Source organism: Colobus angolensis, unplaced genomic scaffold (genome assembly GCF_000951035.1).
Source record: "Colobus angolensis palliatus isolate OR3802 unplaced genomic scaffold, Cang.pa_1.0 Scaffold111, whole genome shotgun sequence".
Taxonomy (NCBI): Eukaryota; Metazoa; Chordata; class Mammalia; order Primates; family Cercopithecidae; genus Colobus; species Colobus angolensis.
In genome coordinates this window covers 7,347,359-7,410,923 of record NW_012112142.1, presented here as the reverse complement: position 1 = coordinate 7,410,923, position 63,565 = coordinate 7,347,359, and the positions used below count along the sequence as shown (strand labels likewise).

The 63,565-nt window shown below is 40.0% G+C and overlaps 1 protein-coding gene across 1 annotated transcript; it reads left to right on the top strand.

The window, feature by feature from the left end:
* Nucleotides 1-4,378: 4,378 nt before the first annotated feature.
* On the top strand, nucleotides 4,379-45,735 carry LOC105522393 (chromosome unknown open reading frame, human C4orf51). Its single transcript, XM_011956913.1, has 6 exons — nucleotides 4,379-4,608; nucleotides 15,193-15,266; nucleotides 40,623-40,681; nucleotides 42,754-42,814; nucleotides 43,166-43,239; nucleotides 45,403-45,735. Exons 1-6 carry the CDS (start codon nucleotides 4,379-4,381, stop codon nucleotides 45,508-45,510), a joined length of 606 nt encoding a protein of 201 aa, XP_011812303.1. The 3' UTR covers nucleotides 45,511-45,735.
* The last annotated feature ends 17,830 nt before the right edge of the window (nucleotides 45,736-63,565 follow it).

Here is a 63,565-nt window from a genome sequence, read left to right as displayed (position 1 = left end):
AAAAAAAAAAAAAAAAAAAAAAAAAAAAAAAAAAAAAAAAAGCAGCTAAGCCTGCCAACATCTGCCTAATTCTTTTTCTAGGGCAAATGTGCTTATGTTCCAAATTTCAACATTTTAAGGAAGAAACCATAAAGAAACACACTAACAAGTATTTGCAAATAATCTCATTCTCAGAGAAACATACCATATAGTGTGTCAGCCTGACTTTAAAAGACTTTAAATTCAATCCCTGGAGCAGTGTCTATCACCTGAATTCAAAGACCAATTGCAGCAGAATCATGTAACAATATAAAAATGCAGATCCCTGGGCTTTATCTCAGATCTACAGTCTCTGAAGATAGAGCTGAGAGTTCTGCCGGTTTAATGGGCCCTATTGGTGCTGATTAAATAATCTATCGAAATTCTTTTTTTCAGCACTTAATGATAGCTCCACTTGCAGAGTTGCTAATTGGCACTTCTGATTGGGGTGAAGCGGGGAATGTACATGGCATCTGTGTTTATAAAGAATACCGAGGGTTACTTGAATGAGTACTGGGGGTTGAGAACTACTGCATCAACAGTTAATTTAAAAAAAGAACAAACAGCTGTGCGCAGTGGCTCACACCTGTAATCTCAGCACTTTGGGAGGCCAAGGCAGGCGGATCACGAGGTCAGGAGATCGAGACCATCCTGGCTAACACAGTGAAACCCTGTCTCTACTAAAAATACAAAAAATTGGCCCGGCTCAGTGGCGGGCGCCTGTAGTCCCAGCTACTTGGGAGGCTGAGGCAGGTGAGTGGTGTGAACCCGGGAGGTGGAGCTTATAGTGAGCCAAGATTGCGCCACTGCACTCCAGCCTGGGCAACAGAGCGAAACTCTGGCTCAAAAAAAAAGAACAAACGTTGAGAGAGTAATTTCATTTTGATTTGCCAATGAATTGCTTTTTAATCTGGAGAAGTGAAGATGGGCAAACATAATAATCAGATTTACAGTAATTATTAGTGAAGGATGGAAGGATTCAAGTGAATAGAAGATCAAATGCTATGACTTCTTAACGTAAAAGAGTTCACGGTGGCATTTCCATGACCTTAATTCTCTCTCTCTCTCTCTCTTTTTAAAGAGGAAATGTGCTTTTTAAGCATTTCAATAGTTTTTGGGGGAACAGGTGGTTTTTGGTTACGTGGATAAGTTCTTTAGTGGTGATTTCCGAGATTTTGGTGCACTCATCACCTGAGCAGTATACACTGTGCCCAATGTATCATCTTTTATCCCCCACCTGCCTCCCACCATTGCCCCAGAGTCCCCAAAGTCCATTATGTAATTCTTATGTTTTTGCATCCTCATAGGTTAGTTCCCACTTATGAGTGAGAACATACGATGTTTGGTTTTCCATTCCTTAGTTACTTCACTTAGAATAATGGCCTCCAACTCCATCCAGGTTGCAGTAAATGCCATTATTTCGTTCTTTTTTATGGCTGGGTAGTATTCCCTGGTGTCTATATATACCACATTTTCTTTATCTACTCTTTGGTTAATGGGCATGTAGGCTGGTTCCATATTTTTGCAATTGCAAGTTGTGCTACTATAAACATGTGTGTGCACGTGTTGTTTTCACATAATGACTTCTTTTCCTCTGGGTAGATACCCAATACTGGGATTTCTGGATCAAATGGTAGTTCTACTTTTAGTTAAGGAATCTCCATACTGTTTTCCATAGTGGTTGTACTAGTTTACATTCCTACCAGCAGTATAAAAGTGTTCTTTTTTCACCACATCCATGCCAACATCTATTATTTTTTTATTTTTATGTTATGGCCATTCTTGCAGGAGTAAGGTGATACCTCATTTCGATTTGCATTTCTCTGATAATTAGTGATGTTGAGCATTCTTTCATATGTTTGTTGACCATTTGTATGTCTCCTTTTGAGAACTGTTTATTCATATGCTCAGTCTACTTTTTGCTGGGATTATCTGTTTTTTTCTTGCTGATTTGTTTGAGTTCCTTGTCGATTCTGGATAGTCCTTTGTCTAGAACAAAGGACTTTATTGCAAACTTTGCATGGTTTGCAAATATTTTCTCCCACTCTGTGGGTTGTCCGTTTACTCTGCTGATTATGTCTTTTGCTGTGCAGAAGCTTTTTAGTTTCATTAGGTCCCATCTGCTTAACTTTGTTTCTGTTGCATTTGCTTTTGAGTTCTTGGTCATGAAGTCTGTGGCTAAGCAAATGTCTAGAAGAGTTTTTCCTATGTTATCTTCTAGAATTGTTATGGTTTCAGGTCTTAGATTTAAGTCTTTGATCCATCTTGAGTCGATTTTTTTATAAGGTGAGAGACAAAGATCTAGTTTCATTCTTCTACATGCGGCTTGCCAATTATCCCAGCACCATTTGTTGAATAGGGTATCCTTTCCCCACTTTATGTTTTTGTTTTCTTTGTTGAAGATCAGTTGGCTATAAGTATTTGGCTTTATTTCTGGGTTCTCTATTCTGTTCCATTGGTCTATGTGGCTATTTTTATACCAGTACCATGCTGTTTTAGTAAGTATAGCTTTGTAGTATACTTTTAAGATGGGTAATGTGATGCTTCCAGATTTGTTCATTTTGCTTAGTCTTGCTTTGGTTACACAGACTTTTCTTTATTCCATATGAATTTTAGGATTGTTTTTCTACTTCTGTGAAGAATGATGATGGCATTTTGATAGAAATTGCATTGAATTTATAGATTGTTTTTGTCAATATGGTCATTTTCACAATATTAATTCCACCCATCCATGAGCAAAGGATGTTTTTCCATTTGTTTGTGTTATATATGACTTCTTTCAACAGTGTTTTGTAGTTTTTCTTGTAGAGATCTCTTTTTCTTCTTTTTTTGAGGTGGAGTCTCACTCTGTCACCCAAGCTGGAGTGCAGTGGCACGATCTCGGCTAACTACAAGCTCCGCCTCTCAGGTTCACGCCATTCTCCTGCCTCAGTCTCCTGAGTAGCTGGGACTACAGGTGCCCGCCACCACGCCCTGCTAATTTTTTGTATTTTTTAGTAGAGATGGGGTTTCACTGTGTTAGTCAGGATGGTCTCGATCTCCTGACCTTGTGATCTGCCTACCTTGACCTCCCAAAGTGCTGGGTTACAGATATGAGCCACCGTGCCCATCCTCCTTGTAGAGATCTTCCGTCTCCTTTGTTAGGTGTATTCCTAAGTATTTTATTTATTTATTTATTTTTGCAACTGTTATAAAAAGGATTGAGTTCTTGATTTGATTCTCAACTTGGTTGCTGTTGGTGTATAACAGTGCTACTGATTTGTGTACATTGATTTTGTATCCTGAAACTTTATTGAATTCATTTATTAGATCTAGAAGCTTTTTGGATAAGTCTTTAGGATTTTTTAGGTATATGATCACGTCATCGATGAACAGCAACTGTTTGACTTCATCTTTACTGATCTGGATGTCCTTTATTTCTTTCTCTTGTCTGATTGCTCTGGCTAGGCCTTCCAGTACTATGTTGAATAGAAGTAGTGAAAGTGGGCATCCTTTTCTTTTTCCAGTTCTCAGGAGGAATGCTTTCAACTTTTCCCCATTCAGTATAATGTTGGTTTTTCATAGATGGCTTTTAATATTTTGAGGTATGTCCCTTCTTGCCAATTTTGCCTCAAGTTTTAATCCTAAAGGGATGCTGGATTTTTTCAAAAGTTTTTTCTGCCTCCATGACCTTAATTCTTAACCCTGGCTGCTCTTTAGAATCCTCCAGGATTAAGCTTTAAACAAATAGTGATGCCTGGGCCCTACTCCACATCAACTAAATCAGAATCTCTGTGGTGGGGGCCTGGAGTCCTGCTTATTTTAACAGCTTCCAGGGTGACTCTAGTGTGCAGCCAGCCAGTGCACCACTACTCTGTGACATATGAGAAGCTGTTGAGTCACCTGCTATTGTTGACATTACAGGCAGTTCCTGTTCTCTTCCAGACACTTGAAGGTCTTTAGGAGAAGTGAATGCTTGGCACTGTTCTTTCATCTCATTTCCACTTCTTGAACCACCATCATTAGGAATTACTGCTTTATTTGTGATAGCAGTAAAATACAAATAATTTTGCCACCTGCTTTCTTGCCAGAATTATGAAGCAGCATATTTCTTAGAGCAAAATCCAGAAAGTTATATAACTTACAAATTTATTAGTTAAAATTTGCCTCCCTTGGGAGGCAAGGGGGTAGCATTTGTGGAATTTTGTGATCTGTTGCTTGGCAACTATATCTAAGACAGTTAAGCTTCTGCACTCTGTGAACTGTTGAGTCACAAAGTTTGGTGAGCCTAGTCAATTGCTTCCTGCTACTAGAAGGAAATTAATTCTTCATTATGCAGAGGACTTGACAAGTTTTCATCCAGAGCAGGCCATTCGTAGTTATGTCACACTTCTACTTGACTCCACAAATTCTTCTGCCCTTTAGCCCTCTTACTTCTCAAGAGTTTGAGCTGATCAGACGCAAGGCTGGAGCATCTTGGCAGGATGAAACACGATGGTCAGATTCTTCCATGACAACATACATAGGCAGTTACCGGAAAAAACAACTGGACAAGTCCACATGCAGCCAATTTTCTTTTAGAGCAGGACAGCATCAGCCTGAGTGTAAACAGTAAGATTTCTTTGTAATTTGCACCTGGATATATCACTATAAATAGACAAGAGTGCTCTTAGAAGAAAGATGTATTGTAGACCCTGAGAGACTTCATAGACTTTAACCCTCTATATTTTCTTTTGTAAATGTCAGCAGGAAGAAGAGCTAAATGTCAGTGACCAGCTGAAATTATGATCCTATTCTCTATTTAGTATTCCTAAAATTATATATAACTGCCTACTCCTGAAAGGATATGGATATGAATATTTGATTAAATTTTGGGTATTTGGGGTTCTCTTTTCAGCAAAAAGGTGCTCCTGAGAATTTCGCTTTGTTTCTTGTTTGGTTTCTGGCTTTCAGGAGCTTAGAAGTTCCTTCAGAGCAGGAAGAAATTGACGAAATCCTTCCCTATTCCCTACCTGTGGTTATTGCATTTTCTGAGTGTTTATTGTAAGCCAGGCCCTATGATAAGCCCAAAATCAAAAAAATTAATTTCAGTTTATAAAGTGACTGGAACTATAGAAATAAGTAATCAGCACAAAGAAAGGAGATTTTGTGGGTGTCTGGTGAGGGAGGAAGTGTTGTATGTCTGAAGAGAGCTCAGTAAAACAAGTTTCCTCCAAGCTGGTTTGACAGGCAGGCAAGGTGGGGAATGGAAAAGCACACTGCATGGAGAAAGAACCATTTAGCCCCAAACACCATCAAGGAGCTTCCAGGAGCTAAGTACATTTGAGAAAGTATAAGTGGGGATGTGGAAAAATATCAGGACTTGTTATTAAATCTATCCATCTGTATATATTAATTGGTAAATATTTTATCCAAATTATTGGAACCTATTTGATAAGCAGTTGAATTATTAACCTCAACTTCAGATGTGAGCAATAACCCACATAATACCCTGATAAATATTAGTTATATTTCCATCCAGTCCTTTCCAAATCATCAAAACAAGTGCTTAAAGCTAAAATGTCTCAGAAAGACTTCCCAATTGGGTGCCTTGCCTGGTTTAGTCCAACAAACTATAATTTCTGCATTTTAAAAATATCTCTCAAGTGTGTTGACACTTAATTAGCTTTGGACATCCCTTTGCTAATTCTGTGATACTTGAGGTTCCTCTTGGCCAGGTAGTGGAGTTGTCTTAGTCCTTTTTCTGCTTCTACAACACAATATCACAGACTGGGTAAACTATAAATAATAGAAGTTTATTTAGCTTATGGTTATTGGAGGATGAGAAGTACAAGAACACGGTACCAGCATCTGGTGAGGATGCAATAAGATGATCATCTTATCACAGAGGGTGAAATGTGGAAGAGAGCACTTGCAACAGAGAGAGATATCGAAACTGAACTTGCTTTGTAACAGCCTCCTCTTGAGATAACTAACCTGCTCATATTATTAATCTATTTGTGAAGGTTCCACACTTATGACCCAATCACCTCTCATTAGGCCCTACCTCCCAAAACTATTGCATTGGGGATTAAATTTCTAGCACATGAACTTTTGATTGACACACTCAAACCATAACAGGAGTCTTTAAGCACTGCTGAGGTCCTTTTTGAAAATAGTGTTTGAAAGAAAGGTGGTATCCAAACAGATCCATTTACCAGAGTAGGAAAAAAGGTACTATACTTAATAACTAAAAAAAATGCAAGACTAGGACATCTGTTGAAAATGTATAGAACATCTGTTGAAAATGTATAGAACTTTGAATTTTTTCCTATTCAGAGAGTGATCATTATGTGAATCATTCCAACCAAGGCAGCCTGTGACATTGCAAAACACAAAAGAGCATGGGCTTGTGAGGTTCATCTGTTTTTGGAACCTCAGAAATGTAAATACATTCTTTGCACAACTATTGCTTATTCTATTAGACGCTAAGAAGAAGCAAGTGTTATAAATGAAGATGAAGTACAGATTGAGCTCATTTTGAAAGTACTGATTATATTCTAAATTTGCTTTGTTTTTAATCTTTTTCATGGCTAATTTTAGCCCCAAGGACAAATGTCTTTTTAAGTTCTGAGCAAAAGCTATTTGATTAAAATTCCATAAGGCTATAGAGGGATATTCTACATCACTGTAAAATCAGAATGGTCCAAGGAGAATTATTGGGACAAAACATAAAATGACTGATCATATAAAGTGGGTTAAGTCAAGAAAGTATTAAAACATACAAAACATTATACATTATACTTTTTACTCATCATATTTATTTACCACATACATTGAATATTCATATTGTGTGAGATAGAAAAAATTTGGTAAAAGTCTTGATCATTTGGTTCTGAACCAGTTTTAACTGCAGATATGTAAATTTATAAATGTAATCAAAAGGATTCTGAATTTGGAGAATGGAGATTAGTGTGATACAGACCTTAAGTTATTATGAAATATTATCATCAATCCCAGTTGTCTGCCAAGGTTAAAATAAGGGAAGGGTCACATTTTGGAATTCCTAAGACAGAAATGTGGCTTAGGTGTAAATTATTAAGTCTTGATTCTTTCTGTATTCAAGACAAGGAATGAAATGGCATACAAATTGGGAAGTAAGAACTAAAACTGTCTTTGTTTGCAGATGACACTACCATCTACACAGAAAATCTGAAAGAATCAGCAAAAAAAAAAAAAAAAAAAAATCCCGAAACTAATAAGCTATTACAGCAAGATTGCAGAATACAATGTTAATATATAAAAAATCAATTATTTTCCTATGTATGAGCAATAAACAAGTGGAATTTTAAATAAAAACATCATACCGTATATATTAGCGTCTCCCAAAGTTAAACACTTAGATATAAATCTAACAGAATATGTACAAGATCTATATAAGGAAAACTAAAAAATTCCAATGAAAGAAATCTAAAAAGAACTAAATAAATGTAGAGATTTTTCCATGTCCATGGATAGGAAGACTCAGTATTATCAAGATGTCACGCCTTCCCAAATTGGTCTATAGATTAAATGCAATTCTAAGAAAAATCCTAGCCTGTTAGTTTCTGAATATCAACAAACTAATTCTAAAGTTTATATGGACAGGCAAAAGACCAAGAATAACCAACACGATATTGAAGAAGAACATAGAGTTGGAGGACTGACACTACCTAACTGTAATGCTCACTATAAAGCCAAAGTAATCAAGATAGTGTAGTATCAGTGAGAGAATAGATCAATGAAGCAGAATAAAGAGCCTAGAAATAGGCCAACATAAATATGGTCAACTGATCTTTGACAAAGAAGCAAAGGCAATACAATGGAGCAAATATTGTTCTTTTCAACAAATGGTATTGGAACAACTAAACATCCACATGCCGGAAAATTAACTGAGACACAGACCTTATACCATTCACAAAAATTAACTCAAAATGGATCATAAACCTAAATGTAAAATGCAAAACTGTAAAACTCCTAGAAGATAACAGGAGAAACCTTAAATAACTTTGGGTATGGCAATGGCAATGATATTTTAGATACAACACTACAGGTATGATCCATCAGAGAAATAATTGATAAGCTGAATTTCATTAAAATTAAAAATATCTGTTCTGAGTAAGACAATGTCAAGAGAATGAGAAGACAAACCACAGACTGGAAGGAAATATTTGCAAAGGACACATTTGAAATTTTTGTATTTTTAGTAGAGATGGGGTTTCACTATGTTGTCCAGGCTGGTCTCAAACTCCTAACCTCAGGTGATCCATCTGCCTTGACCTCCCAAAATGCTGGGATTACAGGCATGAGCCACCGTGCCTGGCCATGCATGATACAAACTTTTAATATTTAAATTAAAAGAGGAAATTAAAAAGTTAGTGCTTACCAGTAACAGTTAAAAATGATGTAAAAAATGCCACATACCAGCCTGGGCAACATAGTGAGACCTCATCTCTACAAAAATCAAAAAACTAGCCAGGTGGTGGTGACACATGCCTGTGGTTCCAGCTACATGGGAGGCTGAAGTGGGGAGATTACTTAAGCCTGGGAGGTGGAGGCTGAAGTAAGTCATGATTTTGCCACTGCACTCCAGCCTGGGTGACAGAGTTAGACCCTGCCTCAAAAAAAAAATGGCACCTGCAACATGGCTAAAATAGGTCACATCTCTAGGAAGAAATGTAATCAAAGATGTGCAAGATCTCCACTCAGAAAACTAGAAGACATTCGAGAAAATAGAGGCAATCTAATAGGAGATATAAACCATGTTCATTAATTGAAAGATGATTGATGTGGTTTGGCTCTGTGTCCCACCCAACTCTCATATCCAATTATAATTCCCACTGTCTAGGGAAGGTCTTGGTGGGAGGTAATTGGATTATGTGAGCAGTTTCCCCCATGCTGCTTTTGTGATAGCGAAAGAGTTCTCATGATATCTGATAGTTTAAAAGTGGCAGTTTCCCCTGCATGCTTTCTCTCTCTTGCCACCATGTAAGATGTGCCTTGCTTCCCCTTTGTCTTCTGCCATGATTGTAAGTTTCCTGAGGAGTCTCCAGCCATGTGGAACTGTGAGTCAATTAAACCTCTTTTGTTCATAAATTATCCAGTCTCACGTAGTATCTTTATAGCAGTGTGAAAATGGACTAATACCAGGATATTGTAAAAAAGTCAGTTCTTTCCAAATTGATTTATAGATTTTATACAGTTCCAATAGGTGTTTTTGTAGCACTTGACACAATGATTCTAAAATTCATGTGGAACTACAGAGAGCCAGGAAATAACTGAGATACTCTCAAAACCAACAAACAAAACAAACAACAACAAAAAGGTGAGGGTCTTGTTCTAACAACAACAAACTTACTATAAAGCTTTAGTAGTTGAGGCAGGATGCTTTCATGAAACAAGAATAAACAAAGACCAGTGGAGCAGAATAAAGAGCCAGAAACAGACCCATGCATATACAAATACTTGATTCATAAAAAAACAAAAAACAAACAAACAAACAAAACAGCAGAACAGCAGAGAAAGGCAATGTGTTCAATTCCAAATAAATTAATTCAGATGAATTAAATATCAAAGTGTAAAAGGCAAATCAATGAAACCATTAGATGACAATATGGAGAATATCTTGACTATTTCAAGGTTGGCAAAGATTTCTTAAACAAAACACAAAAAGCACTAACCGTAAGGAAAAAGTTAGATAAATTTTGAATTACCTTAAAATTAAGTGGTTCTATTCAACAAAATACAATATTAAGGGTGTATAAAAAGGCAAGCCACAGAGAAGAATATATTTTCAACTTAGTGACTGACAAAAGGCATCTATGAGAGATATATGTACTTATATACATATATGTGTGTATATATGAATTTGTGAGAACTCTTACAAATTAATACCAAAAAAACACAACCCACTAGAAAAATAGGAAAGAGACTTCAAAATTAAACCAATAAACCAAGATATCCAAACAACCAATAAACATACCAAAGGTGCTCAACTGCGTTATCAATCATAAAACGCAAATTAAAACTACAAAGAGCTTATGCTAAACACCTTCCAGAAAAGTTAAAATTTAAAAGACCATTAATATTAAGTGTCAACATAGACCAATGGCACAGAATAAAGAACCCAGAAATTAAGCCACACACCTACAGTCAACTGATCTTTGAAAAAGTCAACAAAAATAAAAAAGGGGAAAGGACACACTATTCAATAAGTGGTGCTGGAAAAACTGGCTAACCATATGCAGAAGAAAACTGGACCCCTACCTTTCACCATATAAAAAAATTAACTCAAGATGGATTAAAGACTTAAATATAAGACTTCAAACTATAAAATCCTAGAAGAGGCTGGACGCAGTGGCTCACGCCTGTAATCCCAACACTTTGGGAGGCCTAGGCAGGCGGATCACCTGAGGTCAGGAGTTCAAGACCAGCCTGCTAACATGGTGAAACCCCATTTCTACTAAAAATACAAAAAAAATTAGTTGGACATGGTGGCAGGCGCCTGTAATCCCAGCTACTTGGGAGGCTGAGGCAGGAGAATCACTTGAACCCGAGAGGTGGAGGTTGCAGTGAGCTGAGATCGCACCATTGCACTCCAGCTCGGGCAACAAGAGCGAAACGCCATAAAAATAAATAAATAAATAAATAAATAAATAGGCCAGGCGAGGTGGCTCACGCCTGTAATCCCAGCACTTTGTGAGGCCGAGGAGGGCAGATGACGAGGTCAGGAGATTTGAGACCATCCTAGCTAACATGATGAAAACCCGTATCTACTAAAAATACAAAAAATTAGCCCGACATGGTGCCTGGCGCCTGTAGTCCCAGCTACTCGAGAGGCTGAGGCAGGTGAATGGTGTGAACCCGGGAGGCGGAGTTTGCAGAGAGCCAAGATTGAGCCACTGCACTCCAACCTGGGCGACAGAGCGCTGTCTTAAAACAAACAAACAAACAAACAAACAAACAAAACAAATAATAATAATAATCCTAGAAGAAAACACCTAGGTAACACTCTTCTGGACATTGCCATAGGCAAAGAATTCATGACTAAGTCCTCAAAAGCAAACACAACAAAAACAAAAACTGACAATTGGGACCTAATTAAACCACAGAGCTTCTGCATAGCAAAAGAAACTATCAATCGAGTAAAGAGACAACCCACAGAATGAGAGAAAATATTTTTGATCTATGCATCCAACAAAGGACTACTATCCAGAATCCATAAAGAACTTAAATCAACAAGTAAAAACCAACAAACCCATCAAAAAGTACGCAAAGGGCCAGGTGGGTAGCTCACGCCTGTAATCCCAGCACTTTGAAAGGCTGAGGCAGGAAGAGGATTGCTTGTCCCAGGAATCTGAGACCAGCCTGGAAACATAGGGAGACCCCATCTCCTCCTAAACCCCCTCAAAAAAGAATTAGCCAGGTGTGGTGGCATGTGCCTATGGTCCCAGCTATTCAGGAGGCTGAGGTGGGCGTATTGGTTGAGCCTGGTAGTTTGAGGCTGCAGCGAGCTATGATCATGCCGCTGCACTCCAGCCTGGGTGACAGAGTGAGACCTTGTCTCAAAAAAAAATTGCACAAAGGACATGAATAGACACTTCTCAAGAGAAGACACAACAAGTGGCCAACAAACCTGAAAAAATGCTCAGCATCACTAATCATCAGAGAAATACAAACCAAAACCACAATGAGATACCATCTCACACAAAGCAGAATGGCTGTTAATAAAAAGTCAAAAAATAACAGATGTTGATGAGATTGGAGAGAAAACAGAACATTTAAACACTGTTAGTGGAAATGCAAATTAATTCAGCTCCTGTGGAAAGTAGTTTGGAGGTTTCTCAAAGAACTGAATATAGAACTACCATTGACCCAGCAAATCCCATTACTGGGTATATATCCCAAGGAAAGTAAATCATTTCAGCAAAAAGACACATGTGCTCATATGCTCGTTGCAGCACTATTCACCATAGCAATGACTTGGAATCAACTTAGGTGCTCATCAATGGTGGATTGGATAAAGAAAATGTGGTATGTATACAGTATGGAATACTACACAGCCATGAAAAAGAATGAAATAATGCCCCTTGCAGCAACATGGATGCAGCTGGTAAGTAAATTAATGCAGAAACAGAAAATCAAACACAGCATGTTCTCACTTATAAGTGGGAGCTAAACAGTGGATGCACATGGACATAAAAATGGAACAGTAGACACTGAGGGCAGAGAGGGAAAGGAGCAAGGGTTGAAAAACTACCTATTGGGTACTAAGTTCACTATTTGAGTGACAGGTTCAATATAAGCCTAAATTTCAGCATCACACAATATACTCATGTAACATACTTGCACATGTACCCCTTGAGTCTTAAAAAAAAGCCTACTAAGTGTTGATAAGGATGCCTAACAATAAGATCTCTCATATACTGCTGATGGGAATGTACGTTGATATCGCACTTTAGAAAATGTTTAGTTTTACCTTCTACAGCTGATTCTACGGATACTGTAGACATAGCAATTCTACTCCAACTGAAATGCGCTTTCACATGTACTTTGAGAGACATGTACAATAATGTTCTTAGCAGTACTTTTCATAATAGCCAAGAAAACTAAAACAAGCAAAATGTAGAATAAGGACTATTTATTGACAGAAGAGTCAACTGTGGTGTGGTCATACAATGGAATACGGTATAGTAATGAATAAGAAAAACTATGGTTCCACTCAATAATCTCACAAACATGATGTTGGGCATTTTGAACCAGGTGACATGCTGTATAATTCTGCTTATATAAAATTCAAAAAAACCCAGCCCAAACCAAACTATAGTTTGTAGTGATAAAATATATTAAGAGAAGCAATGAAGTGGTTCCTGTAGAAGTAGGGAAATTGGCCCAATGACCACCTGTATCAGACCATCTGCCCCAAATCTGCTGAACAATAATTACTGGGGATTTAGCTGAAAAATCTACACTTTTAAATTCATACCCCCAGGTGATTCAACTGCTGTTGGTTAGGAGAAGAAAGATGCAGAGTAGGCCACCAACCCCTGTCTCAGGAATGATTAGGGCTGGTTTGTGTGCTGAGTACATGTATAGGAATATTTTAGGGCTTGTTAGGCTGATATCAATTCCACTCTACCCCTGCGTCACAGAGTTACAGGTTCCTGAAGCATGAGGACCCTCCTCCCTCAATCAGACACCCCAAAATAATTACTACCATGTGTTGAATTCTAGAAATTGATGACTTTGTTCATTCCATACAAAATAACCTGCGCTTCCCACCCAGTCCCTGCTTGCTTAGAGTGTCATATTTGGATTCAAGGAAACTGGGATACAGATGTGTTTCAAAGGATACACACTGCATCTGTGAGTCCCCAAGTTACTCCGCTGATATTAAGTTTTTAGTTTTTTCAGAAACCAACATAATTACTGTAATCTTTCTTATCCCATTCATAGCACTTATCTTATTTCGAAAACAGCTCCCTAGAGAAACACTCATAAATCCCTTTGAAATAATTATGAGCTTAATGTTTGAGCTTTTCATGCACAGAAGTTGAAAATGTTACCCTTTTATGACAAATTAGAGAACAAACAAATCACTAAAGACGATAAGAAAGTCCAACTGTAGTTTATTTAATGGGATTGTGGGATTACAGTTGGGAGCATGGAAAGAGTGGAAGAGAACAAACAAATGTTTAAGAAACCAAATAAAAAGATGAATGATTTATATTCCTCTGGGTAAATACCCAGTAATGGGATCACTGGGTAGAATGGTAGTTCTGTTTTTAGCTTTTTGAGGAAATGTCATACTGTTTTCTACAATGGTTGAACTAATTTATCCTCCTACTAACAGTGTACAAGGGTTCTCTTTTCTCTGCAACCTTGCCAGCATCTGTTATTTTTAACTTTTTAGTAATAGCCATTCTGATTGGTATAAGATGGTATCTCATTGTGGTTTTTATTTGCATTTCTCTAATGATCAGCGATAATGGGTTTTTTTATATGATTTTTGGCCACATGTCTCCTTTTCAAAAGTGTCTGTTTATGTTCCTTGCCCACTTTTTAATGAAATTGTTTGTTTTTGCTTGCAAATTTGTTTAAGTCCCTTTAGATGCCGGATATTAGACCTTTGTCAGATGCATAGTCTGCAAATATTTTCTCCTCTTCTGTAGACTCTCTGTTTACTCTGTTGATAGTTTCCTTTGCTGTGCAGAAGCTCTTAAGTTTAACCAGATCCCCTTTGTTAACTTTGGCTTTTGTTGTGATTGCTTTTGGTGTCTGCGTCATGAAATCTTTCTAGAACATAACAACACATGCATGCAAACGTTCACTGCAGCATTATTCACAATAGAAAAGACATAGAATCAACCTAAATGCCCATCGATGACAGGTTGTAAAAAGAAAATGGGGTACATATACATCATGAAATACTATGCAGTCACAATAAAGAACAAGATCATGTCTTTTGCAGAAACATGGATGGAGCTGGTGGCCATTATCCTTAGCAAACTAATGCAGGAACAGAAAACTAAATACGGCATGTTCTCATTTATAAGTGAGAGTTTAATGATGAGAACACATGGACACAAAGAAGGGAACAACGTGGCCGGGCACAGTGGCTCACATCTGTAATCCCAGCACTTTGGGAGATTGAGGTGGGCAAATCACAAGGTGAAGAGATCGGGATCATCCTGGCCAACATGGTGAAACCCTGTCTCTACTAAAAATACAAAAATTAGCTGGGCTTGGTGGTGCGCGCCTGTAGTCCTAGCTACTCAGGAGGCTGAGGCAGGAGAATCACTTGAACCTGGGAGGTGGAGGTTACAGTGAACCAAGATCATACCGCTGCACTCCAGCGTGGTGACAGAGTGAGACTCTGTCTCAAAAAAAGAATGAAACTACAGACACTGGGGTCTACCAGATGGTGGAGGGTGGGAGGAGGGAGAGGAGCAGAAAAGAATTGCTGTCGGGTATTAGATCTAATACTTGGGTGATGAAGTAATCTGTACAACAAACCCCCATTACACAAGTTTATCTAAATAACCTTCACATGTACCCCCAAACCTAAAATGAAAGTTTTAAAAAAAAGATAAATGGAAATTCCTGTAAGTCCATAGGCTTCATGTGATTTATAAATCCATAAATTTGTAACTTGTTTCTTCTACTTGCTTTTCTTAGGATGTCATTGCCAAACAGTTCTGCCTGTCGTCTTCTCTGCTGGGCTGGTACCCAAGAGACTACAGATGTCAAAGGTAAGTGCAACATGAGAAGTTTCTGGGCCCAGCCCTTTTGCCAGGGTTGCTGTGTTTCTTTCAGGTTCTTTTTTTTCTCTGACTTCACTGAGATATGATTGACAAATAAATACTGTAAAGAAAATGTGGTATGTATACACCATGGAATACTACACAGCCATGAAAAAGAATGAAACTGTGAGCTGTGGCTCACACCTGTAATCGCAGTACTTTGGGAGGCCGAGGTGGGTGGATCACTTGAGGTCACAAGTTCGAGACCAGCCTGGCCAACATGGTGAAACCCATGTCTACTAAAACCAGAAAAACAATATTAGCTGCCTGTGGTGGCGCATGCCTGTAATCCCAGCTACTCAGGAGGCTGAGGCAGGAGAATCGCTTGAACCCAGGAGGCAGAGCTTGCAGTGAGCCGAGATAGTGCCATTGCACTCCAGCCTGGGTGACAGAGCAAGACTATGTCTTAAAAAACAAAACAAAACCAACCAACCAAACAAACAAACAAAAACAGACCTACTCTCTTAGCAATTTTTTTTTTTTTTTAAGACAGGGTCTCACTCTGTTACCCAGGCTGGAGTGCAGTGGTGCGATCTCGATTCACTGCAACATTTGCCTCCCAGGTTCAAGTGATTCTTGTGCCTCAGACTCCCAAGTAGCTGGGATTACAGGAGCCTGCCCCTATGCCTGACTGATTTTTGTATTTTTAGTAGAGACGGGATTTCGCCATGTTGGCTATGCTGGTCTCAAATTCCTGACCTCGTGATCTGCCCAACTCGGCCTCCTAGAGTGCTGGGATTACAAGCATAAACCACCATACCCAGCTCTCTTAGCAAATTTTAAGTATAAATTGTAACTAACCATAGTCACCATAGTGTACATAAGGTCTCCATAAGTATTCATCTTATGACTGAAAGTTTGCACCCTTTGACCAAAAATTCCCCATTTATCTTACCTTACACCTCCTGGTAACCACTGTTCTACTGTGCTTCTATCACTTCGACTTTTTAGATTACACATAGGAGTGAAATTATGCAGTTTTTGTCTTTCTGTGGCTGAGTAATTTCACTTAGCATAATGTCCTCTAGGTACATCCATGTTGTCACAAAGACCAAGATGTCCTTCTCTTTAAAGCTGAATAATTTTCCATTGTATGTATATACCACACTTTCTTTATCCATTCATTGTCGACAGACACATAAGTTGTTTCTAGATCTTTACTCTTGTGAATAATGCTGTAATGAACACGGGAGTGCAGGTAGCTCTTCAAGGTCGTGATTTTATTTCCTTTGGATATGTATCAGTAGGATTGTTGGATCATACAGTAATTCTATTTTTAATTTTTTTTGAGAACCTCCCAATTAACATTTCCATCATCAGTGGATAAGGGTTTCCTTTTCACACATCTTTGACAACACTTATTTTTTAACTTTTTGATAATAGCCATTCTAACAGGTAGAAGTGATATCTACTTGTGGTTTTGATTTGCATTTCCCTGAATTTAGTGAGGTTGAGAACATTGTTATATACTTTTTGGCCATTTGTATGTGCTATTTGGAAAAATGTCTCTTCAAGTCATTTTCCCATTTTTAAATCAGTTTTTTTCCTGCTATTTAGTTGTATGAGTCTGTATACCGAAAGTATCTGAGACAGGTCTCAATCAATTTAGAAAGTCTATTTTGCCAAGGTTAAGGATACATCTGTGAACAGCCTCTGGATGTCCTGACAACATACGCCCAAGGTTAGGGTAGAGCTTGCTTTTATACATGTTAGGGAGACACGAGACATTGGTCAATACATGTAAGATGTACATTGGTTCAATCCAGAAAGGCAGGACAACTCAAAGCAGGGCCTACCAGGTCAGAGGCAGATTTAAAGATTTTCTGATTAGCAACTGGTTGAAAGAGATTTTATCTAAAGACCTGGAATAGATTAGAAAGGAATGTCTGGGTTTTGGTAAAGGGATCTGGAGGCCAAGGTTTTATCATGCAAATGAAGCCTACAGGTAGATTTCAGAGAGAATAGACTGTGTTTCTTATCAGATTTAAAGAGTCTGTTCTATCAGTCTTAAACTCTCTCTGTTGATGTTTGTGAGGCATGTCTGACCCCCAGTTTCCATCAGACCCTTAACTAGTTTTTCAGGATAATATGAAATGCCCTTGGCTGAGGGGAAGATCCACCAGTCAGTTGGGGGCACATAGAATTTTATTTTTGGTTTACAAGTTCATTATGTGTTTTGGATATTAACTCCTTATCTGAGAGATGGTTTGCAAATATTTCCCCTTATTCTGTCAGTTTTTATTTCATTGATAGTTTCCTTCCCTGTGTAGAAAGTTTTTGTTTAATATAGTTCCATTTGTTTATTTTTGCTTTAGTAGACTTTGCTATTGATGTTATATCCAAAATTCACTACCAAGACCAATGTCAGAAAGCTTTCTCCCTGTGTTGTCTAGGAGTTTCTTGTTTTTGGGTCTTATATTTAACTCTTTAACCTATTTGAGTTGATTTTTGTGTATAGTGTAAGATAAGAGTACAATTTCTTTCTTTTATATGTCGATATCTGGTTTTCTCAGGCCAATTATTGATGAGACTACTGTGGGAGCCATAGGCTCTTGGCTCCCTAAAGCTTTGGTAAGAATCACTGACATGAGGCAGATTGATTAATAGGAGAAAAGGCATAAACATTTATTTAACATACATCCAGGGGAGCCTTCAGAATAAAAGCCCGACTTCCCAATGAGTTACGGAAACGTGTGTATTATCTTGAGGCCGCAGTAAAGAATGCAGACTCAGAGAATGTCCAGAAACAGGTAAATCAGGCTTAATGGCAAGGCAGGTTTAGAGAGAGAGAAATGAGGAGGCTCGACTGGCAAAGGTGGTTTTTTTTATGTAGATGAAGCCTCCCTCAGAGAGAATAGACGGTAAATGTTTCTTTTCAGATTTTTAAAGGTGTCAGTTCATCTGCCAGAGTTGGAGGAAAAAGTTTTAAATAAATAAATAATAAAGGTGTCAAACTCTCAACCTCTCCTGGATCTGGGGGAAGGCATAGAAAGGGGAGGGGGCATGAATTCATTAGTGGAAATTCTCTACAGATGCAAATTTCCCCCACTTAGAATAGCTTCACAAGGCCACTCTGTCTGCTGGCCAAGTAGCAGCCATTTAAAAATATGTCAAAGAAATATATTTTTGGATAAAGTATTTTAATTTGTTTCACTATTATTTCCCTATTGTGTATTCTTGGTGCTTTTGCTGAAGATTAGCTAACTGTATATGCATGGGTTTATTTCTGGGTTCTCTATTCTTTTTCATTGGTCTATGTGTCTGTTTTTATGCCAGTGCCATGCTCTTTTGATTGCTACAGTTTTCTAATATAATTTGAAATTAGGACAAATGTTTTTTCTTGCTGCTTTCAAAATTCTCTTTGCCTTTGATTTTTGAAAGTTTTGTTACTGATGGCAAATCCATACAGGTCTACAGCAATCGCAATTCTTGCCTCCTCAGAAGAAAGAATTTGACTGAAGGGCATAAGCAGAAGGAGAGACCAAGGCAAGTTTCAGAGCAGGAGTAAAAGTTTATTAAAAAGTTTAGAGCAGGAACGAGAGAAGGTAAAGCACACTTGGAAGAGGGTGAAGCAGGTGACTTGAGAGATCACCTTGGAAGAGGCTAAAGCGGGCAACTTGAGAGATCAAGTGTGCAGTTTGACCTTTAGCTTGGGGTTTCAGACGTTAGCATGCTTCCAAGGCCTTACATCCCTTCTCCCCTGTTTCTTCCCTTGAGGTGGGCTGTCTGCATGTGCAGTGGCCTGCTAACACTTGAGAGGAGAGCATGCAGTGTGTTTACTGGAGCTGTACACATGCTTATTTGAGGCATTCTTCCCTTACCAGACAAATGTCTTTAGAAGGCCATGTACTAGTTAACTCCACAATTTTGCCTCTTAATGTGTAAGCTTGAGCCCATTCACCAGACTCCTGAGATCTCATTGGGATGCTGCTGATCACCAGTTTCAGGAGTTTCTATTTATTGGGAGACTGCCTTTCCCTGGCATCTGCTGTGACCAATTATTATTTTAGAGAGACAGTTAGCAATCACCTGACCATAGCCTGATGGTTGCCTGACATTCCTGTTGTGTGTGTGTGGCAAGGTTGGAGGCTAGGCCATCTCTTGTTCTGCTCATGCCTAACTAACTACCTCCTGTAACATTTCCCCCCTCAAGAGTCCAGTACCCCAATTCTTTGGGGAAAGTGAATGAAGGTCAGTCTTTTGTAATTGATTCCTGCTGACAGAGAGGAGTGGTAGTGATTGTTCTACAGGTCTTGGCCTCTTGCTAGCTGTCAGGGCAGAGCTGGTTCCATGGGTTGGTGAAAGCAGTATCCAACCAGGTCCAAGAGACAGGGACAGGATTTTGCCTCTGTCATGTCCCACTAATGAGCAGTCTAGGGGTCCTCTGTAGAAGGGTGGCTCTTGAATATTGAGAGGACAGTATCCCTCACTGATGATCATTTGGAACTTGATGGCCTGAAGGTGAGAGGCAAGAAATAGGATTATTAGAATTAGAAGAATGCTAAGCCAAAATAAGGGGGTGATGATAGCTCCAAAAAATTCTGAGACTGCCAATATGCTCAGGTAGCTGGTGGCTATAGTTATGCCTGCTAAGACTTGGGTGCATGGGGTTGCTAGCTGATTCCATTGGGTTCTTGGGGTTGCTAGCTGATTCCAATATGTGCCCAGAATTAGAATATTGATCCAGATTTTTACATTACCCATCTGTCTTGTTTCTTCTGACCTGCAGCCAGAGATCACTGGTTGGTTCACAGGAATAAGCAGGGTTAATCTAAATTGCAGACAAAAACTCAAAAACTGATGAGACTAGAATCTAATAATAGGTGTACCATAGTTTTTGAAACATAATTTTTTTCTCTCCGGTCCTCAGTTTTATTAAAGACAAATCATGATAGAACTGACTTGTTCACAAAATGAACTTTAGTCTTATTATACTTGGCATGGTTATTTGCATAAAGCACAGTGAGAATAATTATGTGCCATATAGAGTCCTTTTAAAATTGGCTTTAATGAAACTGTTTTCCATAAGGAATTTCAGATAAGACTTTTTTAAAGCCTTAGGTTGGCACCATCAAATACCTGTATGACTTGGGTAAAGTTCTCTCTTCTTATGTTCTCAAGATAACTTGGGGCTTCTAGGCCTGTTATAAAGTGACATTCTTTACTCACCACAAGCCAGGAGCCCTTTACAGGGACTGTGCAGCCAAGGTATGAGGGCAGTTTTCTGAAGGAACTTTTATTGGCTTCATAATTCCATTTTGATTCCTTAAAGAAAAGCATGCCAATGTCAAAGCCTTGGTAAAATAACCAGTTTCTCTAAGTGTGTCCTGTTATAAAAGAAAACAGATTCTTTTCTTCCTGTTTTTCTTTATTTTAGACGGAGTCTTGCTCTGTCACCCAGGCTGGAGTGCAGTGGTACAATCTCAGCTCACTGTAAGCTTCGCCTCCCGGGTTCATGCCATCCTCCTGCCTCAGCCTCCTGAGTAGCTGGGACTACAAGGCACCTGCCACCATGCCCAACTAACTTTCTGTACTTTTTAGTAGGGATGGGATTTCACTGTGTTAGCCAGGATGGTCTCGATCTCCTGACCTCGTGATCCACCCGCCTCGGCCTCCCAAAGTGCTGGGATTACAGGCGTTGAGCCACCACGCCTGGCCCATACAAGACACTTTTTTATATAAAAGATGCTTTTTTATATAAAATCTCTTCTTTATAACCTTCCGTGCCTTTAGAACCTTTGAATTCAACAAAAATCATTTTCCTTTCATTAGAAAGTAAAGATTTGTACTGCATGTTGTTTTGCAAGTTCTGCAAAGGGGGAACAAATGAGGAGGTTATTTACATACTGCACTGGAGAAGTTATCCCACCTCAAGAGATTGCTCAGTTAGATTTTTGCTAGTGCTTGTCTGAATAAGTGTGGGCTATTTCTATATCATTGGGTAGGACTGTCCAGGATGCAGTTATTGGTTAAAGATTTAGATAGCTTTCTTAGGAGAAATAGAGCTATTAGAAAGATGAATTCAGGCTGGGAGTGGTGGCTCATGCTTGTAATCCCAGCACTTTGGGAGGCCGAGGCGGGCAGATCACCTGAGGTTGGGAGTTCGAGACCAGCCTGACCAACATGGAGAAACCCCATCTCTATTAAAAATACAAAATTAGCTGAGCATGGTGGCACATGCCTGTAATCCCAGCTACTAGGGAGGCTGAGGCAGGAGAATCGCTTGAACCTGGGAGGTGGAGATTGCGATGAGCTGAGATCACACCATTGCACTCCAGCCTGGGCAACAAGAGTGAAACTCCATCTCAAAAAAAATTTTAAAATAAAAGAAAGATGAATTCAGAGGTCAGGTAAATAGTAAGCAAGCACCCATCTTGGAAAAAAAAAATATTTTGCCCTAAAGAGGTGTTGGGTATTTAGATATCATCAGGGACTGGTCCCTTAAGTAACATAAAGGGCTGTGAATTTTTTCTTTTGGAGGGAGGGGGTGCCATTTCCCCCATTTCCTGACAGGATTTGGAGGAAAGTTGCTCAGAAAAGGAGATTAGCACAGAGTAAGCAGCTCTTGAACCCAAAAGGGAAATGTATAATTTTACTTGCCACCTCCAAAGTTGCCCTCAACTTTGTCCTGTTGATGACAGTGTCTGATTTGGAAGCCAGTCAGAGCAGACAGCCCCTTCAGCTCAAGGCCATCAGGAGTTGGGATTCTGTCCCATGGGTGGTTTGGCCCTCAGAGCAGTCTCATTTCCAGTGGCTGACCTTTTGGCAAAAGGGGCAAGCCATGCACATAGCTTTTATCCCACTGGGGCAGTGCCTTCCAGTGCCCTGGCTTCCTGCACCAAAGGTAGTTACCTGGAGAAGTGTCCTTAGGGCAACCTGGAGGGGGCTAGTGGGCTTGCAGAGCAGCCGATACCTCCTTTCTCTTTGTTTCTCCTTTTTCTTGGCTCTGTCCTCCTTACTCTGCTCTCAGTTATGAAAGACTGAAGAGGCTAATCTGAAGACCTCCTTCACAGGGGCACTAGGTTCCAAGGCTGACTTTTGTTATTTCCTCCCCTTTCATTTTTAAGCCAAATAGTATTATGAAGGAAAACTGGTTTCTTATTTTAAGGTTTGGGGGAATTTTTCCGTTTTGGGAGATACATCCAAGGGGCAGTTCTTGTGATATCGAGACAAGATTACCTGAATGTGAAGAGAGAACAGAGGAGAAAAAAGTAAAAACAAAGTGTCCCATTTTACTTTCCTGTTATCCTGTATGGGACATCCCCCATTCGTCCTTAGGGTTCCAGAATGAACCAGTCTTACCATGTACCCTTTGCCTTGGTCCCATCTCATCACAAGTGTGCACTTGAGAACAGAGGAGATACTGAAGTGAACAGTGGTCTCCTTGTTTATCCTTGGGGTTCCAGAATGAACCAGTCTTACCATGTACCCCTAACCTTGCCTTCGTCTCTGTTCTAATGCTAATCTGTTAGTCTGGGACCAAGTTTTATCTCTGTCCTATGGGTCTCTTGTGCCTACGGTCTTGGGCTGGCCTATATCCTTGTCTCCATGACCCCATAGTGACTCTCACTTGGAGCATTTTAGCAACAAAATCATTATCTTTTCTTAGATTCCCATTTTACATGTTTTTTAAGTAGAAAAGAGGCCTGCTTTTCAGCTAACTGCCTCAAGGGGGCTGGACTTCCCTTCCTTTGAATATGACATTGAAGGCCTTGATGCATGTTGAGAAGAGCATGGAACTAATTAGAGAAATGGAGGCTACAGGAAGAAGTGGGAGGATGTGAGAGGAATACTCATGGGAAGCCTTCATATGCTCACAAAAACAGCAACCCTTGGATTCTAGAGGGAAATGTTTATTTGCCCTCTTGACATAAAGTAGTAACCTCCAGAGAATGTGGGGCTTGGGGCTTGGAGTAAGAACTCACAAATGGCAAGGGAAGAACTTTGCCTCCTTCCCGAGGGATTCTAACTCAAAAAAAGGCAAGTATGTGGGACTTTTAAAGGGCCACAGAGTGAGGCCCTATGCAGGTGGACAAACTGCCTCAAAAGCCACTGAAAAACTTGCCCCTAGAGAGTAACAGGAACAAAAAGCATATGGCAAGTCATAAGTTGCTGGCAGAGCCAGGGTTCCAATTAGTTTGTCTGTCCCCACAATGTGCCAAGAGACAGGGGAAGGGTTGGAAGTCATCCAAGTCGGTAGGGTAAAAACAAGTATAAATCTCGGGGGATACCTGCAAGGAAGCCCATGTCTTTGTTGCCATGTAAATGCAGCCTGCAAGAACATTAATTACAGGGAGTATGTGTTTAAGAAGTCACGTGGCATGCAAAAGTGAAAACAAAGAGGCGGACTTGCCCCCGAGGCAGACAGTCTGGCAGGTGTGCAAGGCCATTTCAGAAAACACACAGAGAAAACGGGAGAATAGGCAGCATAGGTTTTTTTGGGAAAGAGGTAATTTTAGTTGAAAAAGCAGAAGAAACCCCAAGCATTGTATGGGTTTGGGCTTTAGTCCTACCATTCTCATGAGCTCCCTGTTTAGGAGCGCCATTAGTGCCTCAGTTCTACTTGATGTGGGCTTCAAGGTCTTTCCCTCCGCCACAAGCCACCTGCCAGGGTGAGCTGAGAGATCAGCCAGGAGGAGCATAGCCACTTGTGGCTGAGAGGAATCATTCTGGGGGTTGGTTTGTAAGCAGGAGAGTAAAAGGGGAGAACAAAACCATGTACAGAGGTTGAATGCCTTCAGCTGAAGAAGGCAAGGTGTAGAAGTCTCTTACGACTAGGGAACATATCTGAGTCATGCAGTACCAAAGTATGTTAGCAGTGGAACGTAGTGGAAAGTATGTTAACAGCATAATGTATTTGAGTCATGGCACCGAAGTATGTTACCAACAGCGAATCCATACAGATCTGCAGCAGTCTCAATTTTTGCCTTCTCAAAAGAAAGAATTCAACTCAGGGGTATAAGGCAGAAGGAGAGACAGAGGCAAGTTTTAGAGCAGTAGTGAAAGTCTGTTAAAAGGCTTTAGAGCAGGAATGAAAAGAGGTAAAGTACACTTAGAAGAGGGCCAAGCAGGTGACTTGACAGATCAGATGTGCAGCTTGACATTTTGACTTGGGGTTTTTATATGTTGGTATGCTTCTGGGGTATTGTGTTCCTTCTCTCCTGATCCTTCCCTTGGGGTGGGCTGTCTGCATGTGCAGTGGCCTACTGACGCTTGGGAGGGGAGCATGCACAGTGTGTGTACTGGACTGTACACATGCTCACTTGAGGCATCCTTCCCTTACCAGTCAAATGTCCCTAGAAGGTCATATACCAATTAAACTCTGCCATTTAGACTCTTAATGTGCACTCTTGAGCCCACTTACCCATCTCCTGAAATCTTATCAGGAAGCTGCTGATTACCAGTTCCAGGAGTTTTGGTTTTTTGAGAGACTGTTTTTCCCTGGCATTGGTTGTGGCCAATTATTATTTTAGAGAGACAGTTAAGCCTATCTCTCTGATAGTTGCCTGACATTCCTGCTGTGTATGTGTGGTGGGGGGTGTGGGATGGGGTGGGGAGCCCTCTCCTGTTCTGCTCATGTCTAACTAGCTACCTACTGTGACAGTTTGATTTAATGTGTCATGGTTGAAGAAAGTAAAGATCACTTGGTGACCATTCAGAGGCAAAACTTATCTGAGGAATTTAGAAGTAATTAGATTTTCCTATTATCTAAAGCTGGCATCTGGTACCAGTCTTCTTTCCCCTAAATTTATAAGTAACTAGAAATTTTATACATCTCCAGAATGCATGCATGTCAAAACTCATTGTGCAACCCTTGCTGACATCAAGGCACCAAAATGTCTACGAATGTAATCATTTATCATAACCTACATGGCTAATATGGTCCAAATTTCCCTTAAAGCTTCTGCTTTAAGGTCCATAAATACCCCTAAGGAAAAATCCAGCACAATGCACTTAGTCTTCTCTTGTTGAGGTGCCCCACTGCACTCTCCTCCAGTGTTCTATCTAATAAAACTACTTTTCAAATCTATACCGTTGTTGGTAAATTATTCTTACTACCCTGCTGACCACTTTCCATTGCTGGAGCTCTAACACTTCACCCAACAATGGAAAAGTCACCTTTGGGTTGAATCTCTTTGGGAATTTTTGATCTTCATGCACTTGGCTGTCCATATCTCTCTCCAGGTTTGGGGTGTTTTCGTTCTTTAAATAAGTTTTCCACTTATTTCTGTCTTCTGGTACTTTCTTTCTCTTTTCCTTCTGGTAGTACCATAGTCTGTATATGTATGTTAGTTCTCTTGATAGTGTTCCACAAATCCCATGCCCTTTCCTCATTTCCTTTCATTCATTTTTTTCTTCTTTCTCCTCTGACTGGATAGTTTCAAATGATCTGCTTTGAGTTCATAGATTCTTTCTTTTGCTTGATCAAGTTAGCTGTTAATGCTCTCCATTGCATTTTTTATTTCATTTATTACATTCTTCAGCTCCCGAATTTTTAAAATAAATTTTATTTTGCTTGCTTAAGGTACAGGAACACCTTGTTTTATTGCATTTTGCTCTATTGTGCTTCACAGATAATTGCCTTTTTCTCACAAATTGAAAGTTTGTGGCAACCTTACATCAAGCAAATCTATTGCTGCCATTTTTCCAACAGTATGTATTCACTTCTTGTCTCTGTGTCACATTTTGATAATTCTCACAATATTTTAAGTTTTCATTATTATTGTGTCCATTATGGTAATCTGCAATTAGTGATGTTTGATGTTATTATTGTAATTGTTTTGAGACACCACAAACCACACTCATATAAGACAGCAAACGTAATTAATAAAATTTGACTGCTTTGCCAACCAGCCATTTCCCCATTTCTCTCCTCTCCTTGGGCCTCCCACTTCCCTAAGACACAACAATATTGAAATCAGGCCAATTAATAACCCTACAATGGCTTCTAATTGTTTGAGTGAAATGAAGAATCACGTATTTCTCACTTTAAATTAAAAGCTTAGTAAGGAGGGCATATTGAAAGCCAAGATAGATCAAAAGCTCAGCCTCTTGCACCAAACATTTAGCCAAATTGTGAATACAAAGAAAAAGTTCTTGAAGGAATTAACGGTGCTATTCCAGTGAACGCATAAATGATAAGAAAGCAAAACAGCCTTATTGCTAATATGGAGAAAGTTTTGGTTGTCTGAATAAAAGATCAAAGCAGCCACAACATTTTTGTAAGTCAAAGCCTAATCCAGAGAAAGGCCCTAACTCTCTTCAATTCTAGGAAGAATGAGAGAGGCAAAGAAGGTGCAGAAGAAAAATTTGAAGCTAGCAGTTGTTGTTGGTTCATGAGGTTTAAAGAAAGAAGCAATCTCCATCACATAAAAGTGCAAGGTGAAGTAGCAAGTGCTGATGTAGAAGCTGCAACAAGTTATCCAGAAGACATAGCTAAGGTAATTAATGAAGGTGGCTGTACCAAACAATATATTTTCCACGGAGACAAAACAGTCTTCTGTTGAAAGAAGATACCATCTAGAACTTTCATAGCTAGAGAGAAAAAATCAAAGCCTGGCTTCAGAACTTCAAAAGACAGGCTGACTCTCTTGTTAGGGGCTAATGCAGCTGATGACTTTAAGTTGAAGCCAAAACTATTTACTATTTTGAAAGTCCTAGGGCCCATAAGAATTACGCTAAATCCAGTCTACCTGTGTTCTGTCAATGGGACAACAAAGCCTGAATGACAGCACATCTATTTATGGCATGATTTCCTGAATATTTAAGCCCACTATTGAGACTTACCACTTGGAAAAAAAGATTCCTTTCAAAATATTACTGCCCACTGACAATGCATCCGGTCACTCAAGAGCTCTGATGGAGATGTACAAGGAGTTTAATGTTGGTTCCATGCCTGCTAACACAACATCCATTCTGTAGCCTATGGATAAGGGAGTAATTTCGACTTTCAAGTTTTATTATTTAAGAAATATGTTTCAAAGGCTATGGCCACCATAGATAATAATTCCTTTAATGAATCTGAGCAAAGTAAGTTGAAAATCTTCTGGAAAGGATTCACAAATCTAGATGCCATTAAGAATATTTGTCCTTAATAGAAGGAGGTCAAAATATGAAAATTAACGGGAGTTTGGAAGAAGTTGATTCCATCCCCTGTGGAGGACTCTAAGGGGTTTAAGACTTCAGTGGAGTTAAGTATGTGTAAGATGGGATAGAAGTAGCAAGAGAACTAGAAGTAGAGGTGGAGCCTAAGGATGTAACTGAATTGCTGCAATCTCATAATACAATTTTAATAGATGAGGAGTTGCTTCTCATGGATGATCAAAGAAACTGATTTCTTGAAATGGAATCTACTCCTGGTGAAGATGCCATGAACATTGTTTTAATGACAACAAATAATTTACAATATTGCATAAGCTGAATTGATAAAACAGCAACAGGGTTTGAGATGACTGATTCCAACTTTGAAAGTATTTTTAAATTAAGGTACGTCTATTTTATTTTTACTTTTTTATTTTTATTTTTGAGATGGAGTCTCACTCTGTTGCTGGAGTGCTGGAGCAACACAGTGCTGGGACTCCAGTCCCAGGCTGGAGATCAGTGGCGCAATCTCAGCTCACTGCAACCTCCGCCTCCTGGGTTCAAGTGATTCTCCTGGCTGAGGCTTCTGAGTAGCTGGGATTACAGGCACCTGCCACCACGCTTGGCAAATTTTTGTATTTTTAGTAGAGATGGGGTTTCATTATGTTGACTATGCTGGTCTCGAACTCCTGACCTCACGTAATCTGCCCACCTTGCCCTCCCAAAGTGCTGGGATTACAGGCATGAGCTACTGCACCTGGCTTATTTTATTTTTAGACACAATGCTATTGCACACCTAGTAGACTACAGCAGAGGGTAAACATAACTTCTATATGCACTGGGAAACAAAAAGTTCATGTGACCCACTTTATTGTGATGTTTTCTTTATTGAAACGAACTGGAACTGAACCCACCCTATCTCTAAAGTATGCCTTTATACAATATGATGCTATAGAGTACATATATAGTAAACAGGTTACCATAATGAAGCAAATTAAATATCCATCATCTCACATAATTACCCTTTTTTATGGCAAGAGCAGCTAAAATCTATTCATTGATTAATAGCATGAATCCAGGATCTCGTACAGTTTTATTACCTACAATCCTCACATGTTCATTAGATCTCTAGACTCCTTCTTCCTACATATCTGCCACTTTGTATCTTCTGACCTACATTCTGTTTGTTTTTTATTTCTGTTTGTTGAACTTCTCATTTGGTTCATGTGCTGTTTTCCTGATTTGATTAAGTTGTCTGTGTTCTCTTTGTGACTCACTGTGCTTTTTCATAACAATTATTTTAAATTTTCAGGAAATTTGTAGAGCTCCATTTTAGGGGAGTTGGTTACTGGAAAAATACAGTGTTTCTTGGGTGGTGACGTGTTTCCTTGACTTTTCATATTCCTCAAAGTCTTGAGTTACTGTCTTTGCATTTGGAGATACAGTTACCTCCTCCAGTCCTCACTGACTGGCTTCAGGGGAGAAACACCATCACAGTCAGCTCAGCAGGGTATTTGATGGCTCTCTCAGGCCTTTTCTATGGATGTGCCCATTCCACCCCTCTTGCTCCCTCTTTGGAGGGAATTCTTAAGATTGTATGGCTTCTGTCAGTCCTGCGGAGCCAGACCAGACACTGAGAGGCTCTTGCCTGTCTTCCCTAGAGCAGTGCCCTAAAATGCTCACGTTTGTGTGTTTTCTCCCAGTCTCATGGAGTTGGGTGGGCTGTCTGCACATGCCATCTGCAGAGGCTTGCACTTGCTGCCTCCAGGAACGCACATGGAGAACAGGCTACAGGGGAGGGGCTAGTGATGCATGTGGGGCATTGGGGGTACCCATGGGCCAGTTGGGGTGGTCTGCAGGTGAGGCATCCCAAGCAGCTCTTGGGTGGGTTTCTGATGGACTCCCTGAAGCAGTAATCGGGATCCATGGCCCTTTGTTGAGTTCCAAGTCCTGCTGGCTGTGAGTCTTTGCCTCTCTTCCCTGTTTGCAGCCTCCCACACCACTCAGCTGTGATAATTACCTCAGTATTTTCTGTGGGGTAAGAAAGAAGTGGGCCTCTTGGGCAGCGTCTCACACAGCTGGAGGAGCCAGGCGCTCACTCACTATTCTCTCACTTCTTCCCATGGGAGGAATCGTGGGCTGAGGAGCTCTCTCTTGGCACTGAGTTGTGCTACCTTGCAGAAGAGGTGTCACAGGTAAAGGGAAACTGCTCTTACCCTCTTCAATGCATCTATTCTTGGAGTTTTTACTCTACTAATGTACTGGAATTTATCCACTGGTCACCCAGGCTCCCACTATAGTACTGTCTTCCATGGGTGATTGTCAAAATCAATCCATCCATGGGGAAATGATGGTAGAAAACTCCTATTTTGCCATTTTACAGATATCACTCTCCTCTACTTTTAGATTCTTGATGATAGTCCCAATGGCTTCCATTTACCTGCTAAAGGGATGGTGGTCTTTAGCAGGAAAATGACCATGTTCCACGCTGGAATGGTTGCTCTTAAAAATGACAGTTCTTCCAAAGCAGACATTTTTCTCTTTCACAATAGTCCCAGTATGTAACTTCCCAGAATGTAACTTCCACCAGAGCTTGGAGCTCTAGGTGATATAATCTGAGCTTTACTGAGTACACCAAGGAACTAGGAAGAGAAACAAAAACTATCAACTAGTAAACTATATTTACTCATCTATAGCCACCTCCACCCTGTTTCAGTTAAATTAGGTTAACACTAGTTGCTATAGATAGCCCCCCCAATTTATCTATTATCAAAATTATCTATTACTTAGGGGGTTGATAGATAAACTTCCAAATTCCAGTTGCTTAACACAATAAAATATTTTTTTTTCTTTATCCAAATGCAAAGTTGGCTGTTCTGCAGGTAGACCTTTCTCATGGTTACTTGGGACACAGACTTCTTCCCTCTTGGGCTTCCACCAATCTCCAAAGCCCTAGAGCCCTTTGTCTCCATCTGGCAGGTGGGGGTGAAGGGGAGGGGAGACACACGTGTTCTTTCTCCACTTCAGCCTGGAAGTGACTTGCATCACTTATGCTCACATTCCAGTGTGATGCCAGAAAGCTCAGAAATGGATTCCTTGGCTGGGTAGCCACTTCCTAGCAACAACTGCTCACTATGGAAGGGAACAGCTGGCCACTCTGCCACACACTGATTTTGAGAAGAGAACACAATAGATTATTTTCCATATAATTTCCGTCTCTCAGGGTTGAATCTTTAAAGGTTTAACAAGACTAATGATTGTAATATCAAATTAGGATTTGTAGCAATTTATAAAATATTCAGGTAATACCCATTTGTGGTGGAATGTGTCTATGTGTGTGATGGGGGCTGCGCATGGTGGAAAAAATTATCCTTCAGCCTTATTGGGTTTTCCTAAATAATGGAGATAAAGGTTTTTGATGGTTGCCTTGGATGATCACTGTTCTGTTAGCTTTCCTAGTAAAATTTGACTTTATGAGCATAGTACATCTGAGGAGGGATTTATGTGTTCCTTTGTGGTTTGTTGAGGCAAGAGGAGAGGGCAGCTGACCATGTTTGCTATTGTTAAAATCAGGAGACTTTCTCTCCTCCCTTTGCAGTAAAGAACATAAAATTGAAACACACTATGCAGCTTGAAGACAAGTCTGAGCCTGTGTTTGGGAAATTAAACAGCCTGAACACATCATTCATAGTAAGTTAAGGTGACAGCACATCTGATCTGAGTAGCACAAAGTGCAATTCTATTACATTCATATTGTTTTTTGTGCCCTTCAGAATTTGCTAATCACCTGTGGCCTGCTAGACCTGCTGAGCAGTCCTGCAGTTGAGTGGGTGGTGGTATTTGAGGGGTGGTAACATGAGTAGCAAAAGCAGTAATCTACTACTCTACAGCATGTATTACTTTGCATTCCTATCTCCTCTCCAGTTATTATAGTAAAGCATCGGTAGGACGAAAGGTAGAAATGACATCGGTGAATATACTCATAATGACTGCTTATCAATTTACCCCTATTGCCTTTTTCATTCTTTGCAAGTGGTCATTTTCATTTAACTGATGCTGCCTCTCTTCATTAAGAGGTAACAGTACATCAAGGCAGAACTATTTAATTTACCCAAATGATAATATCTCCTTGCGCTTCTTTTCCATTTCCATGTCAAATTTTTGATTATCAACATTAATTTTGCTTGAAGTCAAGGATCAAATTGCCAGTGCAAGCCAATTACATAAATTTGCTTGTCACTAGTGGACTTTGGTCTGCTGGTTGTTCCTTTGTAACATCCATTCATAAATAGAAAAATTGCATGGGCTCTTCTTAAGTGTGATTCATGGTCATCATAGGAGAAAAGTTCTCAAATTCTTTTTCACATCTGCCTTTCAAAGAGTTCAGTTGTATTTCTGCCTACATTAAGTGCTTTTCCTTTTGCATGAATATTAATTTTCTTTCCAAGGGTTTGATTTGGCTGTGGCTTTTCTGACCTGATTCCCTTCTATATCATATGCTCAGCTCTCATATTCAAAGTAGGACAAAGCAATAGCTAATAAAAATCTAGTATTATAAAGCTGCAATACAACAAAATTTTAATTCAACTTTCTCTCCATTGTACTATGCTAATACAGATTCTAACATGTTTGTATTAAACTTCTGTCCAGCAGAAGCAACTTTATGAAGAGCATGTAGAATGCAAACCATGATACAGCTGGGCCAACACTCACTGGCTTTCCCTTTCCTTTCACTGTCCTACACCTGTACTGCTCTAGGGAGAGCTCAGCTGAACCTTGCAAAAGAGTGCACTGGTCTCTTTTATTCTTGCTGTTCCAGAAGATGTAACATGCACTAGGAGGAGGTGTTACATGGTATGACCACAGTAAAGTCCAGATATGAAAACGTGTAAGATATCCCTAGGATATTTCCTAAACACAGCAAACTTCAAGTCTCTGAATCAGCTACCTGGAACAAGGATGGCCGTGCCTAGGAGAATATTGACAAGAACCAAATAATATTCTAAGAGGGCAAAATGTGTGTGAGTTGTAATGTAATTTCAAGAGTATTTGTGTCCATTTTTAACATCCTTTCTCACCTACTCTTTCAATCCCACTTTTATTCTTTTGTAAAGCCTTCCCAAGCCTTTAAAGATATCAAAAAGCAGTAAGAACTCACTGAACTACCCATAAGTCATGTCTTGCCAACCCAATCTATTCTCCACAGAGGGACATCTTAATGCATAAACAAAATAATCTCACTTCTGTTTCCTGTTGCACTTAAAACAAAATCCTAATTTTTTGCCATGGCCTGGAAGGTCTTCCACGAATGTGACCTTTCCTATCTTTCCAGTCTATTTCACACCTTCTCCCACCTTTGCTCATTCTGTTCCAGTTATATTGTATTTGTTCAGCAACTTGAAACTGCTAAGCTATTTCCCACCTCAGGACCTTTACACATGCTGTAGTCTTTGCTGGAACACAATTATCCCAGTTCTGCTGAGCTGTATCCTTCAGGTCCTTCAATTCTGAACTTAAATGTCACCTCTTCAGAGAGGCCTTTCCTGGCTACCATGTTTAAAATAAGTTTTTCACATTCTCACCCTCTTCATCTCTATCTTGATGCCTGCTTTGCTTTCTATGTATTATGGTATTTGTTTACTTTCTTATTATCTCTTTCTCCTACTAGAACATAAGCTTTACAAGGGCAGGAACTTGTCTGTCTTGTGTTTGTATCCCCAGCACCTGGCACAGGGCATCACACAAGCGGGTTGTTTGTCAGTGTTTGTTGAACAATGGTTTTTATGGTCCTTCCATGGTTGGCTTTTTCCTTCCCACAGCGTACTTCTTTGTAGGGGCAGTTCTTTGTTTATAATTTGTCTTCCAAAAGGAAACTTACAAATGACTTTTAAAAAATTAAAATGTAGTGTATAGAAGCAACCTTTGAAAAACTGTGTTTCCAATGACAGCCTTTAGAATCCTATGTAGGAGCCCCTAGAATTGCAATACTTCAAAAATGAAGTGAATAACTAGCGCATGGCACTGTTCCACACAAACATGATTTTAGTTATATTCACTTCTCCACCCCTACCCAGGTTCCGTGACACGTTACAGGAGATACAGCCAGGCAAACCCCAAATCTGAAACTTATGAATGAGGAATATAAATAAGGGATGGCAAATGTGATTTGGCGGGAGAGGAAAAGAGGAGAGAGGGCAAATGACTGGCTGGTGGCTGTGGGAGGAGTTGGGGCCTGAGGCTGGGGAAGGACCTTCCATTTCTTAGCAGTGTGAGGGTCTTGTGGCTTCCAAGCTTGGTTGGTTTTGTTTTGATCATGCCTCAGAGGTGTGCCCCCTTGTTCTGTGGTTGGATCATTTCCAAAGCTTATTGATCCTGGAGGTTGGGGCCCCAGAATGAAGGTGGAAGCAGGTGGGTTAGGGCATGCCTGAATAGAGGGAGGCTTTTTCCATGGGTCTTCTGGTCTGTCTAAGAAAGGGACTCTACGCTGGCCCTGGGATGCGAACACAAAGGAGCAATGGGCATCTCCCCCAGCTTTCCCGGGAAAGACTCACAGCTCCCCAGCCAAGGCTTCCTCATACCCAGGCCAGCTTTTCCCAGCAGAGGAAACTTCCCTCTCCAAGGCCTCCTCTGTTCTGAAGCCCAGATATGGGGTCAACAGGAAGACTCTCACTTCTCACTTCTCCTCAGCTATACACGGAGATACCCAGGAGTGAAACCCACCCACCTACACTCCCCCAAAGGAACCCTAGGTCTTACTGTAAGACTCTCTTTCTGTGAGTGACTCCACACAATATTCCGCGGGCCGGCTGAGCTGTTGCTAGCTGAGGTGCTGCACTTTTTAACCCCACCACATATTCCCAGGGAGTGTTGTTGTTGCTCTTCCTCCAGCCATCTCCCCACATTGATTGCCTAGCAGAGACTGATTTTAGCACTTCCTTTCTGGTATAAGGCCTTACAGGTTATTCTGCTGAGTGGAGAAAAGGGCTCGAAGGGCTTTGGTGTGATTGTCTTCATAGTTTTCCCCTAGGGTCACCCTTATTTGCCTTCCATTTTCAACAAAGGAAAGATGCTCCTGTGGGACAATGGAGGGATCGGGGTCAGACAAGCAGGCTGCTCCCTCACCTAATCACTGCCCTCACCATCCTTCCCCATTTCCCTGTGGACTTCCATAGCCACCTCTGCACAAGGTTTGCAACAAAGGGAACTAGATGACCGAAAACAAGCCTCACTCACCACAGTGTGAGCTGTCATGGCAGAGGGAACTTTTAACTTCATGACTTAGATTGTTTTTTGGCTAATTTGTATGCCTTGCTGTGAGAAGTGAATGTATTTCTTTTAAACTACAGGAAGAAAAAAAGATAGCCAGGTGCGGTGGCTCACGCCTGTAATCCCAGCACTTTGCGAGGCCGAGGTGGGCAGATCACAAGGTCAGGAGTTCGAGACCAGCCTGGCCAATATGGTGAAACCCCGTCTCTACTAAAAATACAAAAATTAGCCGGGTGTGGTGGCAGGCGCCTGTAGTTTCAGGTACTCAGAAGGCTGAGGCCGGAGAATCGCTTGAACCTGGGAGATGGAGGTTGCAGTGAGCTGAGATCTCACCACTGCATTCCAGCCTGGGTGACAAAGCAAAACTCTGTCAAAAAAACAAAAAAACAAAAACAAAAAGAAATCACACTGGCCACCAATATGTCTAGGTAGAGTGATAAACACTCTGCCTATAATTGAGGGCCTCATCACACTAAACATGACAGCTACGCTGTGTGACTGCCAGCACACCCCAGAGAATCCCCGGATGGGCCTCTGGACTCAGAAAATATCAATGTCCCTTCCAGGTGGTAGGAATTTTGTTTTATCTTGCTCTCTCTATTTTAAATTGGAAAACAGACTAAGAAATGGTTAAATGTGTTTGCCAGAAAATATTCAAGTGTAAGGCAACAGTTTCCAAATTCCCTGCAGAGACTGGGCACAAGGGAACATTGGTAGCCAAGCCTGTTATTAAGAAGGTCACAAGATGCCATCTGTTACTGCGTGCACTTTACTGTTCAAGCATATCATCAACTAGGAGGTGGCTGCAATTGATTTTGCCTGTGAACTTAAAAGAAAGAGCTATGGTGGACACCATAGTGATTTTAGTAGGCTTATATGAACAAACCATGTGTCTGCCTATGAGACGGGTGGGAGTTACATGGGGAGAAAATAGGGAAAAGGTGAAGCATTATTTTTAGTTCTGTCCTTGGTTATAGCTCAAATGTAATTTGGGATGCTCCTCGGTGATTTTCCTTTTTCTTTTTTTGTGCCTTGTTGTAGCCGTTTACTAACTATGATAGAACTGCCTTCTTTATAATTACCAAGTTAAGGCAGATAAAAGGGGGAGGGCACGAATGAAAAGACAGATAAATGAACTGCCTTATTCTTTTGCTCCCAAAGAATAAAGGAATGAAAAATCCTTTTAAAGGATTTATAAAATCCACAAGAAAATTAAAATGACACAATCAATACCCACCTGCCCTCTCCTAGATTCATCAGTTGTTAATATTTTGCCACATTTCCTAACATTTGCTTTATCTAAATTTCTCTGTACTGATGCCTATATATACTTATTTGCTGGAATGTTGAGAGTAAAATTAAAATATCATAGCAGTATATCCTAAATACTTCTTCATGAGTCTCCTATGGATAAGAATGTTCTCTTACATAACCACAATATTATTATCACCCTCAAAAAAAGTTTGACATTGTCTTAAAGTCAGCTGATTAGAAAAAAAGAAATTTAACGTTGCTAGAATGATTTTTATCTAATATATAGAACATTGAATGACTTATTCTTAAAAATCTGTCAGGAAAGAGATTTGCTCTCTAATCTATCCCAATGGTTAACATATCTCTCTTTAAGACAATGATACCTTATATTTTTGAGACATTTTGAAAATTCTGATGAAAGCTCTGGGACCTATCTTCAGAAAAATATTCGTAAAGACTGTACCAGTTCAAGGCCTGTTAGGAACTGGGCCACACAGCAGGAGGTGTACAGTGGGGAGCAAGCAAAGTTTCATCTGCATTTCCGGCCACTCCCCATGGTTGGCATTACTGCCTGAGCTCCGCCTCCCATCAGATCAGTGGCAGCATGAGATTCTCATAGGAGCACAAACCCTATTGTGAATTGAGCATGCAAAGGATCTGGGCTACATGCTCCTTATGAGAATCTAATGCCTGATGATCTGTCACTGTCTCCCATCACCCCCAGATGAGACCATCTAATTGCCGGAGAACAAGCTAGGGCCCCCACTGATTCTACATTATGGTGAGTTGTATAATTATTTTATTATCTATTTCAGTGTAAGAATAATAGAAATAAAGTGATGTAAGAATAAAGAATAAATATAATGTGCTTGAATCATTCTGAAACCACCAACCCTGCACCTGCTCACCCACCTTCCATGTTTCCATTGTCTTCCCTGAAACTGGTTGCTGGTGCCAAAAAGAAGGGGGACTGCTGCATAAAGACACTTACACTGGCCAAGAATACACACATCTTGGCTGATTCTAGGTTGTATTGTTCACATTGAATCTAAATTCTCCTCCTTTGTGTACATACAATTTAAGGCCACAGTACTCGAAAAAGATGGAGAATGGTTTGTCTTTACCTTCTAACATTATGTTTTGTGTTCATGAACCTTCATTTCAAATGACAGGCAGGTGGGAGATCAAAGTATCCCCAACATATTAAAGGAAAGCAGAATCACAGATAAGGCTGGCAGTTGCACTCTGACAGACACCAGTAGGTGGACTAAATGATTAGAAGACCTGCAGGTATACTTCCAAACTTGAGCTTCTCTGATTCTGCAAGCCTAGACTTGCTTTCTTGATAATTTGCTTTTAAAAACTAAATACCTGTAACCAGGAATTACAGGAAATACAGGTATTTCCATCAGTGTTGGTACAACATTTAAGGACCTAATACCTAAAGATAGAATTTGTTGGTAATTACGAAGATACTTAGTTTTATCAACAACAAATTGCCTAATTCAGTTACAGTTCTAAGACTGGGAAGTGGGGGCAGGAAGGTAGATACATACTGGCAAATTAGGGTAACATTAAATGTCCTTAATTAAAAGGCCAACTGAAGCTGCCAAGGTCAAGCTGTACCTTGGGCTCTATTTTGTGAACTGTGACCTCGCAAAGAGAAGTCATTAGCTAACCGTACTCCAACATATGTGAGCTTAACGCTGAAGAGGAACACTGGTTCTTCTCCATATACTGACTAAAGAAAATGAGAGACATTTCTAGTTCAGTGAAAAAAATGACCAAGTTGGCCGAAATATAAGCACAAATGTATAAATACCTAACGCTATGGTCTAGCACAAATTCTAATGTCTGTTTTTTTCCCCATAATGCACCAAATGCCCTCAAAATTACTTTCTATAAAACTTTAATATTATAGAATCATATCACTTACTAATTAATGATTAGTATAATTCTTGAAAGGAAGGGTAACAAAAAGCTAGTTAAGCCTCTGGGAGGCCTGCGGGATTTATAAAAGTCTTACAGAGCTTTGAAAGGCTAAGAATTCACAGAGCATGGAACAATCAGCACTAATTGTGAAGGATAAACTTCTTATCCCTCTGCTTTTACTGTGGCTATGAAAAAGTGGGTTTTTCTTGAATTTAGCTAAGTAATTGTTAAGCTCTTTGACTCTGGCTTAAGATACCTTGCTTTTAAAAAGAAGTTTATCAGCGTAAAATAGCACACAAAACAATGAACATTTGCCACAGGCTAGTTCACTCTCTCGACTTATTTCTAATGCCAGATCCCACCATATTACATCAAGCAAGACAGCCTTTCAGCATTTTCCCCTGATTTTTAATAAAATCGCACAAGGTAACTCAGTATAATTCATCATTAAAAAATCAATCTGGGCACCATGGCTCATGCCTGTAATCCCAGCATTTTGGGAGGCTGAGATAGGAGGATTCTTTGAGCTCGGGTATTCGAGACCAGCCTGGGCAATAGAGCGAGAACTCATCTTTATGAAAAATGTTGAAAACTTAACTGAGTGTGGTGGCACGTTCCTGTAGTCCCAGCTTCTTGGGAGGCTGAGGCAGGAGGATCACTTGAACCTGGAAGTTGAAGGTTGCATTGAGCCATGATCATGCACTGCACTCCAGCCTGGGTGGCAGAGCAAGACTGTCTAAAAAAAAAAATAAAGAAAAAGAAAGAAAAGAAGAAAAGTGCAAGTGAAAAAGCACAATGACATTGCATGTTCTCACTCGTAAGTGGGAGCTAAGCTATGAGGATTGCAAAGGTATAAGAATAATGCAATCGACTTTGTGGACTCAGGGGAAAGGGTGGGAAGTGGGTGAGGGATAAAAGACTACACTTGAGTATAGTGTACACTGCTTGGGTGATGGGTGCACCCAAATCTCAGAAATCACCACTGAAGAACTTATTCGTGTAACCAAACACCACCTGTTCCCAAAAAACCTATTGAAATAAAAAAAATTAGAAAATTTTAAAGAAAGAAATAAAAACAAAAAACACCATAATGAGCTACTCCTTCACATCCATTAGGATGGCTATAAGTGCAAAGACAATAACAAATGTTGGGGAAGATGTGGAGAAACAGGAACCTTCATTCATTGCTGGTAGAAATATTAAAATACAGCCACTTTGGAAAACACCTTGGCAGTTTCTTTAAAAGTTAAACAGAAATTAATAGCAGAATTCAGCGATGCTACATACAGGTTTTTACCCACTAGAAATGAAAACACATGTCTACACAGACTTGCATGTGAATGCTCATGGCAGCATTATCCACAGCAGCCAAAACTGGAAACAGCCCTAATGTCTGTTACCTGGTGAATGAGTAACAAAGTCCAGTATATTCATACAATGGAATACTATTCAGCAATTTAAAAAAAAAAAGAACAAAATACTAAAACAGCTGTAACATGGATGAACCTCAAAACACTGTATTAAATTAAAGAAGTCAGACATAAAAGATCACAGAGTGTATGATTCCATTTATACGAAATGTCCGGTAAAGGTAAATCTATAGAGGAAGTAGATGAGTGGTTTTCTGGTGCTGGTGTTAAGAAAGGGGATTAACTACAAAAGAGCAAAAGGAATCTTATTGGGGTGACGAAAATACTCTGAAACCAGATTATGGTGATGATTGCATAACCTGGTAAGTTTACTTAATTCATTGAACTGTGTACTTAAATTTTGTCGATTTTAAGTTTTTAAGTGCTATATCAATAAAATTGTTTTAAAAAATACACCTGAGCTTCTTAAGACCTTAATAAAAATTTACAGCCTCAGAATTTCAGCAGTCTTGCTTCTCTCCAATTCTAAGAGTGTAAGCTGTGTATCTTAGGAGAATATTTCAGACACAAAAATGTTTATCTCTCCCAAAAGCTCCAGAAGAATTACTATGAATTTAACTTGTACGGTTTTGTCTTACCTGTTTGATGCTTACTTTTAAAAAGATATTATTCTTAATTGACACATAATAATTGTATATATTTCTGGAGAACAGTGTGGTATTTTAACACATGTATACAATGTGTAATGAGTGAGTCCAGGTAACTGGCATATTCATCACCTCAAACATTTATGATTTATTTGTGTTGGGAACATCCAAAATCCTTTCTTGTAGCTATTTGAAAATATGCAATTTTCCAGAGATATTTCAAATAAAAAAAGAAAATACACAATAAATTATTGGGATTTTTTTTGAGACAGAGTCTTGCTCTGTTGCCCAGGTTAGAGTGCAGTGTGCAATCATGGCTCACTGCATCCTCCACTTCCCAGGTTCAGGCAATCCTCCTGCCTTAGCCTCCCTAGTAGCTGGAACCCCAGGTGCCACCATCACACCCAGCTAATTTTTAAAAATTATTATTTGTAGAGACGGGGGTCTCCCTATGTTGCCTACGCTGGTCTCAAACTCCTGGCCTCAAGTGATTCTCCTGTCTTGGACTGCCAAAGTGCTGGGATTACAGCCATAAGCCATGGTGTCTGGCCATAAACTACTGTTAACTGTATTCCCTCTACAATGTTATAGAACACTAAAATTTATTCTTCTTATCTAGCTATAATTTTTTATCAGATGCTAAAGGGAAACAGATGATGTGTGTACAATTTGTGGTAGTAGCCTAATTGGAAGTGTAAGAAATTTTATTCTAACACTGCTTTTAATCCTGATTTTCCCTCTTCATGTTCATGCAGGACTATTCCCTGATATAACCAGGCCCTTTAAAAAGTCATTTGATGTCAAGCATGGAGTGGTAAGTCCAATGTTTCTCAGCGATCACTTACCTGTAGAGAGCTTAAATTATTGTACACTGCATATTATTCGTTAAAAAAACAAAAGGGGTTAAAATTTTAAAAAACAATATTCACCAAACATTTATTCCTGAGTGCTTATTTTGTGTGTAGCTTTCTATTAGGTGATAGGAACACAACAATAACCAAGGTTACAAATTGTGAACAACTGATGATACTGTGCTTTTATCATCATCACCAACTTTTCCTCTTTCCCATGCAGAGGAAAAATTATTATATACTGGCAGTTAAAAATAACTTTTCTCTGATTGTAAACATTCAAATAATACAGAGTAACACAGTAAAGATTATCTGAAATTCTTTCCCTTCCCCCAGGGACAATCACCATTTTCATTTCAGTGAACATCCTTATAAATGTCTCTCTATACTTATGTATACATAAGGATACATGCATACACACAGTCTATTGATGAGATCATACTGGACACTGTCCTCTGTAACCTGCTTTTATCCCTCAATATGTTCATGGACATCTTTCAGTGTTAATCAACATAATTATTTGTTGTCATTTTTAATGGATACATAATATTTTATTAACTGACTCCATTACAATTTAAAAATATGCCATAGGCCGGGCATGGTGGCTCAGGCCTGTAATCCCAGCACTTTGGGAGGCCGAGGCAGGTGGATCACTTGAGGTCAGGAGTTTGAGACCAGCCTGACCAACATAGTGAAACCCCATCTCTACTAAAAAAAAATACAAAATTAGTTGGGCATGATGGTACGTGCCTGTAATCCCAGATGCTTGGAAGGCTGAAGCAGGAAAGTTGCTCGAACCCGGGAGGTGGATGTTGTAGTGAACTGAGATCATGCCACTGCACTGCAGCCTGGGCAACAAGAGTGAAACTCTATCTCAAAAAAAAAAAAAAAAAAAATATATATATATATATGTATATACACATATGCCATATAAGGAGGCATTTAAGGTTTTCTAACTTATAACTACTGTAACCCATGCTGTGAGCAACAAAATTTGAATATACGTTTTTGCAGCTATAAAATCATCTCTTCAGGGTACGTTCGCATAAGAGGAATTCTTGGGTCAAAAGTACACTTATTTTACAAATGGCCAAACTGCCTTCCCGAAAATTGGCTTCGTGCCCCAGTAGTGCGTGAGAATGTCTGTTTTCCTATATCCTCTCTAACACTAGCTTTAAAATATAATCTTGATGTTTTCCAACTTGATAGATGAAGATAGTTCAATTTTCTTTTAATTTCATTTCTTTGATTATTAGTGAAGTCAAGCACCTCCTCCTATGTTTATTCATCATTCATAGTTCTTTCATGAATTGTAATTGATTCTCACTATTTGTGGTTATATTTTGTAAAATCACCATGAATACTGAATTAAGGAATACTGAACCATTGTTCCTAAAGGAAATATAAGGTTAGATTCCTGGGAGCCTCCAGTCACTACATCTTTGCCGACTGATCAATATATAATTTTGTTTTTACGTATGTTTCTGTTTAAAGACACTTAATATATGTTGTTAATTTATTAACATCGAACTCATGGCTAACAGCACTATAACTAATGCCAGAATGGAGCTTAATTAATTTACAAATACATTTTAGCAAGTAGGTGAATTTGCAAATACAAATTTGTGAATAATTATATTTGAATGATAATGATAGTATATTTCCTTTGTCCATTTTCCTACTAGGGTGTTTAGCTTTTTCTTATTGATTTGTATATGGTATTTTCATATTAGGATTGTACTCTGTTGTCTATATTTTACTGTTATTGTTTGTTATTACAGTGGTGGCTTTTTTTTGAGACAGGGTCTTGCTGTGTTGCCCGGGCTGGCCTTAAACTTCTGGACTTAAACAATCTTCTGTCTCAGCCTCCCGTGTGGCTGAAACTACACTGCACTCACAGTGGTGGCTTTTGACAGCAGTATCAGTGCTTTCTGAATGCAGGGGTGGGGAGGAGCAATGTTGGGAAAATGAATTTTATTAGATTTCTATTATTATGAAAGTGGTTGGTATTTATTTCTATCTCTTCTTTTTATAGGCACATCAAATTTGGGATTTTGGTGATTGTTTTTCAACACCTCCAAATTATGGAAAATACTGTAAGCCCCATCCTAAACTACTACTTTATATCCATTTTCTGGCCTTTATTTTAATAGTGGTCTTCATGTGATATTTCCACACCTTTTGCGTTTCTGCTTCCTTCCTCCTGGCACCCACATTGTTACATCATTTTATCTCTCCTAACAATACAAAAGGTAGGATGCAGAAATAAAAGGAGGGAGAAATGCAAGAGGCATTTGCCACTCATGCTGGTGGCAGAGGCAGGGGCTGCATATGTAAAGATTTGGATCTATTGATTTAAAACAATGTTTGGGAATGTCAGGAAATTTCAGTTATGGTAGACTTTGTTTATCACAAACACTCATACATTGGCTATCTCTTCACCCTAGGTGTAAGACCTAAAAAGCCAGCGCAGGAGGCCCTGATAAACTACAGTCGACGAGGGAAAGGTGTCCTAAAGCATGTAAGCATCTTTCTACTTGCCCTGCAACAGTGGATCTCTGGGGGAGAGTCAGAAAGTGGGGTTCTCAGTGTCTACATGGCAGCAGGTGGTGGCCTGTGTATGTTTAGCGTTGGTATAAAAGTATTCCCTAAGTTACAATCAGGCAAAAAGCGGAGCTGTTCTGATAAGATAAAGTCTTTCTTAAAGCATCATGAGTAGTTTCTTGGGTGGATCTCTCCACAGCTGTTTTGGAAACAAGCCCTTAAGAGGCTTACAGCAGTTGGAATTTCTATTATACTGTCCGAATTTTCACTGGTGAGTTGCTGGGTTCTGCCTGTTGTGAAGAAGGGAGTTCTCTGATAGTCCTGCCCTGCCGCGTATGCACCCTGGGTGCCCAGTGGCCGGAGTTTCCCTCCCCATGTGCCCGTCCTGCCAGCCATCATCTACCGTCCCTGCTTCCCCGAAATGACCCTCCAGACCAGGGATTCTCTCCTTCCTGATTAGACTTTCTCAAAACCCAGGGCTTTTAAACAGATTGTTAAAATGGGGTTCTTTTTATGTTTTAAATTTCTGGCAGAGACTCTTAGAGAGTAAGTTGAAAGAAAGAATAAAAACTGGTTTCTGCATACAAGTTACAACTATTTTTGCTATTCTATTACTTTATTAAGATTTCTGTTTAACTTAAAAAAAAACTCAGACTCATCCAAAGTAATTATGTTCATTATACCATGGGTTTGATATGCTCGTTATGTGTGTTAGGGAAAAAACAAACAAACAAACTCTGACCATTAAAGTAAAAAATGTTATACAAGTACTACCTAACAGTATCACAAGAACCACCAGTTATACATACATTTCACTTTGGAAATGCTGGTCTTTGGGCATTAACCAGCAAATCTGATACATTTCGCTAACGGGAGAGGGTTGAATGACCCACGCTGGTTCCCAGACGACTTGTCTATTTTAATGATGGTCTTCCAGAAATGGTGCAGTTTTTCTAGACTTTTCTGCTTAGGACCTGATAATGTTCCCAGGCAGCATTCCAAACATGGAAAGCCAGTGCGGTGGCAGACTGTGGAGGGAGTTGTTTGGGGGCGTTTGTAGCTGTGTGGTCCCCTGAAAGTTATATTGTGTGGTCAACCAGGGACATCCCTTCACTATAGGGTTGATGCCTGCTTCTAGGAAGGGTAGATGATTTCCTGAAAGTACACTTACTGAAAGCTGGCCTCTTGGGAGTTGCTTGGGAGAATCATTAACTATTGTTAAATAAATAAATCCCTCTTGCCTACATGGAATTGTACTGGTGCCAAGCAATTCCATTGCCAATCAGTGTCTGCAGCTGTTCTGGGGAACAGTTGCTTCTCTCTGTAAGGTTCTTCCCCAACCCCTCCCAGAAAGGGAATTCTCTATACTCAAAGTAGCCGCTTTTAAGTCAACCATTCCCAACAAATAAACGACATTACATCCTGCTCTTGTTTTTGTGGTGCAATAGCAGACTAAAAGTACATACACGTGCACACACACACCCCACACAATTAATATGGGGTGCATATTTGGAAAACCTTGGACCTAGAGTCCTGACCAAAAAAAATAAATCATGACTTTTTATTTATGAGACAAGGCAAATCTTAATATTTTTAAATATATATACTTTGAAGGAGAACAAGCACTGAGATATATAAATGCCCAATTTCCTGCATCAAAGCAATAAGTAGAGATTGAATGAAATTTTCAACGATCATTAACACTATTCTTAGTTTTGAAAGTACTTGCTTGCTGGGTAGTGCCTTTGGTAACCATTCTCTAAATATTTATATTCCTGTGTCCTATCTTGAAGAAGTTCCTGATGGAAACTGGAAAGCAGAGCATTCACGTCCAGGAATGTGGGGACTAGAGGAATTAGGGAAACCTGGAAAGAATCTTACCAGAGAAGCAGTGGGGGCCGGTTAGGGATTGCAAGAGTTCCTGCCCTTTTTCTCTCCCGCTTTATTAGTCTGGCCTTCCTGAGAGAGACACAATATATTAAACAGGAAGGTTAAAAGAGATGGAAGAAAATGCAGGATCAATCCCATCTCCTGCTCATGAATGATGTCTGGTTTGGAAGAGACCATTTAATTCCCAATTCTGTGGAAAAGTGACCTTTGCGGATGAGCGAGTGTTGACAACCAGGCCATTTTTCTCCAGCTTCATGGACGGTGCGATTCTGAAAGCAAGGTTGGCTCATCTGAGGATTCAGAAGCTGATCGATACTCTGATTACGGCTGGGGAGGACCCTCATCGCCATTTAACTGAGTTGGAAAACGAAGCCACAATGCTGGAGGCGTGGAGTTTGCTTAATAAACAACTTTGAGGTATGGGGCCCCCCCAACACCCCCCTGCCCAGGAACATCTGGACCCTGGCAAGCTAACTTTCTGGGACAATTCCATGGGCTTCATTTCTCAGTTTTTTCCCTTTTTAATTGGTGGTGAGAGACAAAACTTGTTATAATCTTTATTAAACTTTCCTTTTTAAATAAATACTTGGGACCACATTTATCCGCAGGAACCACAGAAATGGTGCTGCGGCCCCGACCGTCGTGGGCTCCGGCGTCACAGAGCCTGTCCCTCGTATCTGGGAACCCCAGGGAAGGGGGCAGGGGCGTGAGAAAGGTTCTTTGTATTCAGAGCGCTCACCCAGCAGAGCTGGAGCCTTCCACCGCCAGGTTTTCCTCCGCGCAAGGCGCCGCCGGGAAGCGAATTGGCTTCGACCGTCGGGGCGGGGTCGCGGCCCTCCCGCCCTGGCTCTCTCGGTAGGCTGCCCGCGTCCCCGGAGCCGCGCCCACGGCCCGCCCACCCGCCGCCTGCCCCTCCCCTCCCCCGTCCGCCTCTTCCCGCTCTTCCCGGCCCGCCTGAGCGGCCGCCTCCTGCTTCCTGCACGGCGGACCTCCTCTCCCCCACGATCCTCTGGCTGTCTCCACGATCCTCCTCCCCTAGCGTCCACCGGCCGCCTCCACCGCCTACGACCCTCCTCCTCTCTTCGCGACCCTCCTGCTGCTGATTCTCCCCGCTACCGCCCGCCTCGTCGCCCCCGCGGAGCGCGCGGGAGGAGGGACCGGGAGCGGCAGGGGCTGCGCGGTGACCCGGGGCGCGGGAAGGAGCCCGCTGCCGTCCAGGCCCGTAAAGGGCCCCGGCAGCCGCCGACTTCCGCGGAAAGGCAGAACGGTGTTTGGTTTACTGAAGTAGCCACCTCCTCCTACCCCCTCTTCCTCCCCAGTCCCCACTTTCTGCCCCCCACACCCCCTTCCATTTACTCCTAGTTACCAAGACCGCCGTCCTTCTCTTAGGATTTTTGTTGAATAGAAAATACAATTAAAAGTCGCAGCACCACCCCTGCCTCCCGTCCCTCAAACTCCAAGTGATTATTTTTGTCTCTTAGCCCTACGTTGGGTTAAATACATTCCCCGGGAGCCATCTGGTCTGATTCCCGGCAACCTTCGTATGGTTTCCATTAAGCTCTCCAAAAGCATGCGTTGAAAAGGCAGCCCTGCAGCCACTCAGGAACCTCCGGAGTTTTGCCCTGGCCAGCCCCGGTAGACATCTCAGGCAGCAGGAGAGAAAGGCCTTTGTTGAGGTTCCGAGTCTAGTACCTCATGATCCAGGTTTTAATCTCTTAACTTCTTGGCTTTTCCTGGTCCAGTACAATACAGTTCTCCAAGGTAATGGTTATCATTAATTCATCATTTGTTTTTTACTATATGCAAGGGATAGCTGATTAGAATTCTGTTTTAATTCTAAAAATGAAGTCTTAACAGCTTTACAGATGAGTTGCAACAGTAACCTGGCCGCAGAAGTGCAATTTGACCAGCAGCATTGGTATGGTGGGGTCTACACCTTCTTGCTTGTCTATCCCCCATTCCTTAATCCCCAAAAGGCAAAGAGCAAATGTTTGCTTGTGGAAACATATTCCCTCACACGTGGGTTAGGGCTTGTATCCAAGAAAAAGGGAACCGGCAGGTTCATAGACTCAGAGTGTTGTAACTAGAATGTTCCTTAGGATTCATCCGAGATGTATGTCCATTGATTGAGGACACTCAGAAAGTGAAGGGGCTTCGGGAAGGTCACATGACTGATGAGTACTGTACTGCGGCCTAATTTGGGGATGGGAGGGTGGGGAAGAGACCTAGGCATCAAGTGCTTTATCATATACAGCAAGGAAGATTGTGGTCAAATCAATTCATTAGTGGCACATCCTAGCTCTCCCCAGCCCCTCAGCTGCAGTCCCATCTCTGTCCTGCCCTGTCCCTCCCTGTTTGGGGAGTTAGAGCCCTTTGCTTTTCTTCGTATTTCCCCACTCCCGCCCTGCCCGTGTGATTTTTATTTGGGTTTTTAAAACGAAACCAGGTGCTGCATAAAACAAAAGCAAAGTAATAACAAGGAAAGACTATCCAACCCTTGAGGAATGTGCTGAGTTTTATGACTCAGGCTGTCCTGGCAAAGGGCTTGGGCTGACAGCGAGAGGTGGGTGGCACGGAGCACAGACCATACATGGCAGCCCTGGCCTCCCCAGATAGGCATGGTCAAGGCAGCCTGTGACTCATTTCACAAAACCAGAGACTCTTGTTTTTGTGGAGCAAGACTTCCCGGAGGCTAAAGCAAGATGATCATCAACTTTTCTCCTAGAGCCAGTTCAGTCTGATAAAGCAGGGGCCACCCCGGAGTTTGGAGGGGAAGAGAGCCCAGGCACAAGGCCATCCCTGGGAAAGAAACAGGATTGATGGACTTGGGCGAGGGCTTTGGTGCAGTCAGGAGATGAGTAACATGGAAGTTGCAACGTGACATGAAAATTAGCATGTATTGTAGTGGAGACAATGGCTTGAGAGTTCCAGGTCGCCAGACTGCCACAGTGCCTTGGAGAAGGGGACTGGTTGGAGTGCTCCTAAGCCCGGAGGAGGTGTTTGCTCCTCCTCAGTGCATGGAGCACAGGAAAAGCTTGTCAGATGCCAGTAAGGTTTCCGAGGTGCCATTCCTCATGCAATCAGGAAGAGTAACTACGGGCAAAAGTAGTAGACTTTGCATAAACACCCAGAGAGCCACCCAGACACACATCCTCACATTCTGAGAATTCTTTTCAAATGAGCATAGTAATGGGGTGAGGTGTACATTTTTTCTGTTACTAAGAGACAGACTGGGAGAGTGAGAATGCAAAGGAGAATGTCTCTTCTAGCAGAGGTGGTGGGAGGGGTTGGAATTTGGGTGACAAGAATATGTTTGCGCCCCTTCATTACACAGGCCTAGGTGAAATGGGACTGATAGGTGTTCTTCTGGTTTCTGCTTCTGGTTTCTTCTTCCCAGAGAAGGCTGTCACTTTTTGAATGAGAATGAACTTTGACTGGCATAAATGAGATCTTTGTGCAGAAGCCCCATGGAACAGAGTCTTGTTTTTCCTTATCTTCTTTCTCTTTTTCTTTTCCTTTCCAAGGACTACCCATTGAAAAGCTATGGTGACTATTCCATAATGGCAGGCAGAGCTCTGCTTAACTTTTTCCTTAAAGTCTACTTACCTGGAAAAATAAAGTCTTTTAAGGACGATGACTTCATAAATATTTATAGTGGGAACAGGCGTCACTCTGGTTCTGCGAGAGAATGGGCTCATTCAATTTATTTATGATGTGACACTTGGGTGAGTGACATCCGTCATCTGGGTCGGCCCTACACTCTGTTCCACTGAAGCATGTTTATGGAGTGATTATGCCTGCAAATATTTGCTATATTTAGGCCCTCTCCTCCCCTAACCCCCTCTTAGCCTTCTTAAGTCCCCAAACCAGCAAAAAGCCAAGCTATGGTCTGGAAGGTTTGAACCCTAATGACAAGGCACAGGGGCTTGAACATGTGCTGTAGAAGGATTTGATGAGTTGGGAGGCAATTAAGAGTGGGAATACTGTTACTATAGCATTCCTATATTCAGGAGGTTTTGCTGTCCTGTATCTAGCAGGTGAGGGCTCTCAGCTGGGCATGAGGGGTTTTGACAGGTGACGAGCACAGCCCTGAGTGACAAATGTAGAGGGATGCTTTTGAAACTCTTCCCTTCCCAGGGAGCTTTCTCCGGACAGGATTTCACAGGCCCTCAGATCTGTCACCATGCACTCCAGGGCTCTAGGGGCGGGACCTGATAGGGACTCGGACCTCAGCTGGGTCAAGGTCTGGGTGTAACCTGAGGCCTCCACTCAGCCACACCTGGTCCATGGCTGGGTGCAACAGCTGCCCTCCATCAGCTGCGGAGGAGGGAGGGCCTTCTCTGGCTTCCTGGCTTTCGAGTGCACATGCCCTGACCCTAGGCATTTCAGGCTGGACTTAGACATACTTCAGCACTCAGTATTTGCTCTCCGATCAGCTTGGTGATCTATTGTTTATCCTGGGAAGGGCCAGGTCTTGGCACAGGAGCCTGAAGCGTTGCCAGTGTTTTATTTTTAGAGACAGGAAAATGTCTGCTTTTTGGCAGCTGCTCTTTTTCTGGCACACATCAGGGATGGTGTAAAAAAGTTCAAGTGAGAGATTCCAAGCCCTAAATTCATGGCCTATGACATAGGCAATAGCACCATGAGCCTCTCAACAGGCGCCTTTGGGGAACCTAGAATCTGTCATTAGAAGGCCTCCTGGGCAGAGTAGTGGCATCCCTGACACACCCTGGTGGCGAGAGTCCTCTCTAGTTCATAAACCTCAGAGCCTGAACATCTCGTGAGTTCCCTTTGAACGCATCAGCCTATCTGAACTATTATAGTTCTTCCCTTCGTTCATCTCCTTCCCTACCAGTCCATAATCTAGTTCAACTTGGTAGGCAGAGTTAAAAGAAAAAAAGAAGTCTGCTAAATTTCATGTTCATCAATTCTTCTTAGACCCAGTGATGTTGTCATCATAATGATTATAGAAGCCAGCCAGTGTCCATGGCAAGAAATATCTTACTAGACTCAGAGATCACATTTCCAAGTTTTATTGGAATTAATATTTATCCTAACATAGCCCTCTTAAAACATTTTTGTAGGTCCTGTGATTCTGGCTACTGGAAATTTATAGGAAAGCACTTTGTAAATTATAGTGACATATTATGCAAAGGTAAAATGGAATAGAAATAAACATAAATTATTATCGGTATCTTTTCTCCCCAACCTTTGGAAAAAGATTACTTTCTAATTACAAAAATAAAACATGAATGCATTCTCCTTTACTGCTTATAGCCCATGATTACCTTTTAGATTCATTTTTCTTCCTGCTGGAGCACATCTTTGGTAGATTTTCTTTTGCTTTTCCTCCCTTCTCCATCAGAGTGGGTAATACATTTTTGTAAGGGCTGGTATGTCCGAGAAGGTATTTTGCTCTCTCTCTGCATGTTAGCTTGGCTTGTTATAGAACTCTAAGTTCAAATAGATTTTTCCTGAACATTTCTAGGCTATTCCATTATTTTCTTGAGACTGCTTTGGTTGATGAGCAGTACCCTTTTGATCTGACTCTCACTCCTTCGTAGGTAATCCTCCGTATCCTCTTGTACCTTTTACGATTGTGTTTTTCACCTCGATGCTCTGGAGTTTCGTTTTGATATCGCTATGTATGAATTTATTTTTAAAATTTATCCTGCTTGGTAATGATAGGCTCTTTCAATCTGAGTGTTGAGGTTCTAAGATATGAGGCAGAAACCAGAAAGGGTAAATTAATCTATATAGTAAAGTGCTGAGGAAGAGAGGAAAGAAACTGTGCGGCCTGAGTGTTGGGAGGAATTTTAAGGGATAAATAGAGACAGCAAGAGAATAAGACTTGGAGAGATTCATTGTTAGTTGGTTCCTGCTGGAGCACATCCTTGGTAGAGAAAAATGTGTAAAGAAGATTTTAAATATACTCCCAGCAGGACTCAGTGGCTCACGCCTATAATCCCAGCACTTTGGGAGGCCTAGGCAGGTGGATCACCTGAGGTCAGGAGTTCAAGACTAGCCTGACCAATATGGTAAAACCCCGTCTCTACTAAAAATACAAAAATTACCCAGGCATGGTGGCAGGCGCCTGTAATCCCAGCTATTCAGGAGGCTGAGGCAGGAGGATTGCTTGAACCTGGGAGGTGGAGGTTGCAGTAAGCTGAGATTGCACCACCGTACTTCAGCCCAGGCAACAGAGCGAGACTCTATCTAGAAAAAAAAAAAAAATATATATATATATATATACACACACACACACATATATATATATATACACACTCACTCCCCTCTTTGGTGTTTTACGAAGAAACTAAGACTAAAATTGGTGTTAATTATATTTTTTTCTGTGGGACTGTTGGATCTGTGATTTGATACTAAACCAGAAGACTGAACCATAAGACTACTTTGAATTAATATGAATTACATAATCAATTATTATTTTGAGATAGGGTCTTGCTCTGTCACTCTGGCTGGAGTGCAGTGGTATGATCTCAGCTCACTGCCACCTTTGTCTCCTGGGCTTAAGTGATCCTCGCACCTCAGCCTCCCAAGTAGCTGGAACCACGGGTATGCACCCCAACACCCAACTCATTTTTTGTATTTTTGGTAGAGATGAGGTTTCACCATATTGCCCAGAATGGTCTCAAACTTTTGGGCTCAAGCAATCTGTCTGCCTTGGCCTCCCAGAGTCCTGGGATTACTGGTGTGAGCCACTGCACCTGGCCAGCAATGAGTTTTTTTTAATGATTAGGCAAATATCCTTGTTTCATTTTGCCCTTGTCCCTTCCCTTCCTTCACGCTGTCCAGGCTACAGTTTCTTTTACAAAATGAAATGGAGTTAGATGCTCTAAAGTCTTGCTGTTTCTATATAACTATTTTTCTCTTACTCATTTGTCATCTACCTACCTAACCACTTTCTTTTATGGCTAATAGATTATAAGAAGCATACACAAATACTTTGTCTGCTCATTTAGTAATCTAATTTATCACCAGATGAGTTGTCATGTGTAGATTGCAGATTTGGTCAGAAAAGACTGTACAGTGACCACAGTTATAGGTATAGCAGGTTAGGACTCTTAGCTTAAGATCCAGAATGCAAAGCTCTGCTTACCTCCCCAGAAGTTTACTACTCCTGACTGAGGAATTCATCCCATAGATTGTCTTGGTCCACCCATAGGAGTTAATGTGTGTTAGAGGGGCAAGATTTGGGAAAGTCTCAAACACAAATTTATATTCAACCAACAATAGCATCTCTGAGCAAATGAAGGCAGGAGATACAAACAAAATCGTATTATGACTTTTCACTCTCTTCTTGAAACATAATCATTGAATTGGCTTTTATTTTATCATGTGCATGTATTACCTTTTAGAAAGCACTAAAAACAGTTGTTAAACTTTTAAAAGTGTAAGGACAATGGAATAATTATTGAGAGTCCAAATTCTCCCAGGAGATTTGAATTACTTGAGAGCTTTTTCCTCTACTTCTAATATCCACACTAAAGTGTTTGATGTAACGAGACAGTAAACATATGCAGCCTGTATAATCTGAATTACTCTCCTGACTAAAAGGTAGAGATTGAGTTGCTGCAGCCCAACACCCCTGACAACTACTGAGCTCCTAGTTGTTAGATGCTGCTACTCTTACTAGATTTTGAGATATGCATAGTCTTTGCCTGAGTAAGCGGGGTTGCAGTGTGACCTAGAGGAGAGAGATCTGGGAACTGATATTCAACCAGCAATAGCAGCTCTGAGCAAATGAAGGCAGAAGATGCAAACAAACGTAAGTTCAAAGTCTGCTGACATTGGAAGCCAGCCAGGTGAAAACCATTCATGTGGATCTTCAAGGGAGTCCGGCGTTTCTTCGAGTTGCCATCAGCATTTCTTCTTTTCTGGAATATAAAGTTTCCTTCACTTTGTATGTAACTAGGGCTCTATCTGTATCCAGAGAGGGTGAAATGCTTTCCAAATTATAGCTATCTCTCCCTTTCAGAAAAAAAAAAAAAGTGACAACGTGAGGTTTTCAAAACTGCATTTTACAAAAAAAGAACTATGCATTTACTTTGTAATTTCAAATGATATATTTTCCATTTTTGGTTAATCTGTAATTAATTGTGGCTCCTAAATCATCAGGTTTCCTACAGTCCCCTTCATCTTTTCTCCAACCTTTATGTTAAACAGTTAATGCTCTATACATTATATAAATACCCTTCTGAAATTCAGTGCCCGAGGAAAAATCCATTTTTAAAGAGAGGGATTCTGAATAATAACGACCCCTTGTTTTGAAAATATAGGTTTTCATAAAACAGCATTTGTAAAAGCAGATCCACCCCTAGAGAACATGTGACAAATATCTAGCAGATGTCATTACGGCAAAGTATTCCCCTCAAAACCTTTAAATTGTCACTTCTTCTGGATTTCCCGCTTTAATGGAAGAGCCCACCATGGCGACACATGCTCTGCCTCTCAAAGTGTGGTCTGCAAGGCTTTGCCAGATGGTCTCCTTCAGAGTAAATGCTTTCAATATGATAATGTTTATATTTGTGATTCTGGCATGAACTAATAATTTTCTCGTGATAGTTAATAAAAAACAGATTATTTCATTTCTATCTCATAAAACCCGGTACCTTTCCTCCTATTCTATCTGATGAGGGTGATTTTTTTCCCGTTGGTGAGGTCGCAGTGAGTGTGGGGAGGATTATGGAGCTGCAGCCGTCTCCACGGCTAATGTGGTGTCCAGCCTAGAATTTGAGATCCCCTCCTCCTCACACAAGTCAGGCTTGCAATGCATCAGAAAAGGATAGTTTGTCAGGGTAACAGAAACCAGGGCTCCAACATAAACAATCTCTTTGAAGCTTCAAGGTTTACCTTTTAGCTGTAATATTCTGGAATTTGGTGGCTGAGTCTGGGGTTCTCTGGCCATATCCATCATGTTTTCTTAGAGGCTGATCACATTCCCTTCTAATCCTTCATTTTTCCAGACTAGAATACTTATTTTATAACCCTTGCCACAGCAGAGGGGTGAGGGGTAGGGCGACTTTTCATCCCTTGACCTTTTTTTATTTTACAACTTTTTTGGACTCTTTGCATTTCGGAGAAGAGGTACTAAATTTTATCTGTGTAGCCTTCTTTTCCTGTGGATATGTTTGGCTAACAGAACTGGTTCTGGTGGGCAGCACTAGTAGGGATGGTATGAAGATGGATGGCCTACACTTCAAAGGATGACTTGATAAAAAAAGATATGGAAAATTGGTTTGGAGTGTGGCTGGAGATTATAATGCCACTAGTTTACTTTTCTTCAAAGGAATGTGAAGTAGGGAGTGGGAAAAGGTTAGATTTCCCTGAGAGAGAAGGGAAGGTTTGGGGTCTTTTGGCGAGAACTAGGATGCATTAACTTTCTTTCTTTCTTTTTTTTTTTTTTTTTAAAGACAGAGTCTCATTCTGTCACCCAGGCTGGCATGCAGTGGCTCAATCTCAGCTCACTGCAACCTCCATCTTCCAGGTTTAAATGATTCTCCTGCCTAGTCTCCTGAGTAGCTGGGATTACAGGCACCTGCCACCATGCCTGGCTAATTTTTGTTGTTGTTGTTAGTAGAGACTGGATTTCACCATGTTGGCTACGTTGGTCTCAAACTCCTGACTTCAAGTGATTCACCTGCCTCAGCCTCCCAAAGTGCTGAGATTACAGACATGAGCCACCATGGCTGGCTGCATTAACTTTATTTCTTTCAATACTAAACTCAATACAAGGGTAGAGTTTTCTCTTTGTTGCCAGCATCTCACCATCTACTCATTCTTTAACCTACTGGAATTTAGCTTCTACTCTTAACCTGTCATTGAATCTGCATCCTTAAAGATTACCAATGGCCATCAAATTGATGAAGGCTATGAGATTCAGCCTGACTCTACTCATCCTTCTGTGCAGTTTGACATAAAAGTCTCTCTACCACTGGGTTCTCTAGCAATGTTGTGCTTGTCTCCGGCTTCTCTGTTTCTTCTCATTCTCCTGTGTTGACATTAAAATCTCCTCTATTAAAATCTCTCTATGAAAGCCATCTCCTAAGGTTCTGTCATTGGTGCCTTTGTTGTTGCTATTGTTGCTGCTGCTGTTGCTTCCATGGTGTTACCACCCTCTCCACTGTCTTCAAATATCATCTTTGCTCCAACAAGTCTCATCATGAGATTTCTTCTGAGCTTTGGAGTACATTTTTAGTCTTCTACACAATAGCATTTTTTTCTAGACAGGAAACTACTGTGGTCCACCTGGTGAGGATGCTAAGAACCAGCACAAGGATATTAAGAGTGGAAAAGACAGGAGAGAGTCAGAAAAATATTTGGCAGATAAACAGAGCTCTTTGATGGATTAACTATCCAAAGAGCAAGAGGAAGAAAAAGAAGTCGGAGAGCAAGAAGGGGACAAAGCTGACCACAAGTTTTATAGCTTAGGTAAATTGGAGGATAGGTGTACCCTTATTGGAGTAAGAAATACATGGTAAGAGTCAGATTTAAGGGAGAAGATGATGACTTCAGTTTAGGACATTTGGAACATACCTCATCTCTACCTTTTTTGCCTTTTGAGTCTTCCTTTCTGTCTTAGTCTGTTTTGTGTTGCTGTAACAAAATACCTGAGACTATATCATTTATAATAAACAGAAATTTATTTGGCTCATGGTTCTGAAGGTGGGAAAGTCTAAGATCAAGGGGCCAGCATCCTGTGAAGAATTTCTTGCTGCATCATCCCATGGCAGAAGGTGGGAGGGTAAGAGAACGCATGAGAGAGAGAAGAGTGGGCTCAACTCGTCTTTTTATGAAGATCCTGCTCCTGAGATAACAAAGCCACGCCTGTAATAATGGCATTAATCCATTTCTGAGGACGAAGACCACATGAGCTAATCACCTCTTAAAGGTAGTATCTCTCAACACAGCTGCATTAGGGATTAATTTTTTTTTTTTTTTTTTTGAGATGGAGTCTCGGTCTGTCGCCCAGGCTGGAGTGCAGTGGCATGATCTCGGCTCACTGCAAGCTCCACCTCCCAGGTTCACACCATTCTCCTGCCTCAACCTCCCGAGTAGCTGGGACTATAGGCGTCCGCCACCATGCCCGGCTAATTTTGTTTTTTTTTTTTTGTATTTTTGTTAGAGACAGGGTTTCACTGTGTTGGCCAGGATGGTCTCGATCTCCTGACCTCGTGATCCGCCAGCCTCAGCCTCCCAAAGTGCTGGGATTACAGGCATGAGCCACTGTGCCTGGCCGGGATTAAGTTTTCAACACATGAGCTTTGGGAGATTCAAACCATAGAACTTTCTTAGTGCTGCTAGATGCAGGTCTAATTCATGCCATTCGCCTCAAATTTTTTTGTTAGCTCTTACTAACTACAGAGTAGTTTAGGCATTCAGTCTCCTTGACAGGGATTTGAAGCCCTACACAAGCTGTCTTTGTTTGGTTTCATTGTAATCTTCTAGCACAACAGAATCCACCAAGCAATTTCTCACCTTCTTGCCTTTGCTCAAGCTGTTCTCTCAATCTGGAATACCCTCCCCAATTTTTCTGTCTATGGAAATCCCACTCATTCTTTAGATTGCAGCTTGCATGCTACATCCTCCATAAAGCCTCCTCCCACCACAGTCAGAATCTGTCATTCTTTATTCAATATTTTCACAGCAATTTATGTGTATTTTTCCTTGTATTATAATGCATATGTTCAGATGCTCATTTCTTCTATTGGTTGGTAAACTCCTTAAAGCTGGGAAATGTGTCTTATTTATCTCCATTCTTTATCAGCTGCCAACACACGATTTTCCATATATTTGTTGCTCATTAAATAATAAATGAAAAGGAGAGAGAGATATTAATCATGGTTAGCGTGGAAGGGGACTCTTGTGGGGAGAAATGGTTGGTAAGTTAGGCAGGGACTTGCTTTAGAATATGTTCAACTGGGATGGAAACTGGGTTGTGAAGAAAAGGGATAGGGAATAATGATGAGGGTGGCAATGGATTATGGGTAATGTGAAGGGCTCATATTTAAACACAGGATCCTGTGATACAAAATCATGAATATACACATTTAGCTTCTTATCCATAGGCAGATAAACCAAATTGTAAAATCCTTCAGCAGGAAATTATTACTCTTCCCATTTAACTGTAACCACAACTCTTGAATATTTCACTATTTTTGCTACTATGTCTATTGTCTGATACCACAAAGAGATGGGACCTTAATTAATAGTAAGGTGATGATCTATTGCTATGCCCATTTACTTAATTATAGAAAAGGTGGGCAAGGAGGTATTCATTCTGATTAATAACTTTCTTTGGCTCTTAATTTTTCTTTTCATTTTCATCAATCTGTTTTTATATTAAATACTACAAAGAAAAAATGAAAAATATTGTCTTTTACAAAATTATTTATTGTACTGGGTACATAGTAAGTATATATACTTATGGGGTACATGAGATAATTTGATGCAGCATGCAATGCATAACAATCACATCAGGGTAAATGGGGTATCCATCACCCAAGCATGTATCCTTTGTGTTACAAACAATCCAATTATTCTCTTTTAGTTATTATAAAATGTACAATTAGATTATCATTGACTATAAGACACACTGTTGTGCTATCAAATACTAGGTCTTATTCATTCGTTCATTTTTTTTTGTACCCATTAGCCATTCTCACTTTCCCCTAAACCCCTACAACCCTTCCTAGACTCTGCTAATCATTCTTCTACTCTCCATCTCTATGAGTTCAGTTGTTTTAACTTTTAGATCCCACAAATATGTAACAATATGTCAAATTTGTCTTTCTGTGCCCGACTTATTTCACTTAACATAACAATCTTCAGTTCCTTCTATGCTATTGCAAATGATTGGATCTCATTCTTTATAGCTGAATAGTACTCCATTGTGTATATTTACCACTTTTTCTTTATCCTTTCATCTGTTGTTGGACACTTAGGTTGCTTCCAAATCTTGGCTATTGTGAACAGTGCTGTGAGAAACATGGAAGTGCTGATACCTCTTCAATATATTGATTTCTTTTCCTTTGGGTATATACCTAGCAGTTAAATTGCTGGATCATATGGTAGCTCTATTTTTAGTTTTTTAAGGAACCTCCAAACTGTTCTCCACAGTTTTTGTACTAATTTACATTCCCACCAACAGTGTACTAGGGTTCCCTTTTCTCTACATCCTCACTAGCATTTGTTATTGCCTGTCTTTTGGATAAAAGCCATTTTAACTTGAGTGAGATGATATCTCAGTGTAGTTTTGGCTTGCGTTTCTCTGATGATCAGTGATCACCTATTCATAAACCTGCTTGCCATTTGTATGTCTTCTTTTGAGAAATATGTATTCAAATCTTTTGCCCACTTTAGAATCAGATTATTAGAAATTTTTTTCTATAGAGTCGTTTGAACTCTTTATATATTCTGATTACTAATCCCTTGTGAGATGGGTAGTTTGCAAATATTTTCTCCCATTCTGTGGGTTATCTCTTCACTTTGTTTGTCTTCTTTGGTGTGGAGAAGCTTTTAACTTGATGTGCTCCCATTTGCCCATATTTGCTTTAGTTGCCTGTGCTTGTGGGGTGTAACTCAAGAAATCTTTGCCAACTCCAGTGTCTGGGAGAGTTTTCCCAATGTTTTCTTTTAGTTTCATATTTTGAGGTCTTAGATATTAGTCTTAAGATATTGGTCTTTACTCCATTTTTATTTGATTTGTGTATATAGTGAGAAATAAGGGTCTAGTTTTATTCTTCTGCATATGGATATCTAGTTTTCCCAGCACCATTTATTGAAAAGACTGTCTTTCTCCCCAAGGTGTGTTCTTGGCACCTTTGTCGAAATGAGCTCACTGTAGATGCCTGGACTTGTTTCTGGGTTCTCTATTTTGTTCCATTGGTCTATAGGTCTGTTTTTATGCCAGTACCATACTGTTTGATTACTACAGGTCTGTAGTATAGTTTGAAGTCACATAATGTAATTCCTCTAGTTTTGTTCTTTTTGTTCAGGATAGCTTTGGCTATTCTGAGTCTTTTGTGGTTCTATATAAATTTTAGGATTCTTTTTTCTATTTCTTTGAAGAATGTTGTTGGTATTTTGATAAGGATTACGTTGAATCTGTACATTGCTCTGGGTAGTATGGACATTTTAACAATATTGATTCTTGCAATCCACAAACATGGAATATTTTTCTTTTTTGTGTCCTCTTCAATTTCTTGCAGCAATGTTTTATAATTTTCATTGTAGAGATCTTTCACTTCTTTGATTAATTTCTAGGTATCTTATTTTATTTGCAGCTATTGTAAATGGGATTCCTTTTTAAATTTCTTTTTCAGACTGTTTGCTGTTGGTATATAGAAATGCTACGGATTTTTGTATGTTGATTTTGTATCCTGCAGCTTTACTGAATTTATCAGTTCTAATAGTTTTTTGGTGGAGTCTTTAGGTTTTTTAAAATATAAGGTCCCCACCACTTTGGGAGGTCAGGATGGGCGGATCACAAGGTCAGGAGATCGAGACCACAGTGAAACCCTGTCTCTACTAAAAATACAAAAAATTAGCTGGGCGCGGTGGCAGGCACCTGTAGTCCCAGCTACTCAGGATACTGAGGCAGGAGAATGGCGTGAACCCGGGAGGTGGAGCTTGCAGTGAGCCGAGATCGCTCGCGCCACTGCACTCTAGCCTGGGGGACAGAGTGAGACTCCATCTCAAAAAAAAAAAAAAAAAATATATATATGTATATGTGTGTGTGTGTGTATATATATATATATGGTCATATCATCTGCAAACAAGGATAATTTAACTTCTTTCTTTCCAATTTGGATGCCCTTTCTTTCTCTTTTCTGATTGCTCTAGCTATGGCTTCCAGTACTATGTTGAGTAACAGTGGTGAAAGTAGACATCTTTGTTGTGTTTCATATCTTAGAGGAGAAGCTTTCAGTCCGTTTTTCCCCATTCAATATGATAGTAGCTGTGGATCTGTCATATATGGCTCTAATTATGTCGAGGTATATTCCATCTGTGCCCAGTTTTTTGAGAGTTTTTTTTATGATGAAGTGATGTTGAATTTTAACAATGCTTTTTCAGCATTAATCAAAATGATCATATGGTTTTTGTCTTCCATTCTATTGATACGATATATTATGTTGATTGATTTGCATGTGTTGAACCATATGTACATTCCTGGAATAAATCCCACTTGGTAATGATGAATAATCCTTTTAATGTGTCATTAAATTCCATTTGCTAGTATTTTGTTGAAGATTTTTTCATCAATAGCAGGGACATTGATCTTTAGTCTCCCTCCCTCCCTCCCTTCCTCCCTCCCTCCCTCCTTCTCTTCCTTCCTTCTTTCCTTTCTTCCTTCCTTCCTTCCTTCCTTCCTTCCTTCCTTCCTTCCTTCCTTCTTTCCCTTCCATCCTCTCTCCTTCCCTCCTTCTTTCTTCTTTTTCTTTCTTTCATGTCTGTCTGGTTTTGGTATCAGGGTAATACTGACCTCATAGAATGAATTTGGAAGTATCCGCTTCTCTCTGTTTCAGAATAGTTTGAGTAGGATTGGTATTAGTTCTTAAATGTTTGGTAGAATTCAGCAGTGAAGCCGTCATGTCTCAGGCTTTTCTTTGCTATGGGACTTTTTATTACCACTTTGATCTCGTTACATGTTACTAGTCAAATAACAGTCAAGTTATTGGTTCAAGTAATTATTCAGGAATTGGGTTTCTTCATGGTTCAATCTTGATAGGTTGTATGTGTCTAGAACGTTATCCGTTTCTTCTAGATTTTCAAATTTGCAGGTGTCTAGTTGCTCATAATAGCAACTAATGATCCTTTGAAGTTCTGCAGTATTAGTACTAATGTTTCCTTTTTCATCTCTGCTTTTATTTATTTGGATCACCTCTCTTTTTTTCTTAGCTAGTCTGGTTAAAGGTTTGTCAAATTTGTTTAACTTTTCAAAAAAACAACTTAATTTCATTGATCTTTTGTATTATTTTCTTCATTTCAATTTCATGTATTTCTGCTCTAATCCTTATTATTTATTTTCTTCTTCAAATTTTGAGTTTAGTTTGCTTTTGCTTTTGTAGTTCTTTAATATACATCATTTGGTTATTTACTTGAAGTTTTTCTTCTTTTTTGAAGTAGGCACTTATAGTTATAAACTTCCCTGCTTTTGTGTATCCCATAGGTTTTGGTGTGATGTGTTCCAATTATCATTTCTTTCAAGACATTTTTCAATGTTCTTCTTAATTTCTTCATTGACCCACTGATCATTCAGAAGCATATTGTTTGATTCCTATGTATATGTATAGTTTCCAAAATTCCTCTTGTTATTGATTTCTAGTTTTATTCCAATGTATTTAGAGGAGATGCTTGATTTTATTTAAATTTTTAAGTGTTTTAAGGCTTGTTTCATGAACTAACATATGGTCTATCCTTTAGAATTATTCATGTACTGAGGAGAAGAATGTGTTTTCTATAGTAATTGGATATAATGTTCTGTAAATATCTATTAGGTCCATTTGGTCAATAGTGCAGATTAAGTTCGATGTTTAGTTGTTGATTTTCTATCTGGAAGATATGTCCAATGCTGAAGGTGGGATGTTGAAGTCTCCAGCTATTATTGTATTGGGGTTCATGTCTCTCTTTAGCTCTAATAATATATATATATATATATATACACACACACACACACATATATATATATTTCAAATTGTTATATCCTCTTGCTGAATTGGCCCCTTTATCATTACATAGTGATCCTCTTTGTCTCTTCTTATAATTTTTGAAAACTATTTTGTCTGACATAATTATAACTACTACTGCTCTTTTTTGGTTTTCATTAGCATGAAATATCTTTTTCCACCCTTTATTTTCAGTTTATGCTTGTCTTTATAGGTGAACTGTATTTCTTGTAGGCAACAGATCATTGGGTCTTGTTTTTTTGTTTGTTGTTTGTTTTAAATCTATTCAGCCACTCTGTGTCTTTTAATCGAAAAGCTTAGTCCATTTACATTCAATGTTATCATAGATAAGTAAGGATTTATTCCTGCCATTTTGTTATTTCTTTTCTGGTTGTTTGTAATCTTCCTTCTTTTTTTTCATTCCTGACTTCATTTTAGTGAAGGTGATTTTTCACTGGTGATATGATTTAGTTTCTTCCTTTTTATTTTTTGTGTATCTGGTGTATGATTTTTGGTTTGAAGTTACCACGAGATTTGCAAATACTATCTTATCTCCCATATTTTGAACTGGTAACAACTTAACACTGTTAGCCTAAAAAATCAAACAAGCAAACGGAAAACTAATAAAGACTCTACACCTTAACTTCATCTCCCACTTTTTAACTTTTTGTTGTTTCTATTTATCTTATATACTATCTATGTCTTGAAAAGTTGTCGTACTTATTATTTTTGATTGGTTCATCTTTTAGTCTTTCTATTTAAGATGAGACTAGTTTACACACCAGTTACAGAGTTATAATATGCTGTTTTCTTTCTGTGTATTTACATTGCCAGTGAGTTTTGTACCTTCAGATGATTTTTTTATTGCTCATTCACATCTTTTTTTCTTTCCCTTTGGCATTTCTTTTTTTTAAAATAATTTTATTTTATTTTTTTGACTTTGCATTAATATTTCATCTCTAATAACAAAGTTATCTGAAACATGGCAAGTGTTATGATGATATACTTCTTTTTTGGGGGGTTCACATATTTTTTTATTATACTTTATGTTCTAGGGTACATGTGCACAACACACAGGTTTGTTACATATTTATACATGTGTCATGTTGGGGTGCTGCACCTATTAAGTCATCATTTACATTAGGTATATATCCTAATGCTATCCCTCACACCTCCCCCGACCCCACAGCAGGCCCCGGTGTGTGATGTTCCCCTTCCTGTGTCCCAGTGATCTCATTGTTCAATTCCCACCTATGAGTGAGAACATGCAGTGTTTGGTTTTCTGTTCTTGTGATAGTCTGCTGAGAATGATGATTTCCAGCTGCATCTATATCCCTGCAAAGAACATGAACTCATCCTTTTTTATGGCTGTATAATATTCCATGGTGCATATGTGCCACATTTTCTTAATCCAGTCGATCACTGATGGACATTTGGGTTGTTTCCAAGTCTTTGCTATTGTGAACAGTACCACAATAAACATAAGTGTGCATGTGTCTTTATAGCAGCATGAATTATAATCCTTTGGGTATATGCCCAGTAATGGGATGACTGGGTCAAATGGTATTTCTAGTTCTAGATCCTTGAGAACTCACCACACTGTCTTCCACAATGGTTGAACTAGTTTATAGTCCCACCAACAGTGTAAAAGTGTTCCTATTTCTCCACATCCTCTCCAGCACCTGTTGTTTCCTGACTTTTTAATGATCGCCATTCTAACTGGTGTGA

Bases quoted from the DNA above. Each gene is read 5' to 3' on its own strand.
- LOC105522393 (XM_011956913.1), top strand. From the start codon at position 4,379: ATGTCACACTTCTACTTGACTCCACAAATTCTTCTGCCCTTTAGCCCT. The intron at 15,267-40,622 runs GTAAGTGCAACA...ATGTTCATGCAG, and splicing joins AGAGACTACAGATGTCAAAG to GACTATTCCCTGATATAACC. The intron at 42,815-43,165 runs GTAAGCCCCATC...TCTTCACCCTAG, and splicing joins TCCAAATTATGGAAAATACT to GTGTAAGACCTAAAAAGCCA.